The sequence below is a fragment of the Ochotona princeps genome, chromosome X (assembly GCF_030435755.1).
Source record: "Ochotona princeps isolate mOchPri1 chromosome X, mOchPri1.hap1, whole genome shotgun sequence".
In the NCBI taxonomy this organism is placed as follows: Eukaryota; Metazoa; Chordata; class Mammalia; order Lagomorpha; family Ochotonidae; genus Ochotona; species Ochotona princeps.
Genome location: NC_080865.1, coordinates 67951768 through 68023522, shown reverse-complemented (window position 1 = coordinate 68023522; position 71755 = coordinate 67951768). Strand labels below are relative to the sequence as shown.

Here is a 71755-nt window from a genome sequence, read left to right as displayed (position 1 = left end):
ACTGGAACGTGTGCACACAGGGCATGGCAGCATGGTAGGCAGCACCCTTAAGCCACCATGCCATAAGACCAGCACAGAGATTCAGTTTGAAAATCCCAAGGCTGGGCCCGGCGGCGTGGCCTAGCGGCTAAAGTCCTCGCCTTGAACGCCCCGGGATCCCATATGGGTGCCGGTTCTAAACCCGGCAGGTCCACTTCCCATCCAGCTCCCTGCTTGTGGCCTGGGAAAGCAGTCGAGGACGGCCCAATGCTTTGGGACCCTGCACCCGCATGGGAGACCCGGAAGAGGTTCCTGGTTCCTGGCTTCAGATCGGCGCGCACCCGCCATTGCGGCTCCCTTGGGGAGTGAATCATCGGACGGAAGATCTTCCTCTCTGTCTCTCCTCCTCTCTGTATATCTTACTTTGTAATAAAATAAATTAAAAAAAAAAAGAAAAGAAAAATCCAAGGCTGGAGGTTGGTATGATGGCGGAGTTGCCTAATCTTCCACATGCGGACACCAGCATGCCATATGGATGCTGGTCCGTGTCCCAAGCATTCCATTTCTGCTCCAGCTCCCTGCTTGTGGTCTGGGAAAGCAGAGGAGGATGGTCCAAGGCCTTGGGACCCTGCACCCACATGAGAGACTTGGAAGAAGCTCTTGGCTTCTGGCTTCAGATCAGCTGAGTTCTGTCATTGTGGCCATGTGGGGATTGAATCAGTACATTGAAGTTTTTTCTGTCTTTGTCTCTCATTCTCTGTAACTCTGAATTTTTAACAAATAATTTAAGAACAAAAGAGAAACATGAGGCTGTGAGATATGCTTTTAGTGCAGCAGGTCAGAAATTTCCTATGATGCTCTCCACCAGCTCTAGTCCGGGCTGTCTTGCCTTTCCCGATTCCCTCCCATATAAAATGTAGCATGCTGCTGCATGGCAAGATCAGTCCTTTCCCAGCTGCCCACTTGCGAGGGCTGCATTTCACTCCTGATCCCATCTCAGGTCTACGAGCACAAAAGGTCCCAGAAATTTGGAGCGGGAGTTGGACACGAGATTTTTGTCCATCTGTCTCCCTCTGTCTCTCTCTCTAGTTTTTGAAGAAGAAATTAGTTGAAAGACCCAACCACTGAAAGAGAAGGACAACAACATACAGAGGTTCCTTCTGTTGGCCACAACTGCAGCCTGGTTTCCCGTGTGTCGGGAAGGTGTTCAGGGACATTGGCCATCTGCTGGTATCTTTGCAGGCACATTAGAAGGTAACAGGATTAGAACAAGAGCAGCAGGGAATGGCCTGTGGCTCCAGTGTGGGTTACTAGAGCTTGACCTGGCAGTGAACTATTTGGACACAATGTTGGCACCATCTCTGCTCTTCTAAATTAATTATCTGAGAGCCTGGCATGAATTCAGGCTCATTGCTACAGCCTTGCTTTGCCAGCTCCGGGATCACGTAGAGGTGCCGGTTCGTGTCTTGGCTGCTCCCCTTCTCTTCCAGCTCCCTGCCTGTGGCCTGAGAAATCAGGAGAGCATGACCCAATACTTTGGGACTGGGCATCTGTATGGGAGACCTGAATTAGGTCCTGGCTTCAGCTTGGCAAAGCTCCAGCTGTTGTGGTCCTTGGGACATGAACCAGCAGATGGAAGATATTTTTCTCTCTCATTCTCTCCTTTAATCAGACTTTCCAATTAAAAAAGAAGGTATTTTATTCCTACATGTTTGTAAATTCTGCTTTTTTGTGATAACAGCATTTGTTTTTATAGGCACTAGGGTCTGAAATTACTACTACGAGACGCTACATTCACCACTCTTTGTTTCCCTGATTTTTTCCCTTTATCTGCCTTGAGATAAATAAAATTTTGTTTTTATTTATTTTTCTTTTATTTATTTATTTTGGATAATCTTACATAGTTGAATAGGGTACAAAGAGTCAAGGGCCACAGGAAAGTGAGTAAGACCATTGTTTCCACACTAATATCATTTGTTTTCCCAGTATCTGGTGTCAGAGGAGAAACGGAGGGAGATGTCCCACCCAACCTCGCACCCATCCCAGGTCCCCAATGTGGGGCATGCTCCAAGAGTCCTGCTCAAGCTGTTTTGATAGTTCAACATTTCTGAATTGCTGCCAATCTCGCCGTTCCAAGCTTGATTAAATCTCTTCAGAATCCACTGGCTGACATAATCTCTTCAGGGTTGGGGTTCTGAGATCAGCACTGCAGTTGGAGGAATCGCCAAAGAAGCTTCCTCTGAGATGATCCCAGACCTGATTCTTGTGTGTGCCCCCCAGTACAGGGTCTGACACCGTCTGTCACCCCAGTCAGCTTATGTACCTGCTGGTCGTTTCTATTGCTGTGTCAGTTCTGTTTCCAGGCCTGTCTTCCACATGAACCGATGGGTGTTGTAGTCCAGCCCGATCCTGCCCACTTCATTCTCGGCCCTCACGCAAACCAGCAGGAGTTGCAGCCCAGTTGGGGTGACTCCCCATAACCCCCACCAGACCTGTCCCCCACCCCAGATCCCATGTTTGCCACTGTGTACTGCAGACTTGTTCAGTCTGTCCCATATCCCATTTTGCCTCGTACATGTCCATGGGCATTGAAGCCTAGTTAAACCCAACCAACCCTACTATCCAGCCCACACACATACTGGCAAGTGCCTTTCTGTTTAGCCAGCCCTACTCCTGTCCTGGTTTTCGTGCTCTCCAGTGGGAGTGGCAACCCAAGAGAGGGGTGCCCACTATTTCCCTACTAGGCCACTCCCACTCCCTGATTATGCGCTCTTCAGGTGGTTCTGGAGTTTAAATTGACAGATTTAGCCCTCAGTGCCAGCCTCTGCCAGCTAATGCTGTGGCAAAGCCCAACCAACCCTCACCCACTCTAATTTTTGCTTGCACCAGTCGGAACAGTCAGCCCAACCTGGCTTTTCCTTGATCTAGCTCACATGAAGTCCACAGGTGTTGTAGCTCTGCCTGGTCTTGTCTGCTCCCCACCCCAACTACCGCTCTTAGTGGGAGTGGTTGTCCAGCAGGGGAGCCCACATTCCCTCTGTTGGCTTTGCCTTCTCCCTCCCTGGTTCTCACGTGTGCTGTCTGGGTGCTGAGGCCATAGCTGGTACGGCTCACCTCACTTTAGCATTCTGTAATTTGCATTGGTTTGAGCCATGACTGAACCTGGCCTGACCCACACTCTGTTCTGGTGCTCGGATTCACCAGCGGGTGACGTGAACTGGTTGAGCCTGGTCTGCCCCCGACCTATGCCAAATATTTGTCAGTGTGTATCTTTCTCTGGCCTGGTCTGGGTTGCTCCCTGTCTTGGTTCTTGCGCTCACCTACAGGGACTGTGTCCTGACAGAGGAGTTTCCCAAGCTCCTTCATCAGAATCTCTCCCTATGTCAGATCTTGCTCATACTGGTGAGTCCATGGGCCAGTCCTACTTAGTCCACCTCCTATCCTGGTAGGAACAGTAGCCTTTCCTGACTGGCCTTCAACATTCTGGTTCTTACTGTTGGATATTTCAGCCCAGCCAAGGCTTGTCCATACCCAGACACTGCTCACACATGGCTCAGTAGGGGCAAAGATCTAGCCTAGTCCATCCCACATCTACCAAGTTTCTCCAGAGCACCAGATGTTGCTGGCATTTATCCCAGCTAGTTGTACCCAGCCCCAGTTCACACTTGTGCCAAGTGAGATTGCAGCCATATCCAGACCAGGACACAGCTCCCATTCCCGTCCCCACACTTTCCCGTGGGAACCCCAACCCAGCAAGGGTGTACTACCACAGCTCCCCAACCTAGCCTATTCCCAGTCCTAGATTACGCACATGCCAGTGGGTGCTCTGACCCAGTTGGCTTAGCCCCTCACCTGTCTCAGCCTTTGCCTTTGATGCTGTGGCCTAGTATCCCTGGCTCATGCAGACCAGTAGGTATAAGAACCTAGTTTGACATGACCTGTGCTTCATCCTGATTTATGTTCTTCCCTGTGAGTTGAGGTTTGCTCAGCCCTGCCAGGTAGGCCCCACATCCTCTTTTAAGGCTTTTCTTGTTTGGGAGGGCTTCAATTACTGATTCAATCTCATTGCACGTTATAGACTTATTCAGATTGTTAATTGCTTCTTGATTCGATTTTGGTGCATTGTATGTGTCCAAAAATCTATCCATCTCTTCTAGGTCTTCTCATTTGTTCGTATATAGTTGCTTATAATAGTTCCTAATAATTCTCTGTATGTTTGGGGTATCTGTTGAAATGTTTTCTTTCTTGTCTCTGATGCTATTTTTTTTTTCTGTTTTTTTTCTGTTATTATTATTTTTTTAAATATTCATTTATTCATTAATTACATTGCATTACATGACACAATTTCATAGGTACTGGGATTCCCCCCCCTTCACCCCAACCCCCTCCCCCATCATGAATTCCTTCACCTTGATGCATAACCACAGCTCAAGTTCCGTTGAGATTCCCTAATTAAAAGTTTACACCATACAGAATCCAGCATCCCACTTGTCCAGTTCAAGTTCAACCGCCTCTTAGGGAGGCCCTCTCAGGTTTGTAGGCAGAGCCAGCAGAGCGTCACCTCGATCAATTAGAAGCACCAACATATCATCAGCAACAGTCCAGGTATGATGAGGCTGGTGCAGAGTCCACTGATTGACATAGTCCGTCTTAGGGTTTCCCCTTGTCCAGTTTTCCGCTGCAAGCATAAAGCTGAGGTGGTTGATTCATCTACTCCATTTTCCATCTTTTTTTGATTAATGCTTTGATTCCTCCATTTTGTTCAGGGGAATCCCCCTAAAAAAAACTTTGAGGCATTCCCAGTCTCTGATGCTATTGATGTGTATCTTCTCCCTCCGTTTTTTTATTAGTTGGGCTAGTGTGAATCTATTTTGTTGGTTTTCTGAAAGAACCAGCTCTTTGATTCATTGATCTTATGTATCATTCCCTTGGTCTCTATTTGGTTTATTTCCTCCTTTATTTTGATGATTTCATTTTTCCTACTAATCTTGGAATTGCTTTGCTGTTGTTTTTCTAGTTCCTTCAACTGCAAGGCTAGCTAATTTACTGGATGCCTTTCTAATTTCTTAACATAAGCGTTGATTGAGATGCACTTTCCTCTTAAAACTGCCTTGATTGTGTCCCATAAGCTTTGATAAGTTGTGTTGATGCATTCATTAGTTTCAAACAATTTTTAATTTCCCCTTTGAGTTCCTCTCTAACCCATTGTTCATTTAATAACATATTATTCAGTCTCCAAGTGTTTGCAAGTCTTCTTAAGTGTTTTGACTTCTTGGTATCTAACTTCACTCCATGATGGTCTGAGATGATACATGGTACAATTTTGATTTTTTAAAATTTGCTGAGGCTTGTTTTGTGGCCTATAGCATGGTCAATTCTGGAGAAGGTTCCATGCACTGATGAAAAAAAGTGTATTCTCTATCTGTAGGATGAAAGGTTCGGTAGATATCAACTAAGTCCATTTGCTCTACAGTTTGGATAAGTTCTGCTATTTCTTTGCTGAGTTTCTGTTTTTTTTTTTAATCTGTGCATTCATGTTAATGGGGTATTAAGATCATCCATTATGATTGTATTGGAGTCTATTTCTCCCTTTAAGTCCATTAATGTTTGTTTCACATAGCTAGATGTCTTGGCATTTGGCGCATATATATTTATTATGGTAATCTCTTCTTGCCAAATGGATCCCTTGATCATTATATGGCATCCTTCTTCATCTCTTTTAATGTTTTTCACATCGATGTCTATATCATCTGATATAAGAATGCCTACCCCTGCACATTTTTCCTTAGCATTAGCTTAGAATATCTTTTTCCATCCTTTCACTTTCAGCTTTCTCTGATCTTTGTTAGTGAGAAATGTCTCCTGTAAGCAGCAGATAGATGCGTTTTGCTTTTTTGATCCAGTCCTCTAATCTATGGTGTTTGATTGATGAATTTAAACCATTTACATTTAATATTAACATGAATAAGTAGCAATTTGGTTCTGTCATCTTAGCAATGTGTTGTTCTTTGGTTGAGTCTTTTTTTTCTTTCTTTTTTTTTGAACAAAATTCCTTTCTTTTCTGATATATTTATTTATTTTTATTGCAAAGTTAGATATACAGAGAGGAGGAGAGACAGAGAGGAAGATCTTTCATCCAATGATTCACTCCCCAAGTGACCGTAACGGCTGGTACTGAGCCAAACCAAAGTCAGGAGCCAGGAACCTCTTCCGGGTCTCCCACATGGGTGCAGGGTCCCAAATCTTTGGGCTGTCCTCGACTGCTTTCCCAGGCCCAAGCAGGGAGCTGGATGGGAAATGGAGCTGCCGGGATTAGAACTGGCACCCCTATGGGATCCCAGGGCACCCAAGGCGAGGACTTTAGCTGCTAGGCCACGCCGCCAGGCCTGGTTGAGTCTTCTGTTAGCCTTTTAATGGGATGTTCTCCACATATGCCTTTGGCTTTGGTAGCTGCTATTCATTTTCTCTTTCACTAGAATATCTTTGAGTATTAGCTGTAGGGCAGGTTTGGAGGACATAAATTCTTGGAGATTTTCTTTATTGTGGAAGAATTTTATTCCATTTTCAAAGACAAAGGAGAGCTTTGCAGGATATGTTATTCTAGGCTGAAAATTTTTCCCTTTTAGAGTCTGGGATATGTCACTCCATTCTCTCCTGGGCATGTGGTGTTTTCTCTGAGAGGTCAGCTGTGAGTTTGATTGGGGTTCCTCTATAGGTCACTTGATTTTTCTCACGTGCACATTTAAGGATATTTTCCTTATGTTCAACTGAGGAGAGCTTGATTTTCATGTGTCTTGGTGAAGGTCGCTTTTTGTCAACCCTGTTGGGAGTCTTGTGACCCTCCTGCATGTTGTTTCCCAATTCGTTCTCTAGATTAGGAAAGTTTTTGTGTATTATTTCACTGAATACACCTTTAATCCCAGTTGCTCTTTCCGCAGTTTCTGGACCTCCCATAATTCTTATGTTATGCCTTTTAATTGTATCTTTTAGTTCCTCGATACTTTTTTTTAGCTTGGCCTAGCTCTGCTTACAGCTTTTTGTTTGTTTCCCCCTGGTGATAGGAAATATCTTCCAATTCTGAAATCATTCTATTTTTTAGACTCTCAACTGCACTTTTAATTTGCTCCACTGTATTCTTAACTTCTGAAATGTCACCTTTATAAGATTCTTTTCTTGTGAAATGAATTCTTTAAATTCTTTGAACTCTCACATTATGTGCTTCTCATTGTTAGTCAGAAGCTTTATAATCAGTTTTCTGAATTTTGTGTCCCTCATTTTTTCAGTGTCTTCCTCAGTTAACTCTGAGGGTAGTAGAAGCTTTTGTTTCTTTACTGGGGAGTCTTCAGTAACATTCATTGTGCCTCTGTCACTTCTTTTAACTTTTGACATTGCAATCCTGTTTGGTGTATTTTTCTTCTTAGTGCAGATTTCTAAGATGTATTACCTACAGGTATACAAGTCAGTTTTTATGTTCAGTCAGTGAACTGGGTTTGGAGGATGAAAATTGTCTCAGTTAACTGGTTTATCAGCGGCACTGATCTTGTCTAAACACACAAGATGGCACGTAGTGGTGCACTGCCGGAGAGCCGTAGCTGTTGGCTTTCTGATCCCTAGATCACACAGATCCTGCATGATGCAAAGCTTGCCAGCTGTCCTCCCCGTGGGATCTGCCAGGTATGACTAGCTGGAAATGTGCCCATGCTATGTTTGATTTCTGTGCTGTCAGCTCCGACCCACGACTAGTCTGCCGTGTGAAGTACACACTTCCCTTTCTGTTCGTTGCGAGGCCAAAGTATACAGCAGGATTGGCCAGTCCCAGAATGTCTCTAGCTCCTGAGCTCCCAGTGAGAACTCAAGCTCCCACCAGGCTGCCGCAAATGCTGATCAGTGGCCACCGCTGGATCACTGTTTGTCGCTGGAATCTGGATCACTGCTCACGGGAGGCTGGGGGTTTTATGTCCCCTGTAACAACACTCCGCCATCTTCTCCTCTTCCCTGTGTCCAGAGGATCTCCAGGTACCTTCCTGTTGATTCTTGACCAATATCTTTTTCTGTAATCTGTTCTCTGTTCTTTACCTTGACTAATTATTCTTCGTCATCTCAAATATGTCTGCCAAAAAAAGGTTTTTAACAAGAAAGCAGCTTCTGCTTGAATGTCTCACATGTCATGGATCACAATTCTGGAAGCTTCAGAAATGAGAGTGGACTCGTTGAGGCCTGGTTGTGCAGTGCACAGGAGGAGACAGGATGGCAGGAGCAATAACAGCTCTGCCTAGCTTGCAGGGTGTCTGTGGGGACTAGAAACCTGGGTGTCCAGCTGCTACCACAAGTTCTGATGAAAACACAAATGAGTGCAGGAGAAGGGAAATCCCAAACCACAGCCTCCCAGCAGTGCTGATGCCCCATGTGTGGTTCCCATTCACCAGCACCTGGCTCCAGAGTGGCTTAGTCCACCTCTGCCTGGCCTGGTGAGCAGACCCTGCTCAGCACAGGGCCCAGAAGTCACCTCAGCCACCATGACAGGAAATGTCCAGACTGGGAGCACAGCATGGACACCTGCTTCCCCAGCATTCAGCAGCAGGACAACCTGAGCCTCACCTTTCCCAGGTACCCAGCAGCCTCACAGACTCCCTGGGAATGACTGTCTTAGAGCACATGCCCTGGAGCCTGCCCACCAGCTCTGCAGCATCATCAGCTCCACTCACCAGGGTCACCAGAGAGATTCCAATATGGCTCCCTCTCACTTCTCCATGAACTGCACAAGCCTGTGGACATGGAGGGCACCAAGGCCTCCTGAAATTCATCACCTGCCATTAGCAGCCAAGGGTGTCCTCTCCCTCCCTGACTGGGGACTTTGCTGAGAACACCATCTCAGGGGAAATGTCCTGAACACTGACTACACTGGGGATGCACCTAGGGGTGGGACAGGGGCCGTTCTGGCATGATCAACAGAGACTTTCCTGACTTGTACACCTTGTGAATTCTATGGTCTTCTACAGGCTTTGTGACACAGCTCTCCAGGAAAATGCACAATTCCTCATCAACACAGCATCCATCCATAAAATGGTCAGCTCTACCAAATGTACCCTCAAGAGCCCTTGTGTGTTTCATATCAAGTCAAATTCTTTGGATGGCAATATCATATTACTGTGTTTTATGAAATATGGCAGACAGACAGAGAGCGCATGCGCACTAGCCCTGGCCGGAACCCAGCCTGAGCAACTGCTGCCCTAAGGAATGCTGGGGTCACGCGCTGGTTGAAGCGAGCACGTGAGAGTGCCAGCCCCTATCAGAAGCTTTCTACCTTGGATCCAAGGTCACGACTTGCAAGCCTTCCTCTGAGTGGCTGGTGTGAGTCCACGCGGGAGAGCTGACCAAGCCCACGCAGCTCACGTCACAGACTTGGAGTTTGTGACGTCAGGCAAAGCTGCCCATATAAAGAGCGCCGGCTTGGGGCCCCTGGGCTTGTCTGTGCTTCCCAGCCACCAGCCACTGCCTCCGCCATGGCTGAGCCGGGCTCTCCCTCGCCGCCTGCTGAGGGACCCCTCGTCTGCCAGGACCCTGAGAAGGCGTCCTCACCCCCCGGGAAACAGAGGAAACCCAGGCTCCGCCGCCGCCGCCTCCGCCTGGGCACCAGCCGGCAGCCGACCTTCGCCACCTATTTCCCGAAGGTTCTGAAGGAAATTCACGCAGGCCTCAGCCTGTCCAAGGAGGCCAAGGCCGTCATGGACTGCTTTGTGAGAGATCTCTTTGAGCGCATCGCTGATGAGGCCGCCAGCCTGGTCCGCAACAAGAGGGGCTCCACCCTGACCTATAGAGACATCCAAAGTGGGATACGCCTTGTGCTGCCCACTCAGCTCTACAAGTATGCCGACAGCCAGGGCAACAAGGCCCTCATTAAGTTCATCTCCAGCAAGTGAGCCGCCTCGGGCCCCCTGTGCCTGCCCACCCAATGGCCACCCTCTCAGCGGGAAAGACCTGCAGCACTGCACAGGGGGACTCTCCCAGGGGTTGGGACAGACAGTGCCTGGCACACTTCATGGACAGTCTTCACGGACTTACTCACTTCATCGATTCTACTAGATTCTCTGTGATGGGTACATCTCCTCCAAGGAGAATGGGGAGAACCTGTATCCGTTGTGCACTTATTAAACGCCTTATTCAATGCTCATTTCTGTCAAGTGTGTTCTTATAAGACAGCTCCTTGTCCCAAAGCCAGTCATGGTTTTCATGTGGTTCGCACTCTCCTTAGCCACAGGGACATAGGTGGGATGATGGGCAGCTTTAGTGTGTATGAGATATTAATACATAAAATTAAGAACTTGCATAGATCACACACATGTCCTCCACTTTCCCCAACATATCCTTTCCCTGAATTCACTTAAATATGTGAATGAGTGTTCAAGAATGGTACAGCTTCCTTCAATAACAGGTTCAAGGAAACATTTAGTCCCCAGTACCTTTTAGTCTGTAATGACTACTGCAAGTCCTGCAGATTGATCAGTCTACTCCAAAGAGACAGCTGTCTTTTGCTTTAAAAAAAACAAAACCATTTTGTTGCTTGCAATAAGTGTAGGTTCATTTTTAAGATTTACTGATTTTTAATGGAAATGTAGATCTACAGAGAGGAGAGACAGAAAATTTTCCATTGACTGGTTCACTCTCCCACTGGCCACAATTGTCAGAGCTGAGCCAATACAAAACCAGGAGACAGGAATTTCTTTACGGTGTTTCGTATGGGTGCAGGACCCCAAGTACTTTGGCTATCTTCTGCTGTTTTCCCTGGCCATAAGCAGGGAGCTGAATGGGAAGTGGAGCATGCAGAATACATATCTTTACTCATATGGTATTCTAGCAGTTGAGGAGGGAGAATTAGCCAATCGAGCCCTTGCATTGGTTCCTGTTATGTGTGTCTTGGGAAAAGTGATTGTACAAGCAGAATAGACCAATCCCTAGAGTGCACTGGGACAGCCTAGGAGGAATCTACACACCATGAGGGACAGCCAGCAGCTAGAAACGTGGGATCTGCAGGGGATGGGCTGGTGAGCCACCACCAACCTTGATCTGGAGCCTGCAAAGTGTAGGCCATGGCAGTCATATCATCTGTTATTTTAATGTGACTTGAAAATATAAAGCCATACGTGGAATGGGATATTTTCTTTGCTGGCTGCAGCAAAATTAAGAAGAGAACTAGAAAACCTGTGCTATAACAGCAACAAGTAAATTTTGCAAAATGTGGACTCAAAACCATTGTGTGTTTGGAATGAATCTCTGAACATCCACAGAGCCTTCTAAGTCGTTCACTTGGACAGTGGCATCAATAACAGCTTGGGGTATTGACATCTCATGCTGAAGTGCTGGTTTCAAGTATCAACTACTCTGCTCCTGATCCACATTCCTATTGATGCTCATTCTATGAAAGCAAACAATTATGTCAGTAACAACCACTCTAGCAGGAGACCCAGATTTAATTTAGGGTTTCTCCTGGTGCAGCCCATGCTGGTTGGCGCATCTGCAGAATGAATCTGTGGATGAGAAAATCTTCTTTCTTTGTCCTTGCTTTCTAATTAATGAAAATACATAATTCCTTTAAGACATAAGGCATGCACCTATTGACATGATCCATAACACTAAATAGAGCTGCAACAGAATATCAAGTTTTATAATATGGCATGAAATAATTTTTTAAGTTTTCTCCATATGTATTGACCTTTACATACTTTATTGTGATAAGTAAACTAAGACCAATTAAAGTTTACTCTTTTTTGGCTTGTCAGTTCAAAAATCAAATTGTAGATTGATCAAAACAGAGAGCACCATAGCAGGGCTTTTGCTTGAAACAGGAATTATCGTGGGAGCACAGCAGAGACCACAGAGGCCCTCTGGACACCTGGCTTCGGTCTGGCCCAGCCCCAGACTCGGCTGCCACTTTGGGAGTGATAGAGCAGATGAAAGCTCTTCTCCTTCAGTACCTCCATTTCTCCCCCTCCCTCTCCCTCAGCTTTTCAAGGAAATGAAAAAAGTTTAAAAAAAAAAAAAAAACCGCCAACAGAGACAATCGGACAGCAATCTTCCACGTGCTGTTTTCCTGCAAAAATTCCAAAATCACCCATGTTGGACCAGCATGAAGTTAAGACTGGAAGTTTATCTCCAGTCTTCCAGGTCCAAGGCAGTGTCCCTAGAGCTTGAACCTGGACCTACTGCCGTGCACAGTCAATAGGCGGGAAGCTAAGTCTGGGAGGCAACATGGACTGTAAACCAGGTTCCATGATGCAACATGTGAGCATCTGCAGACAAACTGCAAAATTGATGCACAGCCCACAGCTTTAGCTTTCAAAAACAAAGTTTTATTTATTTTAGAGACAGAGTGAATCACATGGGCAGAGTCAGAGAAGGGAGAAGGATGAGACAGAGGCAACACAGTTATCTCCCCTGGCAAGTCCAGTTCCCAAATGCCTGCAATACTCACCTCTCACTTCACTTCCTGTCATAAGAAAGTTTAGCTTCAAAACATGTATTAGCCAACGATTTGGTGAAATTAAAGAGCAGAGTGTCGGCCAGCACAGTATCCAAGAAAGTTAATCTGCAGTTGCATCTCCAACAACGCATATCAAAGCCAGGATGTGAGTCCAGGCTGCTCCTATCCTGATCCTGATCCTGCTAATATAAACGGAAAAGCAAGGGAGCATTTTCATCATCCTCTGGCCCCTCCAACCCACACTCGAGACCTGGGTGGAGTGGCTGGATCCAGGCTTCCATGTGGTCCTACCAAGGATGTTGGTCAATTTGTGTGAGAAGCAGAAGGAATGAAAATATGTCTCTCTATCCTGGCTCTTCTTCTCTCTCGCTGACTCAGGCTTTGAAATGAATACCAATTTTCAAAACTAAGGAAAAGCATAGCTATAGACAGAGGGAGAAAGACAAGAAATGCCCATCGTTGATTCCTTACCAACATTTTTTAAACATGTTGGTTGAGCTAGGCCTAATCCAAGCACCAGGACCAGAATGCAGGTCTGTGTGGGAATGACTGGAACATGACAGCTCTTGCCCTCACTTGCAGAAGCTCACAGTGGGCATGAGCAGAAAACCAGAATGGAAACAGGTCCTGAACTGGAGCTCAGGCATTCCAATGTTAGATATTGTCACCATGGCAGATATCTCACCTGTAGCACCAAGTGCCCATGCTACCACTTTACACTTCTACAACACAGTTACAGTGCAGCCTGCCACGTTGGCTTGCCCTACGAGCACCTGTTCCCAGCTGCACTACTTCCCATGCAGCTCCCTGTTAATTAGTGCGGCTCAGGAGTCAGCAGAACATGATAACCCAAGCACTTACGTGCCTGCTGCCCAAAGCCAAGATCAGCCTGATCTTGATTCCATGCTTCAGCTTGTCCCAACCACAGTCATTGTTGCCACTTGGAGAGTGATCCAGAAGATGAAAGACCTACTCAGTCTCCCAATGTCTCTCTCTACCCCAGATTTCCCCTAAATGTGACAAGTATTTTACAGTAACTGACAGACAGAGGGACATAGAAATATCCCATCTGCTCTTTCTTTCCAAACATTCTAAAATTGCTATTGCTGGATGTCCCTGAAGCCAGGTCCAGGAGCTCAATCCAGGACAGCCAGGTCTCAGGCAGGGTCCCTAGTGCTTTCAACAAAGGCCCAGGACATCAATGCAATCTAATAATTCCAGCTGCAGTGCTCCAAGATTTTTCACCCTCAGTGGGCAGCTCTGAAAAGAGACATTGGTGGTGGTGGGGGGGCGGGCAGACAGCTGGGCATGGAATGGGTACCATAGGAAGCACCTACCCATCCGTGTGGGGTTCCCTTTCACCAGCCCGTGGCACCCCAGAGGCTGAGTCTGCCACTCACCCGACTTCTGAGCAGAGAGCCTCGTCTTCACGGAACCCAGACAGCACCAGCACAGTGTCTGAAAGCAGGAGAACATAGACCTCAGTCTTTCCTGGGTGCGGAAACAACCTCACTCACTCCTGGGGGAGGCAGTCTGACAGCCCAGCGTCCTCATGGCTGCCCACGTGCTGTGTGATATCAAGTGCTCCTCTGACTGCTACGTGACCACCAGACAAGATGCCCAAAAGGTCCCTCCAGTTACCTGGCCAGCCTGCAAACAGGGAACGTGGAGGACACCACGGCCTCCTAAGGTTTCCCAACACAATGATCAACAGCCTCAGACCCCTCCCTTTCTCCTCCCCCACATCTGGGGTCTGCCGGGTTCTTGTCTCAGAGAAACAGAATTTGCACGTCGTCAGGGACCAGGAACCGTACACTACTAACAGTCAGAACCCTGTGCCTGCAAACACCACCCAACACTCGGAGAGCAGCTGTCAAAGCAGCCTGCCAGTGCAGCCCATGTGGGCCACAGGGTACAGCCTCTGTGGGCCCCTTTCTGGAATCAGAGCTGGTCATAACCATCAAGGAAAGGGTAGAACACCAACCAGAAGGCAGGGAGAACAATGTACTGGGAGGCCAGAACAACAAAACCAAAAAGAAACACAGAGGAAGTACAGTGAGAGGAACCAGTGTGGGCAGTGTGAGGGTATGCTAGTCAGGCCTGCGATGTGAAGCAACAAGCAGAGTGACTGGGGGGTACAGCTTGGGGTGAGTGCTCAGAGACAGTGAGACAGGCTTTTCGCCTCAGTGTGTGGCTCTGAAAAGAGCCTTTGTGGAGAGACGCTGGGCAGCACCTCGGCAGCTCACTTGTGTCTGTGGTAATTCAGGAGGGCATTGGAGCCCTGGAAGACAGAGACCAGGCGAAGCTCGCCAGACAGCAGGCGCTGGATGGCGTCCTGGATCTCGACGTGGGTGAGGACGGAGCGGTTCCTATCCCGGAGCAAGCAGGAGGCCTCCTGGGCGATGCGCTCCAAGAGTTCCCTCACGTAACTGTCCAGGAGGCTCCTGGCCGCCCTAGACAGGGTGAGGTCCTCATGGCGCCTCAGGAGAAGCCTGGGGAAGCAGCCAGCGAAGCTGTGTTCATGGCCCTGGTGGCGGTGGTGGTGGCGGCGGCGGTGGTGGCGGCGTCTAGGTGTCTCCTCCCTTGGAGGGTTCGAGGCTGGCTCCTGGGTCTCCTCAGAAGTCGAGTCACCATGGGGCTCAGCCATCTCCGTGTTGCCACGGGTGGCGCTGCAGTCTGGCTTATATACTCAGGAGGGCTGCCCAATCCGGCAGTATCCGCCTCAGACAGGATGACAGGCCAGCTGCCCCCTGCATCCCCCTCCACAGTTGCTCGGCTCACACGTGATTGGACAGCTATTCTGCCCAGAGACAGAGCAGCCAATCACAGGGGGCGCTGCTGAGCAGCTCCTAGCCTTAGATGGAAAGGCTCATGATGATGGGTCAGCAGATCAGAGCACTTAAGCTGACACCAGCGTAGGAGCACTTGGAAATGGCTTCTATAACATCGCACTTTGAATGTTTAACTTCTCCCACAGCTATCAGCAACTGCCTAGGCTGCCTTGTACCTGGACAAGTGCTAAAGTGCTGAGAGAAAAGTAACCAAAGGCTATCAGGTATTCTGAACCTGGTTAATATCAAGTTTGTGTTAACTATACCAGTGTGCCAGCACACTTGCCTAGTTCATAATGTTCATCAAATAAGTGGGGAAGTTGTGTAATGGTGTGCTTGAACATGAAACCCCGCCCCCCAGGCAGAGGGTGAGTGGATATGTTAGACCACTAATGGTATATTTGACAGGGAAGGACTTGTGTGTGTGGTCTTAGGAGGAACAGGTCACTGCAATCATCGGTAGGCAGTGGGACGTAGATGAAGTAATTCAGAGACAGGAAACCAAAGGTACATTCGGGTCAGTGCAAGGAAGCTGCCCATGTTGAGAAACTGATTGGAGCCAAATTATATCATCTAACACCTATTGGTGCTCAACAAAATTTGGAGGTTCGGGGCATGGCTGACTGGGCAAGGACTCAGAATCCACCCATAAGAGTCAGAGAAAGGTTGACACAAGTCAGGTTGGGCCACAGCACCCACCAGAATGTGAGATAACAGTATCTGGGAGAAGTTCTATAGGGACTCGTGAGATCAACTGTTGATGTCAGCACCTGCCAGTTTGTGCAGGAGCTGGTAGTAGCAGGCTGAGACATGGTAGCCCACGGAACACATCTGACTCTCTCAGGAGCCAGGGCTAGGAGGAGGCCAGGCTGGACCAGGCTATAGCACATGTGACAAAACATGTGAAGGCCAGGAACGAAGGCAGACCCAGCAAGGCAGGGCTGTTGTACTCTTCAGCACACGTGGCTAGCGGGTCTTGGAGCAGGCATGGTATGAGGACATAGGTGAATCTCCTACTAGGTCAGAGCTGACAAGAGCCAAGGCTGTGGGCGACCGAGCAAGGAAGCGCTACACAGTATTTGGCATGTGTATGGACTGGGTCTTGGGACAGGCAGGGCTGGTCCAAGTTCCTCTCACTGGTGCACACAAGAGCCATGACAGGACGTGGGCCCTGACTCCATAGGGAAGGCAGCAACATTGAAAAGAGGGAACTGACACTGTAGCATGTCATGTCCGTCTAATGAGCTCCCCCCCCACCCAGCACATCCAGAGCAAGGTTGGGTCAGGCTGAGCTACGGTGCTGCACAACTAGAAAGAGCTGGGAGAAAATGTCAGCCTGGCAGAGTCAGTTTGTAATACTTGCAGATGAATACCAAGCATAGGAGCAGACCATCTCAAATGGGACTGCAGCATGTACTGCCACATTCAGTTCCCGGTCTGCGAGTGGGCCTGGCACGGGAATTCCAGACACTCCACCGTGAGGACAGTGCTTCCATTGGTGAGTGTGAGAACCGGAAATGAGAAGCATAAAGGTACTGTGAGGGCTGCAGCACCTGTCAGCCGGCTTGTACCAGGATCTGGGAGTGGGCACAGTTTGGCTAGGCCAAAGCACTCACTGGCAGAGGGCAGGATTGGGTGCAAGACATGTCAGGCTGGATCGTACTAACCTCTGGTAGGAGCAAGATCTGGTGTTGGTAGGAGAACCATGGGAACACACGTGCTCAGCTGCAGCTCCTCTTGGTGAGCATGAGAGACATGGCTGTGGATGGAACAGGCTGGTCAAGGCAGCAACACTCTTCGGCATACATGCGGGGTGTGTCTGGGTGCAGGTTGGGCTGGGCTAAGCCGCAGCAACAATGGGTATGCATGAGAGCTGGATAGGACATGAGATAGATGAGGCTAGGCTGCAGCATGTTACAGCACATGCAAAAACTATAGAGAAACAAAACCTAGGGCTGGGGTTGGGCCTAGTAGGGGATATTGTGGGTACCCCAACCGGGCTGTGACACTAGCTAGTATGCATGAAGAGCAGGCTGGGGGCCAACTGGGTTACATTGGGTCAGAGCAACTGACAGTTCATATGAGATGGGGCTGTGGCTAGAAATGAGTAGGCTGTCCCATCCACTTGTGTGTGCATTGGCTGACCTTGCACTGACTGAGGAACACAAAGGTCTAAGTTGGGGTCACCCCGGGACAGGTTTCTTGGGGACTCCCCAAGACGATTGTAGGACACAAACCCCAGTGTCAGGGAAAATCACAGTACATGAGGTCCAACCTTGCAGTGCATGTGTCAAGACTTGACCTCCCCACTTGCTGATGCCTGTGCTGCCAATAGCATGCCCACATTCACACGCGACATAACAGCCACCAAACCTAGGCCAGCAGAGGGCGCTGAATCCCGCATACAGAGGATGATAAGCAGATCAGTTTGGACAATTCTCCTGGCCAAGCTTTCAACAAGTGTCTGGGAGTGTGGATGCACTAAGGTACATTTGGTCAGCCCATAGACCTTGGAAAGATTTGTTTAACTCGAATGCAGTGAATTCCACAGAGGCCCAAAACCATCAAAACCACTCAAGTATTACCCGTGGAACAAATACACCTACATCGGGATTTCTAAAGCACCATAAAATGAGTGCACTGCATTTCTGGATGCTAACAGCAAGGAGTGCTCCTGCCCCTTCCCCACACTCAGCACACACAGAAAGAAGAATACAAACTGAGATGTTTGTCAGATTGAGCTACCTCTATACTGTGACGCCTCCCACCATAACAGGAGGCCCACATGGGTATGCATCCCTCAAACTATGTAAATAGTATGAAAAATAAAGCTTTCTTTTTGAAGTAGATCTTTTTAATGCTTGTTGCAGATTATTTAATAAATAGCTGTCTTGATGACTGTAGAGCAAGGCCTACCTTTCAGAAAAATCACAGTGATGATGGTTTTCCCATTTAATCTGTAGTTGTATATTATGATTAGAAGTTATTTAAAGGAAACTGCTATGATACATAAAGCTGCATTTATACATCCATCATTTTCAGGATTGTTGGTAACCTGGACAAATTTCCCCTATATAACCTTGCCTCTGTGTGACACAAGGCCGAAATCACTCACTTTCACCTCGATGACTGAACCTTTGGAAGTGAAAGCCAAAGTTGTATATAATGGGGATAGCTGTTACATCGTACACCAAGTATTGCCAGACTGAAGGTGGCTTGCAGTTCTGGATGTGTTATACAATCTTTCTTGAAATATAAGCAAATTAATCTGATCTATCTTTTATATTTGGGTGGTTTTCTTGTAGATGCATATCCAAAAAGGCTGACTTGGGTAGCCATCCTCTTCCATGCCTTCTACCTCTTTTTCCTTTTCGAATATTTTTTAATACTTCTACTTCTCCCTGGGCATGAACTTTAGGCAGAGGGACTTGCCATTTACCTGCTTTCTCTTTTGGTTTTTGGTTAATCATATTAGAAAGGCCTTTAGCTCAAGACTGTCCCTCTCAGTCCAGCAGATAGGCCAGTGCTGTTCCGGGAGAATATTTTCATTGCTTTTGGTTTGGTGCTTCTCCGTTCATGCACCTTGATGGTCTTCTTTATCTCTATTTTCTCAGCATGGCGCTGATTGGTGTAAATCTGACCTTTCCGACCAATTATCTTTTACCTTCCTTGAAGATTCATGAGCCTCACGACTTTCCCTTTCTCTGTGCTTATCATGGGAATTAAAATCTTACTGATTGCATTTAGGGTGTAACTCAATAAATTCATTATGTGGTGTGGTGAGTGACTGAGAACCACCTGCTTCCTGGCCTGCCTCCTGGCCAGAAGAAAGTTCCAAAACCTTTACAACATTAAAAAAAAAGTTTTTTTAAGCAAGAAAGCAGCTTCTGCTTGAATGTCTCACATGTCATGGATCACAATTCTGGAAGCTTCAGAAATGAGAGTGGACTCGTTGAGGCCTGGTTGCGCAGTGCACAGGAGGAGACAGGATGGCAGGAGCAATAACAGCTCTGCCTAGCTTGCAGGGTGTCTGTGGGGACTAGAAACCTGGGTGTCCAGCTGCTACCACAAGTTCTGATGAAAACACAAATGAGTGCAGGAGAAGGGAAATCCCAAACCACAGCCTCCCAGCAGTGCTGATGCCCCATGTGTGGTTCCCATTCACCAGCACCTGGCTCCAGAGTGGCTTAGTCCACCTCTGCCTGGCCTGGTGAGCAGACCCTGCTCAGCACAGGGCCCAGAAGTCACCTCAGCCACCATGACAGGAAATGTCCAGACTGGGAGCACAGCATGGACACCTGCTTCCCCAGCATTCAGCAGCAGGACAACCTGAGCCTCACCTTTCCCAGGTACCCAGCAGCCTCACAGACTCCCTGGGAATGACTGTCTTAGAGCACATGCCCTGGAGCCTGCCCACCAGCTCTGCAGCATCAACAGCTCCACTCACCAGGGTCACCAGAGAGATTCCAATATGGCTCCCTCTCGCTTCCCCATGAACTGCACAAGCCTGTGGACATGGAGGGCACCAAGGCCTCCTGAAGTTCATCACCTGCCATTAGCAGCCAAGGGGGCTTTGCTGAGAACACCATCTCAGGGGAAATGTCCTGAACACTGACTACACTGGGGATGCACCTAGGGGTGGGACAGGGGTCGTTCTGGCATGATCAACAGAGACTTTCCTGACTTGTACACCTTGTGAATTCTATGGTCTTCTACAGGCTTTGTGACACAGCTCTCCAGGAAAATGCACAATTCCTCATCAACACAGCATCCATCCATAAAATGGTCAGCTCTACCAAATGTACCCTCAAGAGCCCTTGTGTGTTTCATATCAAGTCAAATTCTTTGGATGGCAATATCATATTACTGTGTTTTATGAAATATGGCAGACAGACAGAGAGCGCATGCGCACTAGCCCTGGCCGGAACCCAGCCTGAGCAACTGCTGCCCTAAGGAATGCTGGGGTCACGCGCTGGTTGAAGCGAGCACGTGAGAGTGCCAGCCCCTATCAGAAGCTTTCTACCTTGGATCCAAGGTCACGACTTGCAAGCCTTCCTCTGAGTGGCTGGTGTGAGTCCACGCGGGAGAGCTGACCAAGCCCACGCAGCTCACGTCACAGACTTGGAGTTTGTGACGTCAGGCAAAGCTGCCCATATAAAGAGCGCCGGCTTGGGGCCCCTGGGCTTGTCTGTGCTTCCCAGCCACCAGCCACTGCCTCCGCCATGGCTGAGCCGGGCTCTCCCTCGCCGCCTGCTGAGGGACCCCTCGTCTGCCAGGACCCTGAGAAGGCGTCCTCACCCCCCGGGAAACAGAGGAAACCCAGGCTCCGCCGCCGCCGCCTCCGCCTGGGCACCAGCCGGCAGCCGACCTTCGCCACCTATTTCCCGAAGGTTCTGAAGGAAATTCACGCAGGCCTCAGCCTGTCTAAGGAGGCCAAGGCCGTCATGGACTGCTTTGTGAGAGATCTCTTTGAGCGCATCGCTGATGAGGCCGCCAGCCTGGTCCGCAACAAGAGGGGCTCCACCCTGACCTATAGAGACATCCAAAGTGGGATACGCCTTGTGCTGCCCACTCAGCTCTACAAGTGTGCCGACAGCCAGGGCAACAAGGCCCTCATTAAGTTCATCTCCAGCAAGTGAGCCGCCTCGGGCCCCCTGTGCCTGCCCACCCAATGGCCACCCTCTCAGCGGGAAAGACCTGCAGCACTGCACAGGGGGACTCTCCCAGGGGTTGGGACAGACAGTGCCTGGCACACTTCATGGACAGTCTTCACGGACTTACTCACTTCATCGATTCTACTAGATTCTCTGTGATGGGTACATCTCCTCCAAGGAGAATGGGGAGAACCTGTATCCGTTGTGCACTTATTAAACGCCTTGTTCAATGCTCATTTCTGTCAAGTGTGTTCTTATAAGACAGCTCCTTGTCCCAAAGCCAGTCATGGTTTCCATGTGGTTCGCACTCTCCTTAGTCACAGGGACATAGGTGGGATGATGGGCAGCTTTAGTGTGTATGAGATAAAAGAGCAACACATAAAATGAAGTTTTTGGAGTATGGTGCGGTAGCCTATTGGCTGAAGTCCTGGCCTTACATGTGCCAGGATCCAATGTGGGCACCCGTCCTAATCCCAGTGGTGCCATGTCCCATCCAGCTCACTGCCTGTGGTTGGGAGCAGTCGAGGATGGCCCAAAGCCTTGGTACCCTGCATCCACGCAGGAGACCTGGAGGTGGCTCTGGGCTCCTGGCTTCAGCTCGGCGTATCTCCGGCCATTGCGGCTGCTTAGGGAATGAATCAACGGACGGAGAGAGGAAGATATTCCTCTCTCTTCCTTTCGGTATATCTGACTTTCTAATTCAAAGAAATCATCAACAAATAAGTAAGAACTTTACATAGATCACACATATCTAATTCACTTTCCCCAACACATTTTTTCCCTGAATTCACTTAAATACGTGACTGAGTGTTCAAGAATGGTATAACCTCCAGTAATAATAGGTTGAAGAATCCATTTATTGCCCCATACCTTGTAGTCTGTAATTACTACTGCAAGTCCTGCTGATTGATCAGTCCACTCCTTAAAGAGAGCTGTGTTTCAATTTTATGAAACAGAAATTTGAAGACTTGCAATCCCTGTGTGTGTGTTTGTGTGTTATTTTTTCTGAGATTTACTAATATTTATTGGAGAGACAGGTCTACGGAGTGGAGAGACAGAAAATTTCCATTCATTTGTTCACTGGCCACACCGTCAGAGCTGAGGCAGTACGTGACCTGGAACCAGGAGTCTCTTCACAGTGTCCCATTTGAGTGCAAGGCTCCAATTACTTTGTCTATCCGATGCTGTTTTCCCTGGCCACAAGCAGGAAGCTGGATGGGAAATGCAGCATGTGGCAGACAAATCATCAGTCCTATGTTATCCTAACGTTCTGTGGGGAGCATTAGCCAATCGAGTCCTTGCATAGAACCCATGTCACTCATTGAGGAGGCCTGGATAATGTCACAAGCTCTGGATTTGCGCCTGTCCCAGCCTGAAGATAGACCCCTGGCGCTACCTCCACGGCTCCCAGGTGTGTGGCAAAGTCCCTCCTGCTTGAATCATCAGTGTTTATTGGCAGGGACACAGAACAGGCAACAGAGTTTGGACTGGAATCCAGGCTCTGCAGTGTGGAATGTGGGCATCCCAAGAAATATGTACCTGTTAGAACTAATGTGCATCTCACAGTTTCTCTTTTAACAACAAAATTTTATTTGAAAGGCCTAGGGGTAGAGACCTGTTGAGAGACAGAGTGTGTGTGAGAGAGAAAATGAGACAGTTCCCAGGCTCATTGCTGTAGCCTACTGGCTAAAGTCCTCACCTTGCATGTGCCTTGATCTCATATGGGTGCCTTCCCTACTTCCCTCCATATCTGCCTTTCAACAAACAATAAATGGATTTTTAAACACACACACACACACACGTGTGCACACACACCCACACACACCCACACACACACACATACAGCAGAGCCAAGACACAAAAGGAGCTGGATAGAGAGAAGATAGAAACATTCCCTCTGCTGGTTGCTAGCCACATGTTTTGGAACAGCTTGTTTTTAACCTGCGTAAACTAGGCATCAGCATCTAAAATCAGCTCATCCAGGTGGTGGTCCCAGACACAATGGCTCTCTCCATCACACATGGCACCCCAAGGAGTGTCTACAAAGGAAGCTGGGAATGGAATAGAGCCTTGACTATAACCTAGGCATGCCAAATTGTGAAGTGGGTGAAGAAATATCTAAGCTGCCATACCAAATTCCTATTCTTCATCTAATAATTTATATGTATATGAAAATAGGAGTTACAGGAAGAATGGGGGATGGAGAGAGAGAATGAGAGAAGAGGGAGAGAGGGAGAGAGGGAGAGAGAGAGAGATGCAGCAAAAGGCAAGGAAGAAGGTGTAGGAAGGGGGGAGAAACAGAGAAAGAGAGGGGAGAGAGGGAGAGAATGAGCTCCATTGATTCACTGCACAAGTGGCAGCAGTGATCAGAGCTGAAGCAAACTCAAGCAGGAGCTTTGTCTGGGTCTCCATATAGGTGCGGCAGCCCAAGTGCTTAGCCATCCTCTATTGCCTTCCCAGGACATGAACAGGGAGCTGGATCAGAAACAGAGCAACCGTCATTTAAGAGGGTGCCTGTAGTAATTGCCAGTATGAAACTATCGCAGGCGATAGTTTTCCCTGCTACATCACAATGCCAGGCCAACTTTACATCTTTAAAGCATAGATTGAGGGCCAGACTGTGGAAAAGCATATGAAAGTCATACCCAGCACATATGCTGGAGCCTGTATGAACATGGGTTTGAATCCCAGCTGTTCCAATTCCCATGCATTTTCCTGTACATGCATTGGAACAGGCAGCAAAAGATTAGAGCCCAAGCAGGGCAGAGCAGAGCAGAATGGACGTCTAGACTTCTGGCTTTGCCCTGGCTTATCCCGGGATCCTATGCCTTGCCACAGTGACACCTTTTTCAGTTCCAGCTGCACCGTTTCCCAAGCAGCTCTCTGCTGATTAGCATGCCATAGAATTCAGTAGAAGGTTATAGCCCAAGCCCTGGAGCCCCTGCTGCCCAAGGCCAAGACCAGCATGATGTGCTTGTTTCCATGCTTCAGCTTGTCCCAGCCACACTCATTGTTGGGGAGTGGTCCAGAAGATGAAAGCTCTACTCCCTTAGTCTCCCACTTTCTCTGCTAGCCCAGATATTCCCTAAACGCAACCAATCTTTGAACAGAGGCAGACACAGGTACCGGGAGAAAGAAACAGCACCTCTGCTCTTTCTCTCCAAAAGTCTCAAAATGTCTCTTGCTGGATGTCCCTGTGGCCAGGCCCAGGAGCTCCATCCAGGTCAGCTCTCCCAGGTCTGTGGCAGAGGCCCTAGTGTTTTCCCTGTCAGCTAGTGCTTCTCATAGTGTGTACTGCCAAGGAAGTGGAAACTGGGAAGGGAGACTGGACTGCAACCCAGGTTCTCTTATGTGGGTGTAGGCATCCCAAGTAATACACCTGCTGCAACCACTTTACATCTTTGCATAAAGATAATACAGTATTATCTTTCAAAATGCATTTCATATATGCATCAGAGAGTTGGAGGGAGAGGAAGAGGCACCTCCCATCAGCAAGTTCACTTCCACATGCTCACAATACTCACTTTCTGTCATGATACATTCAGAACATGAGTTAATTAATTACAGAATTTGAAAAGCAGTGAGGAAGCCAAGTTTTTATCCCAGAATATCAATCTGCAGCTTCCAACTCTGGCAATGCATATTGGAGCCAGACTTCCATTCCCTGCTGCACCTGTTCTGATCCAGCTCCCTACTAATGTGCCTGGGATGCCGGAAGACTGGCCACATTTTTTGGGCTGCTCCTACTCTAATGGCAGTTAGAGTTTCTGGAGACAGGCTTCCATTTGGACTGAACCAAGATTTGTTTCCATTTCAGCTGGAGCCAATAGCGCGCTCTCTCTCTCTCTCTCTCTCTCTCTCTCTTTCTCTTGCATGCATTGTTGCTCTCTCAGTATCCCAAGAACTTTCCCTTCTCCCTCTCTCTTTCTGTCCTCTTTGGGTGGATATTGTATTTATGCAAATTAATTTTTCAAAAATAGAATGTAGAAACAGAGGGAGATAGGAATCTCTTCTCTGTACTTTTTGTTCCAAATGTTCATAAAGACTAGTCTTGTACAAGCCTAAATAAACACCTGGGAAATTTACTTCAGAGCTCCCAGATCTGTGACACATTCCCTATGGTGTGAACCAGCAACCGTGGCAACCCACAGTGCATACAGTTAGGAATCTGGTGTTGGGATCAGAACCTGGTGTGGATCACAGACCCTGCAGCGTGGAATGTGGAAATGCCAAGAAATGTCCTGCGTGCTGCAACTAATGTGCAACTCCCAGCTTTACTTCTTTTGGGAAGATTTTTTTTTTTGGAAGGGGAGCAAGATTTACAGACCGAAGGAACACATAAAGAGGTCTTCCATCTGCTGGTTCATTCCTGGAATGGTTGCAGTGCCCATAGCTGAGCGGATCCAAAATCAGGAGCCAGAAGGCAGGAGTCAGGAGCCAGGAGCTTCCTCTAGGTCTCCCATATGGTTGCATGTGCCCAACCATTTCAGGGCTTTTCCACTGCTTCCCCAAGCCATATGCAGGGATATAGATTGGAAGTGGCATGGCCTGGCATAGCCGAAAAGGATCCTGCACTCATATCTCATGCTGGTACTCTCTAGCAGAGGATTAGCCTGCTGAGCAATTGCAGTGGCCAATTTAACTTTGAGAAACCAAATTTTATTTATCTCAAGGCAGATAAAGGGAAAAAATCAGGGAAACAAAGAGTGGTGGATGTAGCGTCTTGTAGTAGTAATTTCAGACCCTAGTGCCTATAAAAACAAATGCTGTTATTACAAAAAAGCAGAATTTACAAACATGTAGGAATAAAATATCTTCTTTTTTAATTGGAAAGTCTGATTAAAGGAGAGAATGAGAGAGAAAAATATCTTCCATCTGCTGGTTCATGTCCCAAGGACCACAACAGCTGGAGCTTTGCCAAGCTGAAGCCAGGACCTAATTCAGGTCTCCCATACAGATGCCCAGTCCCAAAGTATTGGGTCATGCTCTCCTGATTTCTCAGGCCACAGGCAGGGAGTTGGAAGAGAAGGGGAGCAGCCAAGACACGAACCGGCACCTCTACGTGATCCCGGAGCTGGCAAAGCAAGGCTGTAGCAATGAGCCTGAATTCATGCCAGGCTCTCAGATAATTAATTTAGAAGAGCAGAGATGGTGCCAACATTGTGTCCAAATAGTTCACTGCCAGGTCAAGCTCTAGTAACCCACACTGGAGCCACAGGCCATTCCCTGCTGCTCTTGTTCTAATCCTGTTACCTTCTAATGTGCCTGCAAAGATACCAGCAGATGGCCAATGTCCCTGAACACCTTCCCGACACACGGGAAACCAGGCTGCAGTTGTGGCCAACAGAAGGAACCTCTGTATGTTGTTGTCCTTCTCTTTCAGTGGTTGGGTCTTTCAACTAATTTCTTCTTCAAAAACTAGAGAGAGAGACAGAGGGAGACAGATGGACAAAAATCTCGTGTCCAACTCCCGCTCCAAATTTCTGGGACCTTTTGTGCTCGTAGACCTGAGATGGGATCAGGAGTGAAATGCAGCCCTCGCAAGTGGGCAGCTGGGAAAGGACTGATCTTGCCATGCAGCAGCATTCTACATTTTATATGGGAGGGAATCGGGAAAGGCAAGACAGCCCGGACTAGAGCTGGTGGAGAGAATCATAGGAAATTTCTGACCTGCTGCACTAAAAGCATATCTCACAGCCTCATGTTTCTCTTTTGTTCTTAAATTATTTGTTAAAAATTCAGAGTTACAGAGAATGAGAGACAAAGAGAGAAAAAAACTTCAATGTACTGATTCAATCCCCACATGGCCACAATGACAGAACTCAGCTGATCTGAAGCCAGAAGCCAAGAGCTTCTTCCAAGTCTCTCATGTGGGTGCAGGGTCCCAAGGCCTTGGACCATCCTCCTCTGCTTTCCCAGACCACAAGCAGGGAGCTGGAGCAGAAATGGAATGCTTGGGACACGGACCAGCATCCATATGGCATGCTGGTGTCCGCATGTGGAAGATTAGGCAACTCCGCCATCATACCAACCTCCAGCCTTGGATTTTTCTTTTCTTTTTTTTTTTAATTTATTTTATTACAAAGTAAGATATACAGAGAGGAGGAGAGACAGAGAGGAAGATCTTCCGTCCGATGATTCACTCCCCAATGGAGCCGCAATGGCGGGTGCGTGCCGATCCGAAGCCAGGAACCAGGAACCTCTTCCGGGTCTCCCACGCGGGTGCAGGGTCCCAAAGCATTGGGCCGTCCTCGACTGCTTTCCCAGGCCACAAGCAGGGAGCTGGATGGGAAGTGGAGCTGCCGGGATTAGAACCGGCACCCATATGGGATCCCGGGGCTTTCAAGGCGAGGACTTTAGCCGCTAGGCCACGCCGCCGGGCCCAGCCTTGGGATTTTCAAACTGAATCTCTGTGCTGGTCTTATGGCATGGTGGCTTAAGGGTGCTGCCTACCATGCTGCCATGCCCTGTGTGCACACGTTCCAGTTCCAGCAGGTCTGCTTCCCAGCCAGCCCCCTGATAACATTCCTGGGAATGCAGTGGACAATGATAGCCCAGTCACCTTGTCTCCTGCCAGCCGCAGCAGACACCAGGATGGACTTCTGGTTTGGGACGTCTGCCTGTCCCAGCTACAACTTCTGCAGTCATGTGAGGATTGATCCAGCATAGGCAAGGTCTCCTTCTGCTTCTGTCTCTCCATTTCTGTCATTCTGCTTTTCCTTTGAATGAAATCAACGTTTTTAAATAAAGAAAAGGCAAAGAGACAGAGAAAGACAGACAAAAGTTCCAGCTGCTCTTTCCTTCCCACAGTTTCTGAAACAGCTGTTTCTAGGTCAGCCTGAATCCAGGCTCCAGGAACTTATCCCAGGTCTCCCACAGCTCTAGCAGGATCCCTGGTGCTTGAGTCATCACCTGCTTCCTCCCAGAGCTTGTAACATCAGGATGCTGGAATTGGGAACAGGGTCTGTACTTGAGCCCACGTTCTACAAAAGCGAGTCTCCCAGGAAATAGTGTAGCTGTGGCAATCAACATTCATCCCACAGTCTTACCTTTAAAAAGACACATTTTTGGCCCAGCCCGTTACCTAGCAGCTAAAGCCCTCACCTTTCATGCTCCAGGATCTATGGGCGACGGTTCTAATCCCAGCAGCCCCTCTTCCCATCCAGCTTCCTGCTTGCAGCCTGGAAAATCTTCAAGGACGGCCCAAAGCCTGGCACCCTGCACCCATGTGTGAGACCGAGAAGAACCTCCTGGCTCCTGGCCATTTTGTCCTCTTGGGGAGTAAATCAGAGGATGGAAGATCTTCCTGCCTGTCTCTTCTCTTTTCTGTATGTCTGTCTTGCCAACAAAAACAAAATAAAACTTTTTTAAGGGCACATTTTGTTTTAAAGGAAAATAGGGGAGCTGCAAAGGTACAGAAAGGGTGAGGGAAAGTAACACTTTGCACTAGTAAGTTCAGCACCCAGATGCCCACAATGCACACCACTATTCTTATGCTGTTAACACTACACTTCAAAACCTACATTAGACAATCTAAAAAAGTAGAGGTGGTGCCAATGTTACATTCCAACAACTTAATCTACAGCTTGCCACTACAGCAATGCACACTGGTAACAGGATTTCAACCTACCTACTCCTGTTCTGATCCAGCACCCTGCTAATGTGCCTGTTATAGCAGAAAACTGCCAAAGCTCTCAGGCCCTCCAACATGCACAGATGATCTAGGTGGAGTCCCAGACCCTGGTTCCCAACTGGCATTGACTCAACTTTGTGGCTATTTTGGGTGTGAAACAGCAAATTGAATATACTTCTCTCCTGTTCTCTGGGGAACTTGGCTTTCAAGTATATAATTGCTGCTGCTGCTGCTGCTTCTTAATGAAAGGCAGAGTGAGGGAGCCTGACAGACCATCACACATACTGATTACTTCCCCCAAATGTCTCAACACCTTTTCAGAGCCATGTGTAACCTGGGTGTCCAGATCCAAATGCACTTCTACCACGTAGTTGCTTGGAGCACAACTGTTTTTTTGCCATCATTACTCATCCCGTAATAATTAGAAGCAAGTGGCAGAAACTGGAGAATTACCAAGCTCACATTTGGATGCAGAAGTAGGACTTCAAAGCAACTATCTGAACCGCCATGTCAATCGCACACCCAAAGTCTTCCATTTTTTAAACCTAATCTGAAGGTCAGCCTTGTGGCACAACGAGTAGAGGTGCTGCCTACCTTCTTAGCATTCCGAAGGTTCGGAGCTCCGAATAACAGCCATTCATCTAGGTGTGATCATGGAACCCACCAACACTCACAGACATTGGGGCCAAAAATAGGCTGGGCAGGTCCAAGCTGTAGCACCTGTATGTGCATTCTAAAACAGCGTGTGGGGCAGGCTGGCCTGCAACATCCTCCAACTCATACAAAGGCCAAGATGTAGGGGCAGGTATGCCAGGCAAGGGCCTAGCACATGCTGGCACATGTCAGATCTGGGTCTGGGAGTTGGCTAAGTGGGGGATCCTGGGAAACTCCCCTACAGGGTCACAGTTCCCACTGGTGAGCACGTGGTCCAGACCCAGGGTTTCAGCAAGCTGGGCAAGGTAACCCTATCCGTTGGCAAGTGTGTGGGTTGGTTTTGGAAGCGGGTGGGCCAAACAAACCTTAACCCACTGGCGAGTGCAGAAACCAGGCTGGAGTGCAGGTCATGCTGGGCTAGGATATCACACCTACCAGTTTACATGATCCAGGGTTGGGAGCAGGCTGAGCAGGGCCAGATTGCAGCACCCGCCAGTAAAAGTTGGGGCTGGGGGCTGGCTAGGTCAGGCCAGGCTGCAGCATCTAAGACAAAGGGTAAAGCAGATGAGGAGCTATGCCAGGCCGGATCAGAGCCACCACTGGATTGTGCAAGATCTGTGGATAAGAACAGCCCTGGTTGGGGAGCAAAAGGAACATCCTGGATGGGGTGTGATTCCCATTGGTGAGCACCAAAGGCCAGGGAGGGGCTACAATCTGGGCTGGACATGGCTGCAGTCTCCCTCTGCATGGGTAGTGACTGGGTCTGGGGAATGCCAGACTGGGCTAGACTCCAGCACCCACTGGTGCTCATGAGAACTAGGGTGGGTGTAGGACGGGCTAGGCTAGGTCTCTGCTCCTGCTGAGCCATGAGTGAACTGTGTCTGGGTGCAGATCAGGCTTGGCTGGGCTGTAGTACCCAACAACAAGAACTGGAATGGGTGAGGGCCAGTCAGGAAAAGCCACAGTTAGTGGTTCCTGTGGGACAGGACGTGGACTAAGTAGGGATGGCCCATGGATCCACTGGTGTGTGTGAGATCTGGTATTGAAGAGATCCTGATGGAGGAGTTTAGATAACTCCTCTATCAGGACACACTCCCTGCAGGTGAGTGCAAGAACCAAGATGGGGAGCAGCCTAGCCCAGACCAAAACATGGTACCCACCAGCATACATTGGGAGCAGGTCATGGGCAGACCAGGCTGAACAGTTGACATCACCCACTGGTGAATTCGAGCACCAGAACAGAGTGTGGCTTGGGTTGGGTCAGGATGCAATACCAGTCAGTCCGCCTTAGGGCCAGGACTGGGAGCTGGCGGGCTGGGCTAGGCTGTAGCCGCCATCAGTATGAGCTGGAATTGGGGGTGGGCCAGGCCCGGCCAGGCTACAGCACCCACTGCCAAATGCCGAGATGGGGCAGGCAGTTACAGACTGGGCTGCAGCACCCAACTAGAACATGCGAAACCTTGGGTGTAGTGGGGATGGACCCAGTGGGGAGCTGTGGGGGAATCCCCCTATTGGGCCACTACTCCCCCTGGTGAGCATGAGAGCTAGGACGGGGACAGACCAGGCCAGGCAGGGCCACAGCATCTGATGGCCTACGTGTGAGCTGGATCAGGGAAAAGCCAGGCTAGGCTTACTGTACATACCTTCTGGTATATGCATATGCCAGAGTGGGTGTGGGTGGGTTGGATTTTGCCACAAGATCAGCTGGCAGATGCTGGCATGGAGGGCAAATTCTGTCAGGCACAGGCATGTTTAGACAGATGATGGCACCCGCTAGCACCAGTGCGGAATGGATAGTAGGGCTTGTTGGGATGAACTGGGCTTCAATACCGATTGACATGTACAAGAGCCAATGGGATATGGCGCAGATGGGACCAGTCTGCTGTACATACTGGCAAGCACAGGAATCAGGGGAGGGGATGGGCCAGGTGGGAGTTAGTGCAAGTCGGTCTGACTAGGCTGCAGCTCCCACAGGTTTATGTGAAGATCAAGTATGAAGTGGGCAGGATCCGGCTGGATTCTAACACCCATTGCTTTGTGTAATACACAGGACAGAACTGACCCAGGAATTGCAACTACCAGTATGTGCGTAGGCTGGTTTGGGTGACAGACTGTGCCAGACCATGTATTGGCAAACACACACAAGAATCAGGTCTGGGATGGCCTCAGATGAAGTTTCTTTGACGATTCCCTACCAACCGAACCACTGGACCCAGAATCCTAACCATGGAGAGAATTGCAGGTTCCAGTCTGACCATGGAGTGTATATTTCAGAGCTGGGCCTCCTCAGTGGCTCATACGGAGCAGTGGACAGCATATCCAAATGCACATGGAAGATAAGGCAGTCCACTGGAGTCTCCAGTGAACTCCTGGTACCATGGCAGAGGACAGAACAAATTGATCATGTACTCCCACCAAGTGTTCGCAGTGAAGATCTGGGCAGATGGAGACTGCAAGGTGGACTACAGCAGTCAGTAGATTCTGGAGATACTTCATCACGATTGTAGTGGCAAGACTGACAGCAATTCAGGACTGTTGAACTATCTTGAGAACTTCATGGCATTGTAAATTTCCCTTTTCTTCCTGTTGTTGATTTTGTATTGTGGCTTTTCATTTAAAGGGATGTATAGTAACTGGGTAATGGAGATTATCATATCCAGATGTGAGGATGCAATGCAGTGTGCATCTCTACTTCCAGACCAAAGATGGACTCCCAATGAAACTATTAAGTATACTTAGATGCTGTGGGCCAGCTTACCATCTTCTTATATGCTCATATATTCATCATGTTCTTTAAGAAAACTGTCTATTCAAATCACTTAACAGTTTTGATTCAGTTGTAAAAGATCATTTATGCATTCTGTATTGAAGTCCCCTATGAGACACATGATTTGCAAACTTCTCCAATTCTGTCTTTTCCTTTTTCTAATGATGTGCTTTGAAATACAAACTTTTTATATTTTGATGTAGTTCCACTTGTCTTGTTTTTCTTAGGTCACTCGTGCTTTTGGTGTCATATCTAAGAAACCATTGCCAAACTCACAAAGCTCTAATCTTACATTTGATTTCTGAGAGTTTTCAAGTTATCTTGTACACTTAGATCTATGATACATTTTGAATAATTTTTGTCAGTCTGAGGAAGAGGTCCTCCAACCTGTGGCTGTAACCAGGCTTGCTCTATTTCTCAATCCAATATATATATTTTTTTCTGATAGTCAGCTATTCCAATCATGCCTGACAGACTCCCATTGCACCCAATAGGCTGTTTCTCACTCTTAGTTCTCTCATAACTTGGTCAAAATGTGGCTCATCCAAAATCTTGTGGCCTTGTCGTGGTTTTCCTCCCAGAGGAATAAAATAATGTCCCCAGTGTTAATCAGTGATGCAGCAACATCTTTCTAACTTGTGGAATAGCAATTACTAGGTTACTGCTGCCACCTGCTGTCAGATACAGTTCAAATGGCAATTGGTGAGCTCAGCTGCTAGATGTGCAAATTATTATTTTAGAGACATGCTCAATTTAGTGAGCATGGAGCTTATGTGCTTTTATATTGCTTATTAAAAAGTGTGTGCATTCAGAGCTGGCATTGTGGAGACTATGGAGTAAAAGCCTCCATCTATGGCACCAGCAATTCACATTGGAGTTTTCCACTTCCAGTCCAGTTTTTTGGTAATGTGCACTGGAAGACAGAAAGATAAGGGCCAAGTAATTGGGCCCATGCAACATACATGACAAGATAGGGCTCCTGGCTCCTGGATTTTAATCTGATCCAACCCTGGCCATTGTGGCCATTTAGGTATTGAACTAACAGATGGAGCCTATCTGTATGTGTCTGTCTCTTTGTTTTTCAAATAAATAAGTAAATATTTTTTAAAAAAACACATAAAAGCTCATAGTTTTAAAAAGTTTATATTTTTGGATTGCTTTGAAAATAAAACAAGAAAGTAAAGCTCTACTCTTACTTGGCTGGGATTATCTTTTGATAATCCTACTTACTTTACATGAGCTGGTGCTGGTCAAGTTCACATTGTTCCTAAGCAACAAATTTCACTCATAGGAATAGGAATTGACTGTCCTCAAATAGTGCATTAAGCTTCTGCCTGTGATGTTGACATCACAAATGGGAACAGGCTGGAGCCCCACCTGCTGCACTTCCAATCCAGCTCTCTGCTAATACGCCTGTAAGAATATACCTGTGCGAAGCTCCTGACTTCAGATTGGCTCAGCTCCATCCATTGTGGCCATTTATGGAGTCAATCAGCAGAAGGAACATCTCTGTGTCTCTCTATATATAACTATGCTTTCTAAATAGAAAATAAAATAAATGAGTACATCTTTTAAAAATAAATTAAGAAGTACAGATTCCCAGACCCCACCTGTCAAGATGGCGATTCAGTGTGTCAGGCTGATAAAATTGATTTCATCTGTTACAAGGCCCTATAGTGATATATATAATCAGGGAAGTTGGAAAAACTCCAAAGAGGACTTAGTTTCCAATTTTGAGTCTAGGTGATCATTAGTAACATAAATTTGGAGATGTCACACACTGTAGTAAAATGTGAAACAGAATTACCAGATTTGATTTTGATTGTTAGATTGTAAGACTGCTTTAGATCTAAAAAAAAAAAAGTTCTTCATAGCATGTTCGCTCCACATCTGAAAAAGACTGCTTTATTCACTCCCTAATCTCTCTTGTTCCTACTGTTTAGAAGACCCACATCTCTAACAAAGAAGGACCATTTGGATGACATTCATGTTCTTGAAAGACTGTTTAGACTTCCAATGCTTTCTTCTGATAAGACTGTACATCCAAAAGCCATATACTAACAAGGTCAAAAAATGAAATTTATTACACTTGTATCTTATTTAACCTTAGCAGAAATTTTTCTCCTTTTCTCTGTGTAACTCTGCTCTTCAAATAAAAATAAATATTTTTTTAGAAAGAAAATGTGAAGTATATTAGGATTATTTTAAAACTATGATAAGCATTTTTAAGTAGGGTTCTACTGGCTGCATGGCTGTGGCCAGGGGAACTCAGACCCAGCCAGGCCAGAGGCTCGGGATGTTAGCTTTGCCCACCACTGCCTTGCAGCAGACAGAACTCAAGCCAGTCTGGGCTAGAAGCTCAAGATTTTAGTGCCACCAGCTGCGGGACTGTGGCTGTTGGGACTCGAGCTGGGAGGCTCAGGTGACATTGATGCCGGGCTAAGCCCTCGGGCCACCTGGCAACGTACTCTGAAGACTTGGGGGTGTGGGGTTGCAGGGAATCTGGGGGATGGCACAGGTGGCTGGGAGCAAGGACCCTCTGAGGGTTCATGTCCAGTGAGGAATGGCTTCTGAGGGACTCCTATGGACAAGACCACTATACTTACAGGGCTAAATCATGAAATCCGCCAGCAAGAGTCAAAACAGGGAATGGGTAATATGAGACTGGGCCATGACACTGAGCAGCATGTGAGTGAATCGGGTATGTTCATGGAATCTGTGGAGAACTATGTGGGCTATCCCATTTGGAATACTAATATCCGTTGGCATTCCCAAAATCTGTGGTTGGGAACAGGCCTGGTTAAGGGGACGCACTGGCTGGGTTGGTGTTCCCACTGGTGAGCACAAGAGCCAAAATGAGGGGTAGCAATCTGGGCTGGACATGGCTGCAGTCTCCCTCAGCATGGGTTAGTGAATGGGTCTGGGGAATGCCAGACTGGGCTAGACTCCAGCACCCACTGGTACTCGTGAGAGCCAGGGTGGGTGTAGAACAGTCTTGGCTCCCACTGAACTACATGAGAGCTGTGTCTGGGCTGCAATACCCATCAGTAAGAATCATATAGGGTATGGGCCAGTTGGGCAAGGACCCTGTTCCTGCCCAGACAAGAAGTAGACAAAGTCAACCTGGGCCAAGGACCCACCGTTGTGTGTGCGATCTGCCACTGGGAGGTGATCTGATGGAAGAGCTTGGGGAACCCCTTTGTCAGGACACAGTCCCTGCAGGTAAGCACAAGAACCAAGACAAGGAGCAGCCCAACCCAGGCCTGGTTACAGTACCCACCAGCATACATGTGGGTCAGTTCTGGTGGGGGTATCAGACTGGGCCTGGCCAGACCAGGCCAGCTCATAACAGCCACTGGTATATCCAAGAACCAGGATGAAGTGCAGGAGGAGCCAGGTCCAGCTGCAGCACCAGCCAGTTTACTGGGGCCAGGACAGGGGCCTTGTTGTGCCAGGCTAGGCTGCAGCACCCACCAGCAGGAGCTGGAATTGGTGGCAGGCTGGACCAAGCCAGCCTGAAGCACCAGTTGGTAGGTGTCAAGGTGAGATGAGCCATGCCTGTCTGGGGGTGGTGTGTGCCAGGTCCATGAACCCTGGGGATGTAGGATTTGGTGGGGTTTGGGTCACTTGGCCTAAATCCTTGGGCCCACCTGTGCCATGGGTGTCTGGTCCCACCCCGGGGCTCATGGATCCAGCACCCACCTTACAGGTGGGCCCAAGGACCCTGGCCAGGGACCCAGGCTCCACCAGACTCCCTGCCCTCGGGGCTTACGGATCCAACACCCACAACAGGACATCTGTAGGCTAGAGATCCGGTGAATCCTGTAATAGCTCAGAGTAAGCATGAAGACATCAGAGCCAGGAGAGCTAAAGGTGTAACTGTCAGTTCAGGGCCAAAAGTCTGAGTACCCAGCAGTCCTGCAGTCCAAAAGTGAGAAAGCCCAGATGTACAGTGCAGGAGGCCAGCCTGTTCCTGTGCTCAAGGCAGAGATCACTTTGCCTTCTGTGTTTACTCTCCAGGCTTCCAGCTGATCGAACAATGTCCACACACTGCAGGTGGGGCTTCCCACCTACTGCATTCTGACTCACATGCAACTGTTCTCAGGAAACACACTCACAGACCCAAAATAATGCTCTTCTGTGTTTCAGAGTATCCCTTATTCCAGTCAAATTAACCATAACACACATATAGAGGAAAAACACAAAGTGAACATGTCCTTGCAATGAGTACGCAGGCCTAAAAACAGAACATAACCCAACGTCCTGGAAATTCACTTATGTACACCTCCTAGAATCTAAGTCTCCACTAGCCTGACTTCTAACACTGTGCATAGTTTTGCTGGTTCTGGTATTCATATAAATAGATGGGAGAGCATGAACACTTTGGAATACTGGAATACTGCTCTTATCTTTCAGCATTGTGCTTGTGTGATGGACCCATCCTCCTTAGATTGACATCTGGGTAGCTTCCAGTTCCAACTTGACACTCATGTTGTAACTATTATAGTTTATGTCTTCTAGCAAGCATATGAGTTTCTGTTAGGTATATATATAGGCGCGACATTCATCATCTAATAGACATTTGAGGTTGGTTCCACATTTTATATTGATAAATAATGGTGCTATATTTGTGCACAAGTTTTTGTGAACATGTTTTCCCAAATGTCTTTGGTATGTAACTAAGAGAAGATTTGCTGGCTCGTAGGGTAACACAATACCTAAGTTTTTAAGAAACTAACAGCAATTTTCCCAAAGTGACTATAATTTTACATTCCTGTCAGAAATGTTTGAATATCCCAATTTCTCCACATCATTCTCAACATTTGTTATTGTTCATATTTTGACAATAGACATCTTGGTGAATAGGAAGTGATATTTCATTATAGTTTTTCTTTGCATTGCACTGCTGGTTTACAATATGCAATATCTTTTCTGTCTCTACATGTTTCTGGTCTCTTTCAAGAACAGTGAAACTCTGTCTTTGGAAGGCAGTTACAGAGAGAGGAGAGATATTCCATCTGCTGGACCACTTCCCAAATGCCCGAAGTGACTGGAGTTGGACCAATCCAAAGCCAGGAGCCAGGAACTTCCGATGTGTCTCCCACATGGGTGCAGGGTCCCAAGAACTTGGGCCATCTTCTGCTGCTTTCTCTAGCCATTAGCAGGGAGCTGGATCATAAGTGGAGTTGCCAGGAATCAAATTGGTGACCATATCGAATGCTGGCGCCATAAGCAGAAGCATAACTTGTTATGCCACAGCATCTGCCCCAATAAAAACATATCTGAAAACATAACTATTCAGATCTTTTGATAACTTTTAATTATCTATGTTTTACTATAAGTATGTTTTATGTATTTTTATAATATCTGTGATGCATATTATTTGAAATTTTATTATCTTAGGAATACTTTTTGTATTTTCTATGAGTTGGTCTGCACTTTGTTAAACACACCCTTTGAAGTAGAATGTTTTTAAGTTTTTACTGTAGCGAGTAAATTTTTTTTATTTGTGCTTTTGGTGCTATATGTAAGAAAGCTTGCCCAACCCAAGGTCAGATATTTGCCATTATGTTTTATTGTAAGAGTTTTAGTTTTAGTTCTTACAATCAGACATTTGATTAATTCCCACACATTTTTATATATGATGTAAAAAAGGTTCTCATTTCATTTCTTACCATAAATATCCAGTTTTTGCAGAATGATTTATTAAATGATTGTTCCTTTGGCAATGAATTGTATTAACATCTTTGACAAAAATCAATTGATGGTAAATCTTTATGTTTATTTCTGAACACTCACTTCTGCTTCACTGATCTATGTGTACATTGTTATGTCAGTACCTCATTATCTTAATCACTGCAAGTTTGTAAAAATTTAGAAATTAAAAATTATGAATGTTCTTTATTTTCCTTTTCAGGAATATTTTAATCATTTTGGATCCCTTGTATGCCTATGCAAATTTTAGAATCATTTTGTAAATTTCTATCTTTAAAAAAATCATATCTGGGGGTTGGCATTGTGCCATGTATAGGTTAAGCTACTATCTGATATGCCAGCATTACATATGGGTACCAGTGTGATGACTTGGCTTCTACACTTCCAATCCAATTCCCTGCTGGTGTGCCTGGAAAAGCAGTGGAAAATTCCCAAGTCCTTGGGCTTCTGCAGCTATGAGCGAAATACAGATGGAATTCCAGGTTCCTGATTTCAACCTGGCCCAGGCCTGATTATCTCAGCCATTTGGGGAATTCACCAGTGGATGGAACATTTTCTCTCTCTCTCTCTCTCTCTCTCTCTCTCTCTCTCTCTCTGCCTTTCAAATAAACAAATATTTTAAAACATCATTTCTGATTTTAATAGGGACAGTACTGAATCTAGGGGGGTATTTATATCTTAATAATATTAAATCTACCAAAACATGAACACATGTGTCTCCATTTTTTAGCTCTTCTTCAATGATACATCATTGCTGTATGTGTATATGTGTTGAGTTTTAGCTATATTTATTTTTTTTAATTGTTTATCTTTGTTAGAAATACACATTCACAGAGAAGGATTGAAACAGAGGGAAAGATCTTCCATCTGCTGGTTCACTCCCCAAATGGCCACGAAGACCAGAACTGAGCTGATCCGAAGCCAGGAGTTTCTTCTGAGCCTCCCACATGGATGCAGGGGTCCAAGGCTTTGATCATCCTCCATTGCTTTCCCAGACCACAAACAGAAAGCTGGATGGGAAGTGGAGCAGCTGGGACACAAACCGATGCTCATATGGGATCCCGGCACTTGCAAGGGGAGGATTAGCTAACTGAGCCATCACACCAGGCCCAAACTTTAGCTAAATTTATTTCTAAGCATTTTATCCCTTTTGATGTGTCTAAAGTAAATGTATGGGCACTCGAGGCTAGGGCACCTCTGTATTTAAAATAAATGTTAATGGAACTAAAGGGATATATAGTCTCAAATATGATAATGAGGGAATTCAGCACCCCATTTTCATCAAAGTACAGGTCAACAAAAAAAAGTTAATCCACACTGTTGAACAAATGAACCAATATCTACAGAATATTTCATCCTTCAGCTGCAGGATATAATTTCTTTCCATGGAAATTTCTCTAGGATAGAAAATATGTTAGGCCATAAAACTCATCTCAAAATTTCAGGAAAATTCAAATTACATCATATATGTTTTCTGACAACAATTGAATAAAGCTGAAATTGACAGCTTAAGAATCCGTAACAAAGCTAATGACTGAGAAAACATACAACTACATGGAGACTGTGAAACACTCCCTAACGGACACTAGGTAATAGAAGAAATCAAAACAAAAATTGAAAAAAAAAAAAAACTTCTAGAAATGAATGATGGTGACAGCACAACACATCAAAATGTGTGAGACACAAAAATGGATGTTAAAAAGAAAGTTTATAGCAGTTAGTGTCTATATGAAGTAATAGGAAAGGCATCCAATTAATGATATAATACGCATCTCAAAAACCTGGGAAAACAAAAATAAACCAAATCCAAAATTAGCAGGAGGAGGAAAAAAATTAATCATTAGCCATCAAGGAAATACAAATAAAAATCATAGTGAAATTTCACCTCATCCCAGTTAGAATGGATACATTGCAAAAAAAAATAAATAAATAACAAGTGTTGGCAAAGATGTGGAGAAAAAGATACTCTAATGCACTGTTGGTTGGAATGTATACTAGTACAATTATGGAAGACAATATGGAGAGTTCTCAAAGATCTGAAAATAAATCTACAGTATAATCCAGCCATTCCATTCCTAGAAATTTACTCAAAGGTTATGAAATCAGCATGCAAAAGTTACCTGTACCCCCTCATGTTTATAGAAGCTGAACTCACAATAGTTCAGAAATTGAATCAATCCAGATGCCCATCACCTGATGACTAGATAGAAAAAAATTGTGGGATATGTACATGATAAAACACAACTCACACAGAAAAATGAAATCTTGTCATTTGCAACAACCCAGATGCAATGGTTTAGTGAAATAAGAGTCAATCCCCAAAAGGCAAACATCATGTTTTCCCTGACATGTGGCAACTAATGTACAGAACACACACAAAAATGTATATGAGTGGAACTGATATTTTAATTTTTTTAAAATTTTCTCATTTATTTGATACAAGCAGCATTCTAATGATGGTAGAGAAGTCATTATTACCCTACTTTTATAGGTGAAAAAGCTGTAGTCAAGAGGTTAGCAGACTTAGTAAAGTTCTCATATATCCTACATTTCTGTCAGCCAGTACAAAGACCAAGGCATGTGGACAACTTGTTCCATGCATTTGGCATGATGTTAACCACCTCCTCCAAATAATAATAGAAACATATCTCATCCCTATACTATTTTATTCTCCTTTTTATATTTAACTAACAATAACTAAGAATGCCTCCAGCTTTACAGTCTACAGCTTAAATTGCTGTAGACTTGCCATTTATCTTTGATGTCCAATCTAGCATTTCTTTGGGACGCATTAAATACTTGAGTGTTTTGATTATGCAGACAAAAGATTGAATATATTTTCCTTGATGGAATTCTAAAATCTTGGTGCTTTTATTTTTCAGAAAACATTAAATTTTACAGTGAAGTACAAGCAAGTTCAAGTATTTTTCAACTAAACAGTTTCTTCTCCTTTGAGCACTTATAATTGTCCAAAACACAACTGCCTCATCTTCTTTTCTATCATAATTAATGGCAGTGTTTTCATTTATTTACTATGCAATCATAATATCTAGAGTTGTATCTACTACATTGTAACTTGTAAGATCAGGTGCCATATCTGGTTTTGCTTGCTATCTTACTTCTCAATTTTAGAGCAAGTTCACATACAAAGTTAGCCACTCAGGTTTGTTGATTAGATTGATTAATTAACTGCCTGAATTATTGAATCAAAAGAATACTCATTAAATTTGTAAATTAAATAAAAGGAAAACAGAAGACAAGCATCTTAGAATACCTAGTAAGAACCTTATATGACAATATGAGAGAAAATAGAAATGAAACAAAATAAGCATCAATAGAACTAAATTTGCAACCATTTTCAAAAATTATTGTGGATTCTATAAATGCAGTCAAAACATATTTGTACTGACATCATGTCTAAGCATCATATTTCCAGGGGAATAGTAATGAAGTAGGAGGTACTTGATGGGGAAGATAAGGATGAAGCATCATAAAACATATCCACATGAGGGTTGGTTAAGGCACTTGTGGATGCTTAATCTGGGGAAAAGAAGACTTAGAATGTGGGTTGGTTAAGGCACTTGTGGATGCTTAATCTGGGGAAAAGAAGACTTAGAATGTATATGAGAGCAGCCTACATTCTTGTATGTCTGTTACACAGAAAAGGACTTCACTGGCCAGTGCATAGTATGCAACTTTTAACTGTCCCACTTCTATCCACACCATAGACACCACAACATTTTTCCCATTGTGATCTAAGCAGTAATGACAAATGAGGCTAAATTGTTAGATATTATTTAAGTAGGCAAAGTCCTACTCAAAACATGAGCAGTGGGCAAACCAGTATTATTTTTAAGATAATAGGAAGGTAAAATAAGATGATAGGAAGATGAAACGTGAAACTATCTTAACTTTATTATCGAGATAATTACCAAGGCCATGACTTTGAGCACAATACTTTCTTTAAGGAAAAGTGAGGCACTGGCATCTGGTCTCATAGTTAAGACACCTCTTAGAACACCCACATACCTATATAGAAAGGCCTGGGTTCATGTTCTGGTTCTGTTTCCAGTTCTAATTTCCTCCTGATGCAACAGATGATGGTTTAAGAATCTGAATTCCCACCTCTCACAGGGGGGACCAAAGCTGAGTTCCTAGCTCCTAGATTTAGTTTAGGCCAATCCTGCCCATTGCCAGCATTTAGAAAGTGAATCATTAAATGAAATTCTCTCTCCTCTCTCTCTCTCCCTCAGCAGAATATACAAAAAGTCTTACAACTCAATAATCAAAACACAATCAATTTTTTAAAATGTGAAGCTGAAAGACATAGTTAAGAAAGGGTAAATGAATAACCAATGAGCAAAATAAAAGTACACTGGTAATTAAGGAAATGCAAATTAAAATGAGAATGAGATCATACTTAAGCACTAAGGCTATCTAAAATTAAAAATAATGATAATACCAAAAACTGCATGACATCCCATCACTGGTGGGAAAGTAAAATGGCAAAAATCAGAAAAAAAAAAAGAACTGAATATGGTAATGCATGAAAGCTTAGCTCGTACAAGAATGGCAGGATTGATTGTACCACTCTTTAATTTCCATTTGCTTTATATTTTCTTTTGTTTTCTTTTTCTTTCTTCTTTTAAAATAATAGACTCATTTTATTTTTGACGTTTACATAGTTTAGAGGGATACGTGACCATCTATACCCATGCCATGTGGTGCCGAAGCCAATTCCAGCCCAATTTGCCAACTCCATTCAGGCTCTCATTTTCACTAGTGCGAACCACAGTCAAGCAGGCATGTCCCCTTAGCTCCCCAACCAGACCAGCTTCCACCACAGATCTTTCACATCCCAGTGATTGCTCTGACCCAGCCCAAAATAACCCATCACCCAGCTTGGCCTTTGCCATCAGGTGCTACAGCCTGGTCTGGCCTGGCCTGGCCCACCCCCACTCCTAACTCTTGCTGGTAGGTGCTGCAGCCAAGTACTGCCCAGCCTGTCCCCACCCCTTTCTTTCATACAAACCAGTAGTTGAATAGGTTCACCTAGCTCAGCATGGCTCACCTCCCATCCTGGCTTCTGCAATGTCAGTGTGCTATGGTTTGGCCTGGCTCTGCCCAGTCAGCCCCTACAGAGCCAACTCACATGCTTGCCAACAAATGAAGCAGCCCTGCCCCACCTGACCAATACCCAGCCCTGACTCACCTGCTCACCATCGGGAGCAATGGCCCACAAGGAAAGTTCCCCAAGATCTGCCACCAGGCCCACCTACCAGACCCAGATCTCATGTGTGCCAGCGCATTTTAGGTCTTACTCAGCAGTCTGCCCCTCAGTGTCAGGCTTTGTGTGTGCTGGTGAATGTTGCAGCCCAGGTACCTGACAAACAATTTTTACATGTGCCTGCAGGTACTACTGCCTGGACCAGCCTGGCCTGTTCCTAACTTCAGTACTCATGAGTGTTCGTGAGCTCCATATTCATGCCTAGCTTAGGCCATCACCACCCCAGCCTTTGAACAAACCAGCTGGTATGGCAGTCCCATAGAGATAAGCCCATGATGCCCCACAGAATCTGCTCCCAGACCCAGTTCTCTCATGAGCTCAATTCATTAATATCATGTCCCAATCTAACATGGTCCACACCTTCGGGTACTTTGGTCAAGCCCTCATCCAGGTCCCACAGTCATGGCTTTTGCGCATGCTGGTAGGTGGTGGTTGATCCCAACAATCCCAGTTCAGGTCTCCAACATGGGTGTATGTAGTGATTTGGCCTCAAAAGGTTATCTGGTTTCCCTCTTCTAAACCATGATCTCAGCCCCCTCATTTGCCTACAAGTGCAGTAGCCAGGTTGGTGAAAGGCCCCCTAGAAGTCACTCCTCACCTTTCACATACTCCTTCAGCAGTCCTCCCTTCCACACATCTTCAGACCCACTTTCCTGAGTAATCCACAGCCCCCATGCCCACAGATCCCCAAGCCCAGCCCTCTGACTGTATTCCATGCCAGTTTGGGGTCCTGCCTGCCTACCCAATGCCCACACACACTCACATGCAGGTCCCGAGACCCTGTCTGCTGACACAGCAGTGTCTACACCTGACACATCTTTAAAATATATATGTATAGAATAGGCAACTATGCCGGCACACTGGTATAGTTAACACAAATTTGGCATCAACCAGGCCCAGGATGCCTGCCAGCCATTAGCTGCTTTTCTCCCAGCAGTGTAACACTTGCCTAGGTGCAATGCAGCCTAGGTCATTGACTACAGCTAGGGCCGTTATAAATTTACCATTCTGCTATTTAAGCATATTATGGCATTTTATATATAAGAAAAGATAGGAAGTCTAGCATACTATTATCAAGGTATATTTAAAAGCTTCATCAGGAGTCCTCCTTTCATTTGAAAGTAGAGATACACAGTCTTTAACAGATGTGGCTTTGGGGGATAGTCAAGATTCAAATTTATATTCAAACCATAGCAACTTCAATGCTTCATAGGTAGTACCCTTACTGATATCCAAATTATCCCACATCTGTCCAGTGACAGACTCTCTATATTGGTTCTCAAATCCTTTTAACACAACTCTGTAGTGTTTGTCAGCTTCCTTGTGGTGTGACAAGACAATCAAACTTCACCTTGGACATTCCCTGGGATCAGTCATTTCTCTAATAAATTGTGTTCCTTTTATCAGGAAACTTACAATGAAACTGTTTACTATATCTTGACAATAGGATTCTGGACTCTCTGTCATTGTCCATGCCCACAATGATGGACATATGACTGAGTATGAAGAACTATATGTTAGTAATGATATAGAGGAACGGGGGGAGGGAACTGGGGAGGGGATAAGGGAATATGAAACTGTACTATAAAATAATAACAATAATAAAATATAAAAAAATAAAAATAAAAATAAAGAAACTAGGAAAAAAAAGACAAAACTGAATTCATACTGGTGCTTTCAGTAACTGAATGACCTTAAGAGAGCTTCCCTTCAGACCTCAAACAAACAAACAAAGAAAACGGGTAAAGCACCCTATTCTACAAGATCGTCTGCAAGTTATGTGATTTTTTAAAAAATAATATTGTAGGGGCTGGCATGGTGACATAACTGACTAATCCTCTACCTACAGTGACAACATGCAATATAAGCCCACTTTGTGTCCCAACTGCTCCACTTCTAATCCAGCTCTCTGCGTATGACTTGGGAAAGCAGTAGAGAATAATGCAAGTCCTTGGGCCCCTGCACCCACATGGGAGACCCAGAAGAACCTCCTGGTTCCTGGTTTCAGATCTGCTCAGCTCCAGCTATTGTTGGCATTTTGGGAGTAAACCTGAGAATGGAAGACCTCTTTCTCTTTCAGTCTCTTCTCCTCCTACACTAAAATCTTCTTTTCAAATTAATATCTTAAAAAAAGAAGAATTATAAGTCAGCATTATCGCATAGCAAGTAAAACAACACCAGCATCCTATATAGGTACCATTTTGAGTCTTGTCTACCCCACTTCCAATCCAGCTACCCACTAATAGTTTGGGAAAAATAGCAAAATGTGGATGAAGCGCTTGTACCCCTGACCTCATGTGGGAGATATGGATGAAGTTCCTGGCTTCTGGCTCCAGCCTCATCTAGCCATGGCTACTGTGATTGTCTGAGAAGTCAAACCAGTGGATAGAAGATCTCTGTCACTCCTTCTCAATCTGCAACTCCACATTTGAACTAAAGAAATAAATCTTTTTTTTTTCAAAAAAAGGATTATAACACCAGAAACAGTGACTTCTTTTTAAACAGTAATATATAAATAAGCTCTTCTTTAAATGTTCATTTTATTTTAATTAATTGAAAAGCAGAGGGAAAAAGAGAACTCCCATCTTTCAGTTCTCTCCCTCAAATGCCTGCCTGCAACAGCCATGGTTGGGCCAGCCCAAAAGCTAGAATCCAATCCGAGTCTCCCATACAGTAGCAATCTTCCAAGTATTAGACCTGCTGCCTCCTAGGGTGCATATGAGCAGTAGCTGGAATCATTAACATAGACAGAACTCCAATCCAGATGCTAAGATATGGGATTCAGGTGTCCCAAGCAACACCTCAACTGCTGCACAAAATGCCCTAATGCCTGTTTCATAAATATTAACAAATCTATTATCCAATTACTTTTTTGCGTACCTCTGGCTGCCATATTTTCTGATTAAAACAGTACATGGTCTCATAAGTATTATCATAAAGATGGGAAAAGCATAACAAAACATTTGAAACCAAGACCACGTGGAAAATTTAAAATGTGTAGTTGCCACATGAATATTCTAGGCAAAGGGTGGCAAACATTTCAGTGGTCCTTTAGAAGTTTTGAATAAATAATTATTCTTTCCTACAAATCTATATGTACCTTGGTATCTACTAAAAGACTGAAGTGTGGTTGGCAAAATCAAAGTTGAATTGTATTCAATTGGTTAAATTGAAGATTTAATCCCAGAAACAACCAAAAAGTTGCATGAGATGACCATTCCAAAAACCCAATTTTGATTATACCATCTGCACATGTATAAAATTAGGTTTAAAGCAATGCAGATTTATCTGTGGTTGTCAGTGAGAATGAAAACCTCATTCAAAACTGAAGAATACCTGGTAATGGGTAACAGACTTGATTATCACTTAAGAAGGTATGTTACATTCCCACACTCCATGTGAGCTCTATGCAGAGAGAGGCAAACAAGGGAGTTGTTCGTTATTCTTCTTACAGTGCCTCAGAGACATAATCCTCATGCCTTCTTAAGGGAGAAGAGATGCTTCCTGAACCAAAGCTGAAATTTGCTTGGTCACGATCATTTTGTTGAAAGGTTATTTTACCTGAGAATCAACTGTGGTATGTCTTGGGCCTATTCATTTACCATTTAAGTTCACAGTACAACTCAAGGAATTCACTACAGATGACATCTATTGCCATCGATACTCAAGGCAAACAAATATTCTTCCATTACCTTGTGTGCACTTTGTACAACTAATCAGGGCAATAGCTGCCAGATTGCATCCTGCGGTGTACCAGTCCTGTTTATAGGTGATCCATATACAAACAAACAAAAAAAACGTGTTTAGAAAAAATTGGGAACTGGTGGATTAAAAAAAAAAACATGTTTCCTTTCTGAGGAACTCTAATAGCCTTTACTGTTCTAATACACAATGCACTCAAATGGAATGAAAACAGCACATGGGTCTTCTGAATTTATTTGAACCTTTCTGGAACTTTGTTTTAATACATAGTATCTTGCTAATTATGGAGCATTCTTTCTTTTGAAACAAATCACATTCCAACTATATCTTCTTGAAGCCAAGGTCAGTGCATTTTGAACTGACTAGGATTAAAGACTTTTGAAGATAAGGAATCTTGTGCACTGACTGTTGAGTAGGTTTGTGTGTATTGGATGCATGTTTGTGTCACCCTTGAAAGGTCAGCTTATCTCTGGTATCTAAAAACAATCTGAGTTTAGACCACCAGCTACTAAATACACCACAATTCTATATTTGATGTGTGTGTGTGTGTAACTCTGCCCCAAAGACACGTTTATATTATTTCATTATGCATTAGAAGGCATAGTATTACAGATCTCAATGATAGATCACTGGAATAGTTCCCTGTTATGGACTCAAAATTATCCACAGCTGTTATTTTGAATCAGTATGCTGTCCACTCTGTGCTGTTCCTTCATAGCTTAGTGGCAGTCACATCGCTTCTATTCTAGTTGGATGATAGTTGCTGTGCAAATGGCCTCTACATACTTTTATTAGTATTTATTTGTGTGTTTGAAAGGCAGAGAAAAGAGAGAATCTTCCATCCACTGGCTACTAGAGACTCTTTAACTATGAGATTTACAGTTAAGGGCTGGTGCTGTGGTGTAGCAGAGTTAAGCTGCTACCTGTGGTAGCACCATCCCACAGGGAGTCAGTTCCTGCCCTGGCTGACCCACTTCTGATCCAGTTCCCTGTTAATGCACTTGGGAATGCAGAGGAAGATGGCCCACATGGCCAACTGGATGACTGGATGGAGCTCCTGGCTCCTAACTTCAGTCTGACCCAGCTCTGGCCATTGACCATTGCAGTTATTTGGGGAGCAAAACAGCAAATGGAAGATCTCTCTCTCTCTCAAATAAAGAAGGAAATCTTTCAAAAGAGGATTTACAGTTAGGACGTTAAACACCCTTAAAAGATCCTTGCAAGTAGATCTGTAAGATTCTCATAGATAATGAAGTTGTCAGAACAACTGCAACAGTCTAGATTATTACTTCTAAAAATGCAAGACTTTAATGCAAAGGACTGTTATTTAGGAAAGTTCACAAAACCAAATATGACAACATCAATATGTTATTTTTCTCATTCTTTTTAAAAATCTGTTATCAGATTTTAATGTATTATTATATGCATATATATAGCATTTGTGTCTATAAAATATATATACATAAAGTATAATATATATTCCCAATAATACATGTATATCATCTACATCTATTGTGGCCTACACTCAAAAGGGCTATTGTTTTACAGAACAGAATGTACAAATGTCTTTGAAGATTGTGTGTACCTCTTCTCCCTCAGGGAAGTATTTTATGGTGTTTGGGAAGCAGAGATGGCTGACGTAGAAGTTAAAGGGATTTAGTTAAATCCATTTCTTTTACTTGAAAATGGCTATTGTTGCTGATACAGCATTTATTCGCCTGCCACGAATATCTCACACTATCTGAGGATGTTCTATAGATCATTAATTGTGCTAGGCTCTGGGTACATTATCATGAATCTAAACAGCCATAGTCCTTGACCTCAGAGTGCAGTATTGCTTTGTTAGGGAAGACAGCTGCCAATCAAGTGATCATACATTTGAAATATCATCACAGATGAGTTAAGGAGAAGTCTAGCAAGCTACCAGGAGAATACAAGGCGCTGATTCTGAGGTTCCACAGACTGGGCTAAGGTTATCCTAAGAAGTGAGGTTGAAGCAGGGGACTGCAGGAGATGGTTAAGCAGTTACCTTTTGGAAAATTACAAGGGGAGTGGCCTAGATGGAAGAACAGGTGTTAAGGCCTCTAGGGTGCACATGGAGAGAAGTGGTATCACACCAGTACAGAGTTTCAGAGAATGGGGACGCTTCCCAGATGAATCTGCCTGAAAGAGGCAGAGTGCAGGCTAATAGAGCTCAGGAGTTTTGTCTTCCTTTCATTCCAGGAAGAGATCTCTCTCTCTCTCTCTCTCTCTCTCTCTTACACACACACACACACACACACACACACACACACACACACACACACACGATATGCTTGTAGGTACCACAGGGCCTCAGGAAACAAGGCAGTAGTTGGGCAGCTAGGCAGAACTGGAGCATTTGTTACAAGCAACACAATCATTCCCTGCCTCAATTTCAGGAACAGCGGGGAACGCTGTCTGTGTGGTCCTTTACAACTGTGATTGGTAAGGGATAAAAGGCCTTGGGTCTTCTATGCCTGAGCTACAGATGCGGACTTTTCTATCTGGATTGCAGACTTTCATGAACAGTAGCAAGCTAGAGGGCCTAGTTCAACATCATGATCATGAGTTTTTCTGGGCTATTTTCAAAATAATCAGGTGCACCAAGCAGTAAGAGCGATTTGTTTGATCAAACAAACGCATCTGCAGCTGGGGTAAACGAAACAGATGAAAAAGTAATTGCTGGACGCAGGGCTAAGGCTGACCCTGATTTAGGCTCCAGCCTGCAGAGAAACTACGTGGGAGAGCAATATTGGATGGTCCATTGTCACTGTGCCTACTAATCAGCTAGGGGAGGGGAAGGACACAGAGAGGCAGGGCTGGACGGTGAACATGAAAGCAAGTCAAGCAAACCGGGGACTGCTCTGCCCAAGCAATGGCGGGAGGCGGCCACAACGGGTCCCCTGCGCCAAGAAAGGGGCACAAGGAGGCGGTGCGGGCCCCGCCCCCTCCCCTGGCGGGCGCGGGCGCGAGACGCTGCGCGGCGGCAGCGACGGGCGCGAGCGGCAGCTGTCAGGCCACCGAGGTCCAAGCAGCACTTGCTGCCCCATTGAGGACTAGGCGGCAGCCAGAAGCGGTGACGGTGTCGCTGAGGAGCCTGACTCCAGGCACGCAGCCCCGACCTGCCCGGCACCCCGCGGCCCTCTTCTGTCTCCTTTCCATTGTGTTGAGTAAGGTACCATCAGCGTGTGGGCAGGAAGAGGGGCTAAGAGCTGGCGCACCCGGGAGGCCAGGAGATGGGAGGCCTGGGGGAAGACGGAAAGAGAGGGCTAGATGATTCCTGGGACCACTCGCTCCTCGGGAAAGGCCTAGGCGCTGCCGGGGTCGGAGGTGGGGGTACGTGACGGCGGAGGGGGGCGTTGCTGAGTAATCCCAAGCGGCTGCTAAAGCCGGGCAGAGAGGCGCAGGGCTCCGTTGGGAGCGGGTGTGGCTCAATGCGCATGCGCCACAGATGACTTGTTCTAAGGGCCGGGGGTGAGGTGAGAGAGGACCTGGTTATAAGGTAGTTGGGACTCTGCGTGACACCTCACTTCCTGGGTTCCTCGCCCCGCCCCCCGCCAAGCTACCAGTACCCCCTTTTAACAGGTTCATAGAGATTCCTGACCTTCAGTGAAAACTGCTTTTCCCTGGGCTTCGTTCACTTAATGGCATCGAAACCTCACCGACCTATTTGTCTCCAGGCTGTCTACTCAGGAAGAAGCGGCCCAGAGACAGAGCCAAATTGGTGTGTTCTGGGTTGCAGAGCTCCAGAGCTTGCGTTGTGAGGAATGAAAGATTAGAAGTGAAATTCCACATTGGACACTTCCAGTTGAAAATAGAGTTCTAAACGTGGGAATAGCATTTCAGTGGCAGTTGGACAAATAGGGTGGATGTCACTTATCATTTATGAGTTCTGCAAAGCGAATTCAGTGCATCAGAGGATTTCCCCACTACGGAATACCCATCACCACCCCTGCTACCACCACCACTAAGCGTCAGGTTGTATTGAAAGCCACCCACACCATTTAAGTTAGAGGGTCTCAAAGATCCAATCATTTCTTAATTATGTTTGTTTTTTTTACATAGATTAAAGAAAGATGTGCCCAACTCTGCAATCCAGCATTTCCAACTACTATGCTAAGAGTCAACAGTGCATGCAATACTGCAACTGCTGTGTCACCCCAAGAGGGGCTTTCCTCACAGCTCCAACCGTGGTTCTCCCCACCTCAGATTTCCATCAGGGCCAGTCTTACCAGCTGCCCAGCCCCCCTGATCTCTCCCCTCATTCAGCTCTGCACTGTAATTCCTTTCAAGACTTGCTCCCAAACAATCTGCCCTACTGATTTGGAGCATCTTTCCATCCCATGGCAACCGAACTAACGTTGCCAATTTGCTTCTCTGCCTCTCTTCTGTGATAGCACTAAATGTACTATTTTCAAAGGCTCAACCTCTTTCTTGTCTTTGTCTTTGTACTGACTCCTCCACCCACCTCCACACCCACACCCAAATATCCACAACTAAATACAATAGTTTTCATAAGCTTGTGTGGGTGCAGACACAGCAGATTCAAAAGGTTTCAAGTATGCTGAAGAATAAAGATCTGGTAAATATTGGTTACATAGCTCTCCAATTCACGTTATTGCCCAAGACTGAGGGCGTGGATTGTTGGGGGGTAGTGAAAAAACAATCCCTGAAAGTACGTGTTAATCTGTTTGGAACTGGTAAGAAAGAAGAGTTGTATCTTTTGGATATTTAAATCAGTTAAAGCTAGAACATTTTCTGAATGAAGTCAAAATCAAAATAAATATTTTCATTCAAACCCTAGCCACATATGGGACTCAAAAGGGATATTTAAGGAATTTGGCCCTTTCTATTAAACACATTCATTGTTATCAGATAACTTTTTCCTGCCTACTGCAACCTTCTTTTAAAATTTGGAACATAATTGTGGATATTTTGGGGGAGGAAAAACTGGTGTATTTGCTTTTCTATTGTGCTAGCTCTTGTTCATTTAAGTGTGTCCACAAGGACATCACCCTATTTTCAAACAATGGTGAATGATAGTACAGATGCCTGCACTCTCTAAGAACGTAAAGCAGACATAATTGTTCTACTCTTATTTTTGGTAGGAATTAAAGATGTACATATTTGGTCTTAAAATGTGAGGGGAGGAAGAGGGAAACGGGAGACTTTCTACTGACTTTCAACAGGTAGAATTCCTGTTAAGCCCCATCCGGCAAATAATCCAGATAAGTTCATATTATCTATGCTTTAGTTACCTAATGCACATTTCATTGAGTGTGGATCTATTGTGTTTTGGCATCAATTCCAAGGCATTAATTCTGGGCACCTACCTAATCAGTTAATTCCTAAAGCAAAGGTTTATTGATGATCTCTATGGAGGATTCTGGTCTGTATGCTTGAAGAGGTTTCAGTGACATCTGCAAACCATCCAGGAATTTAAAATCAGTTGTGAAGGAAAGATGGCACTTCAAAAAAATGTTCTTTTTCTTTCTCTCTTTTTCTTTCCTTCTCTCTTCCTTTCTCTCTCTCTCTCTTTCTTTCTTTCTTTCTTTTAACAAGGTACTGCAGTTTTATGATAAGATTTCAACTGTAAATCAGGAGAGCTGAGGCTTATATGTGATTTCTAAACTTCTTGAGGGAGAGGTCTTGCCTTAAACATTTATGCAATTCTGAAGAGCATCTACACCTGATGTGTGTTCAAGTGATGAAGCTTTGCAAAGTAGGTTGAGGGGAAACCAGAGGCAAGGGGTAAAGAACCAGGAAGTTTTCAAAATAGATTGGCTGTGAGGAGATGTGGGCCAAAATGAGAATTGTGGGAGAAAACAAGGACAAAACCAAAACGGTTCCAAAAAACATCACCACAATTTAGTGATTATGGCAAGGAGACAAATATAAAGTATATTAATTTCTACTTCTAGCAAATAAGTGGAGGCTTAGAGGAGAGTGCAAAGTCACTTTAGTGAGGATATATCACACAACAGGTAATCAAATATTTTCTCAAACTCAGTAACAGAATTGGTCCAGAAGACCTTTAAGGTCCCTCCAATGTTGAGACTGTGTGCCATATTGCAGATGTTCAAGAATGTGGAGAAAAAAGACATTGTCAGATATGGAAGAACAAGAAAAGGAAAAATATATTATTTTCCCATTGGCAGACCCTTTCAGAGGAGGCTCAACACCATGTCCACAGGTTCCCACAACAAAATGAAAGGAGCTGTAGGAGCAGGAAAAACAAAACCTTTCCCAGCAAAATTTTCAAGAAATACTTACAAATCTTTGCCAACCTCATAAGCCATTCAACCCCCTGCACATCCTGTGAGTTAAGTAGGGCAGGTACTATCAGCTCTATTTCTATAGAGGAAGATATTGAAACAGAAAAAGAGTAAATGACCTACCTACACTCAAAAAATAGATGAATTGTTGTAGCAGTGATGGCAACCATGGTGTCCTCATTGCTGCCAGCCTAGTGCTCTTGATATGGAACTATGTTGCTTTTTTTCCTTCCCCCTTGCATAGAGCCTATGTACCCAGAAGTTATATGCACACATGACCAAACAGGTAATGCACAAGCAACTGCAGCATTATCTTAGATGGTTATTAATACTTCATCATTATTCCTGGAGCTGAGCATTTGGTTTCTATATTCACTCACAGTGCTTGACCCATCTATTGAGCCCGGAAAGTAGTGTTAGTGAGTCATTTAATGATATGAACACCTGTTTGCTAGGAACTTAAGAAAGCTCATTTGGCATGGACATTTAATACGAGGCTTCAATGTTGTGTTCAAGTTTGTACTTCCTTCTGTTACTTTTTGAAATGAGAATTAAAGAGTTCTAACCTGTAAAATTATCCTACAGACCAGTTTAAATAATAAAGAAATAGGCTAATGCTGTTTCATGTCCTCTTAAAGAATATTTATTTCTTGAGCTGATTCCAAAGACAGCAATTTGAGAGCAGGAAAAGAAAAAGGAGAAAAATTAGGAATTGTAAGAAACTGGATAATTCTTTGCAGTAGACATAGATCAAGAAGAATAAAACATATCAATTTATAAGGTGGTATTTAAATTCATAATCAGTGATTTGGATATTTCCTGAATCCTTAGGATTTACTTTACTCATATTGGAAAAAAAGATGACATGAAATTCTTAAGCAGCAGAAAATGTTCAAAGACTTCATTATTCCTCATAAAAAATAACATTCAACAGACCTAGAAACTTTTTAGATCAGTACTGTTTTAATATTTATTTTTTTATTAGAAAGTCAGAGTTACAGAGAAGAGACAGGGAAAGAGATCTTCCATTCATTGGTTTATTTCCCAAATGACTTCAACTGCCAGAGCTTAGCCAATCTGAAGCCAGGAGCCTCCTCCAGGTCTCCCACGTGGGTGCAGGGACCCATGAGCTTGGGTTCTCCTCTGCTGCCTTTCCAGGCCACTAGTAAGGAACTGAAAGCGAAGTTGCATCAGCTAGAATTCAGTTTGAATCAGCATCCATAGGAGATGCTAGCACACAGGCTTAGGTACCGGTCCCTAGACCAGTAATATTTACCAAAAAAAAAAAAAGTTTAATTTTATTAGAAAAGCAGATTTACAGAAAGGACAAGAGACTGAGAGAAAGATCTTTTATCTTCCAGCCGCCTGTTCACTTCCCAGATGACCTCAATAGCCAGAGCTGAGCCAATCTACCAGGAATATTTACCAGGTCTCCGATTTAGGTGCAGGATCTCGAGGCCAACCTCCGCTGCTTTCCCAGGCTGCAAGTAGGGAGCTGGATGGGAAGTGGAGCAGCTGAGATATGAACCTGTACTCATATAGGATCCTTGCACTTGCAGGGTGAGAATTAGCCAATTGAGCCATCGTGCCAGGGCCACAGACCAGTACTCTTTGTGCTGCTTAGATAAGACTCTTAACCATAGTTAACCATAGTATTAAATGAAGATATGTTTGAATTTAAGGGCAACCATATACTAAAAGCTGTGTTCAAGTCAAATGGTGCAAATTAATTAATAAAATAATTAGCCAGGAGAATGTATTGTAAAAAAGAAGCAAAATGATTTTTTTCTTCTCTGATCACATGGAATCAATTTCAAAGACAATTTTAGGAGCAGATTGCTATGTGTACTAATAACTTTTCTGGAGATGGATGCATTGATAGGTAAAGGGAAGCACTTTCATTTCTTAGGATTTCAATATATCTATTATTCCTCTACATGTGAATGCAGAGGAATATCTTTCCTGAATATCTTCTATTATAAACATCATATACTTTATTTTATTTATTTTTACTTGGAGCGAAGCTTCAATAGAAAGGCAATATAAAACCAAGAAAAATCCTATAGAACACTGTCAAATTAAGAAAAGTTAACGTCCCTGCAATAAAATTATTTTGTTTATGTTAAACATTCATAGCTTTTTAAATTCAAGTATATTTGTGAAAAGCATCATTGGCAAGTAACTTGAGACTACTTTATTTTTTTCCCTGACATGAATGCATTTTCATATATAGCCTTAAACTTTGTTTCATTATAGATTCTAAAAAATAATGTTTGCTATTCTGTTTTTTAGAGCCTTGAAAAGAAAGAATAAAACAACAGGAAAAAAAAAGAAAAGGATTAAAACTGTGACAAAAATACAACTAGGTAAATATTTCACGGGTGCACATAATGAATTCTAGATATAAATTTGATCTCTTAGGAAATAAATATTTAGAAAAACATGGGTAGCACACATGCATTCCAGAATAATTTTAGGGACTACTGAGGTTTTATTTAAGTACATTTCCAATGTGTGCACTTCCTGAAGCTCTTCAGCATGTGTTCCTTCGATTAGAGATGGGCTTTTAATCCCTTTGTAGCTCTTGCATAAAAATTACATGGTTAATATATTCATGAATCAGTTCCTAAAATGTACCTTGTGTGAAAATACCTAACAGAATACAGTAAAGGTAGCTGGTGGGTAAGCATCTGATCTTTTTATTTTCAGATGCGTGTGTAAGCATGCTACAGAGGTACTATGTAATTCCTAGCACTTCAGATCGTACAGCATATTGCTTTTGTTAGAACTTAAGGAAAAACACTAGTAAGCTAGTCAAGAGTTTCTTTCTTAATGACAGCTGTTATTGTTAACAGTCAACTGACATCAAGTGACAGTAAATCCCACACTAAAGAGATTATCCCTTTTAGTGAACACTCGAAAAAAGAAAGAAAACTTGCTCTTTTATTGTCTTGCAAATTCCGGGGCCGGCCCACTCTAACTCAGGCACAGATCTCTACCAGCACAATCAAGTATCCAGCTTTACAGACTTTATTGTCCTCAAGAATTCTGGGATTTACTGGGAACACAGTTCAAACTCCAAATCAGCTTCACAGTACTTGCATCTTACTTAGAACTGGCCAAACAGGAAGCTAACATAGTCACATACCTCAGCGGCATTCGGCTTCTGTGCTCTGTCCCATAGAATAGGGTCAGAAAAGCATGAAATCTCAGGACCATCTGCTAGTCCATTTACCCATGGCATTCAGCCACACGCATGAAACGTCAGTAAAATAAGACCCATTTTCTCCCCTGTGCAAAAAGAATTTTATTCCTTCAACTGTAGTATATCAATGAATGAACCTGAATCCATTGAAGTTAAGTGAAAAGGCCTCAGTACTCAGAGAAATTTGCTACAGAATTGGTTTCAGCTTCAGGTTTAACTGGTTTCCCTGCTATCTTTTCTTTTCAGGTTCTCTGGGTTAGGAACTCCTCTCTGACTGGTGCTGTAACAATGAGTGGGAAATCCCTGCTCTTAAAGGTCATCCTCTTGGGTGATGGTGGAGTTGGGAAAAGCTCACTTATGAACCGTTATGTAACCAATAAATTTGACTCCCAGGCTTTTCACACCATAGGGGTAGAGTTCTTAAATCGAGATCTAGAGGTAGATGGACGCTTTGTAACCCTCCAGATTTGGGACACTGCAGGGCAGGAACGTTTCAAGAGCCTCAGGACACCATTCTACAGGGGAGCAGACTGCTGCCTCTTGACCTTCAGCGTGGATGACCGGCAGAGCTTCGAGAACCTCGGAAACTGGCAGAAAGAATTCATCTACTATGCAGACGTGAAGGACCCTGAGCATTTCCCCTTTGTAGTTCTGGGTAACAAGGTAGACAAAGAGGATAGGCAAGTGACTACTGAGGAGGCACAAGCCTGGTGCATGGAGAATGGGGATTACCCTTATCTAGAAACAAGTGCCAAAGATGATACGAATGTGACAGTGGCCTTTGAAGAAGCTGTCAGGCAGGTGTTGGCTGTCGAGGAACAGCTGGAGCATTGCATGTTGGGTCACACCATTGACTTGAACAGTGGCTCCAAAGCAGGATCTTCATGCTGTTAAAAGTAGGGAGCCTTTTCGAAGCATGCCCCAAATTGGTCAATCAGCAGTGCAAGAATAACTGGGGCCCTTTTAGGGTGCACACACACAAGGGTAAGACAGAAGGTTCTGATTGCAAAACAGAGCCTTTCAAGTTGAAGTTGTGGAGTGATTTCTTTTAAATGCTTTATCGAGCCAATTGTATTTTGCTTAATGTCTGCTGTTTCCCCTTCTTGTGTGTCTCAGGACATTTTGGAACGTTTCTGTGCTGACAGATCTGAACATTTTTTTGATATCACAGTTTAAACCTAGACACAGCCGCATAGAGGAGTTAAAGAGCTACAGCTACCCCTTAAAGCAATCCATTAATCAATTAATAAATATCACCATCAGACTCTTGCCAAACAGTTTCTGACATTTCTGCCAAAGGGAAAAATATAAGATCCTGAGCTATTACTATAAATAGTGATGCAAAGATTTCTCAGATCTGATTTATAAAGGAGTTATATAATGAGTAAGAATGTGAACGCAAGTGATGTGCCCTTGTTTAAATACTTATCTATGGTTTGCTCCCATCTGAGCTTTGTTTTAAAAAGTTACTATCTCAACTAAGAGATATTCTGATGACACTGGAAATTGATTTATTCCTTTTGTTTGAAGTCATAGGATACTGGTGAGTGGATTGTGCTTAAATATGCCAACCCCCTTTTCCAAATACACATTTGGTCTGCTTTTACTTCAGAAATCTACTTCTGCTGCATAGAAATGTTGCTTCTCTGACCTCTTCTCAATTTAGCAGTGCTGCTTCAGTATATGGCTTTGGGCACAGTGTTTTCTGCTCACAATTTAGATGATCCTTGGGCTGGACTCATGGAGAATGTTTCTCACAAGACTGGAGGACTGTGGACTTTTCTTACAAGGTTCCTTAACTCAATTATTTATCATAGAAGAAGGAATTGATGTCTGGATTTTGTGTTATATATTCAGCTGGCCAAACAAGGACATTGAAAGTGTCAAAATGGCAACTTTGAACCCTGTGTTACAACAAATCTTTCATATTTAGAGTTGTCCAGCAGTGGATTGCCTTAATAGTGAGCTCCCTTCCCATGAAAATATTTAATGAATCACCATCTGTTATAAATACCATAGAAAGAATGTGTATACTGGCTACATGTTTATTATAAGAACCCTTTCATCCCTGGGTTCTATGAATCTATCAACTATGTGAATGCCACATTGTGAGTAGATTTTCTGAAGATAGCAGCTAAGACTATGGAGCGGGACTGTAAAAAGTCTCAAAACATTCTGTGATCTGCCTTTAACAGCAGCCACGTAGCTCTTCCTTTTGCTTTTGCCCCGTGGCAGAAAAAAATTCTAAATCTCTGAGTAACCTTTGTAACATGATGTAAGCATCCTAAAGACACCACCTTAAAATACAAAAATGGTTGGACAATTTTTGATGATGATGATTTCCATGTGTATACTGTGCCATGAACATACAGTCTCGTTCTTGTTGGTTGATCTGTTTGTCCTGCATAGCTTTTAATCTGTATTTTAAAACATTGGTGATAAAACAAATAATGATCCAAGATAGTGAATGATGGAACTACCCCCAGAAAAAGATCTAGGCCAGGGAGGGTGGGAGCTTTTACAGGAATACAGCCTAGAACTCTCCATTGTAGCCACATGTGGAATCAGCCTTACGTGTGGGACCTTCTGTGCTTTAAGAGCTCTGGGACTTTTTGGCCACATAGAGAAGAGGAGGACAATATTTCAACCTAGTCATTTTCAATATTTTCAATTAAAAGTTTTTCCCCATTGTCCAACTAATTGATGCTAGAATTGATACCCCACAGCTCTTAAGTATCGGTTCCTATCCTGCCTATGCCTTTAGCCAGCCACAATGGTTTCCAAGTTCTATGATCATTTTGCTACTATCACATTAGGATGAAAATCTGTACGCCAGAACTGTTAAATGCTAATTACTTTTAAGCGCATGAGACCTGGGGCCTTCTCTTTCTACTTGCACTCTGCTTATAATGATTTCTATCTGTAGATCTCAGGCCTTCATAAAGATTTCCATAAGCTCACAAAAGTACTCATCCCTTAGAGTGGCATGCTGTCATTTGAGTAAACCGTAAGTGTGGGTCTCTGATTCATTAGGCAACCTGTCCATCTGACACAATTATTCATTTTATTGGCAAATGAACTGAAGCCCCTTTCCTCTTAGCCATACCAATTGTTTCTTGCCAGATTGCTACACAATAGCTTAAGGAAAGCACTTAACAGTAAGTGACAACGCAGTGATGTGCTGACATGTAGTTTGAATAACCTTAAAAAAAAACACCAAAGGCTGAAATTTGTGAGTACCAGGAACTGTGCATATAGGTTTAGAAATTGATTACGTGTCCTAGAATGTGCAGTGCAATATTCTCAATAGTTGGGTTTTTTAATGAATCCTAGATTTTTTGGAATACTATATTTCTAATTGGAACCACACTGCTTTTCGATGGTCATTAAAACGTCCTACAGAATATTTATTTAGCTTATTGTCATGTACAGGCTAACTTCCATGAGGCCTCAGATTCCATATGTCTTTCAGCAGATTGATGAATTTCAGGTTAATTTGTGCCTGCCTCAGCCATCACTATGTTATCCTGAGGTACTCCACAATCTTCCTGTTGCAGGTGCTGCTAAAAATCTCAAAATAGTGTATCAGATATTTTCTTTCAACTGTAAAAATTTATCTGTGTCAAATTGAATAAAAAGTGCATTTTGAATAACCAGCATACAATGTTTGTGTTTTCTTCCTCCTTTTCTTTTTGAGCAATTGGTAGGTGTGACAGACAGTACTTAAATGACTCAGTGTCTCAGGCCACTGGGTGTGGCCGCTGGACCATTTTATTTTCAGGTGGTGCTCCAAGCAAACACTCACAGTGATTGGACAGACACTGCTGTACTGATTGGAAAGCAAACCCAAAAGATTTAAAGTGATAAGGTTGCTTTTATTGTACACTTCTTTCTAATGGATGTGGGGCTTGGAAACTGAAAATTGAATCATAACTCTTCAAAATTTAAAACACATGTTAAAACACCATAAATAATAAAAAGTATATACACATTTCCTTTATTTTCCTGGCTAATGGATTGTCCAGACCTTAAGAAAACATAGGCAAAATAAATCAGAAAACAAGAAATAATTTTATCACTCTCTTTACAGATTCATTAGTATTGAATAGTTTGTGCATATATCCTCCAAAAGTTATGGAAAATGTACATTGAATTTCAATTTTTTCCACTAATAGAAACCTATATTTAGCCCAATTTCTACACTTTTGAAGGACCCTTGCTCATAATGGCCAGTTTAAAATGATGGACTCAAATCTGTTCCCAGCACTTAATATCATTAGATTGGTTCCACCTGCCAGAGATACAGCCTGCTCCCATCTGTCAACTTGTTCTTCTTGAAACTTTGGACAGTTTAAACCATGGGGAAGAACAGGTATTCTTTGCAACATTTATCATTTTCACCTCTAAGAATTATTATTTAGGAAAATTTTATCAAGCATACTCCAAATATAACATCTCAAATCTTTTTTGGTTAGACTACAATGCTTAATTTCTAACAAATACATAGAAAATCATAGATTCACAAGAATTTGCTGATTCAGAACCAATGTTTTAAAAGATGAAAAATACCTTTCTGTCTTTGCTGCATTTCTACCTGGTTTTCACCCAGTGGGAAATCTCCTAATGTCTTAAAACATAATATAGTCAATTTTTTTCAGAAATAGTTTGGCTGTCTCCTTCCAGAAAGCAAAAAGGATGAAGTACATGATTCTTTTTGATATTATAATTTAATTTTTAGAAAACACTAGGAAACTGAAGGATTGATTTGCATAATCTCAACATAGGATTTGTGGTGAGCTTCTCTACTTTCATTTGAATTACCCAGAGTAGTTTCTGTGGCAGTTTTACTTATTTTTTTTTAGCCTCAGTGATTCAGATCATCGTCCCACGCTCCTCTCTCCTTGCTGTTGACATGTAGGATTCATCAAGGTGGAGTGCTTTCTTTGGTGCTTGATTTTAAGGCAGATAAACTGTTACACACTGTCTTAGTCTATTCAATCTACTACAACAAATTACCAAAAGCTGAGTAGTTTATAAACAATGGAAACTTACTTGTCACATATCTAGAGGCTGGGAGTTCAAATTCAAGATGCCAGCACACTTAATGGTGTCTGTTGAGAGTATGCTTTCTTGCTTTTTTTAAAAAAACATTTATTTATTATTATTAGTTCATTAATTACATTGCATTATGTGACACAGTTTCATAGGTACTTGGGTTCTCCCCACCCCTCCCCAAACCCTCCCACCATGGTGGATTCCTCCACCTTGTTGCATTACCACAGCTCAAGTTCAGTTGAGATTCCCCCATTGCAAGCATATACCAAACATAGAGTCCAGCATCTTATTGTCCAGTCAAGTTCAACGGCTTCTTAGGTATACCCTCTCTGGTCTGAAGACAGAGCCAGCAGAGTATCATCCCAATCAATTAAAAGCTCCCACATACCATCAGCAAAAATTTACATCATTATGGAATTAATTGACATAGTAATGAGTAACCAATATGGTAAAAGTAAATGCGAGTTCTTAACCACCTTCTGTAACCACCTCACTGACATTTTAATTTTAGTTTATACACAACATATAACATACCTAAAAGATGTGTTTATTTATTTATTTATTTATTTAAAAGTTAAAGTCGTACACACAGAGAAAGATCTTTCATCTGCTGATTTACTCCCCACATGGTCACAACAGCAGGGACTGGGCCAGTCCAATGCCAAAAGACAAGAACGTTCTCTGGACTTCCCAGAAGCTGCAGGGCCATCTATTGCTTTTCCCAGGCACTTTGGCAGGGTGCTGAATTGGAAGTGGAGCAGCTGAGACTCAAACAGGCAACCATATGGAATGCCGACATCCCACTCAGAAGCTTTACCCGCAATACCACAGCTCTGGCCCAGAAGACCTATTTTCTGGTTCATAGATGGTTACTTGTAGCCGTATCCTCACATTAAGGAAGGTGCGAGATGACGCTCTGGTACCTCTTTCACAGACGTGTGGATACTATGCTTGAGAGCCCTGCCCTCAAGCCCAATGATTTCCCAAGGGCTCTACCTACCAATACTATCACCTTGTGGGGAAGGAAAGAGGGGTGTTAGAATTTCTTTCGTTTTTTGAAGATTTATTTATTTTTATTAGAAAGTCAAATATACAGAGAGGAGACAGGCAGAGAAAGATCTTCCGTCCGATGGTTCACTCCCCAGGAAGCCGCAATGGCTACAGCTGAGCCAATCCGAAACCAGGAGCTCTTCCGGGTCTCCCATGCGGTGCAGGGTCCCAAGGCTTTGAGCCGTCCTTGACTGCTTTCCCAGGTCATAAGCAGGCAGCTGAATGGAAAGTGGGGCTGCCGGGATTAGAACCGGCGCCCACATGGGATCCCGGCACATTCAAGACTTTAGCTGCTATTTTGAGGAAACATTTAGACCATAGCCTACAACTTTTGATAAAATGTTGATATATGTGCATATTGGGAAATTTACTCACTACCTAAACTGATCTCTTTAATTTCCCGAGTTTTCCATCATCATTTCAGCCCTAATTCTCTAGTGCTTTATCTTCAGTGGAAGAAGGGAGAATGGCAAAAGCTAATCGTGTCTATCAAGCTTTTTTTCAAAGACCATTAACAGTTCATGGAAAATTATAACAATGAAAAGGATCATGAATAGTCGTCCCCTTATAAATAGGCTTGAAAAACTGACACGCCAGGATCTGCATGTTTGCTGGTGATGGTAGTGATGTTGTCTGTCTCAGGACTTTGTTTAGAGGAGGGGAGTCAATGCTGCTTGCTGGTGAAAATAAGCGTCTTCACAGCTCAGGATGTGAAAGAGTTGTCACCCTTAGTCATACAGGAACTGTTGCAGTGATAGGTGAGTCTTCATAAATCTTCTTGCCTTCTTCAAGAGAATACACCCATGACTTAGGATTTAGCTATATACAAATGCTTTTTCAAAGGGTGGCCTTTGGTGTGTGTGTGTGCACATGTGTATTTTTCAGGAGTCTGCCAGTTTCATTCCTGCTCCATCAACTGTGGGCCCATGTGTAACATGCTTCACTGTAGCACTCCTGCATTTTAACCAAAACTGCCAAGCTGAACTGCCTCTACTTAACTGATCAAGAGGGATTAGGGACCATTGCCTTCTTGAAAGAAACATCTCTTTACTCAATACCAGCTCAATTTATTCCAGCAAAAATACAATTCATGCCTTCCTGTGGTGCATTCATGAGAAAGCAAGAGATGGGTTCATAACATCTATTTTCTTTTACATTGCTCCTTGCTGCATTAGAAACAGCATATCCAAGAGTATGTCCTGTAAAACCTTGCTCGGCATAGAACCTGCTGGTAGATGAGTAAGTGTTGTCGGCCTTTGAATCTCCTGTATTTCTATTTAATAAGGACTTTAACTTTCTGTTCCTTTTTTATGGTTCTACAACTTATGCAAATTCATGCAGAAAAACTAGGAAATCAAATCAGTAGGAAGGCAAGATAAAGTAAAAATCATCTATAATCCTATTATTCCAAGTAGCCAGATTTTCACTTTTTAATCTGACTTTTAGTATGATTACATATTTAAAAGTTGATGCCAACTTTCCTTGTTGATTATCATCTTTTTCACTTCACACATCCTTAATTTTCTGTTAAGTCATCATACATTTAGTACCCGCATAATAGTCTATTGAAATATTTAACATAAAATACCTAATCAAATACTTACTGCTAGATATTTAGGTTTTATTATCCACCTACTGCCCTTACATAAAATAAAATAACAGTACAATATTAATCTTAATTTACATTTATTTGTGAATCTGTTTATTTCCTACAAGAGATATTTCTGGGTCAGAGTATGAATTTTTTTAAAATTGAGCTTTTTTTGTTTGTTTGTTTTGTTTGTTTGTTGGAAAGTCAGATATACAGAGAGGAGGAGAGACAGAGAGGAAGATCTTCCATCCATTGATTCACTCCCCCAAGTGGCCACAATGGCCAAAACTGAGCCAATCTGAAGCCAGGAGCCAGGAGCCTCTTCTCGGCCTCCCATTCAGGCGCAGGGTCCCAAGGCTTTGGGCCCTCCTTGACTGTTTTCCCAGGTCACAAGCAAGGAGCTGTATGGGAAGCGGAGCAGCTAGGACACAACCGAGCACCCATATGGATCCCAGCGAATGCAGGGCAAGGATTTAGCCAATATGCTATTGCACCAGGCCACCCCATGCTATATTTTTATGACTTTTAATATAGATACACTCTATAATGTTTTCCAAGTGATATCAACACCAATAGAATAAGAGAAGATCTATTTTTCTAACATTAACAATGAAATTTTATGTTATTTTGTTATTACATTTACCCAATTTTGACAGATGAAAAAACTCTCATGTTCTCATTTGCACTTATTTAGTTCTTGGTTTACAAAGTTATTGACCACTTCTAGTCTTTCTTGAGTAAATGTGCTATTCCAGTTTTTAGTGCGTTTATTTTCATGTCTTGTTGATATTCTGAGTATTAGTTGTCTAAAATCATCTTGTTGTCTGAAATCATCTTCTATATTTCTTGCCTTTTAATTTTCTTCTTTGCATCACAAAATGTCCTGACTTATGGAAATGGTCATGTTTTGATAAAATGGAATGCTAGAGGCAATGCTTTTGATCTGCCCTTTGTTCCTAATCACATTTAAGACTCCTTGTATTACTTTTATTTAGAAAGACTGTAAGCCTGAGGTTGTGTCAGTACTATAAAAGAATCAGCAGAAAGCAAAATCTTGACTCATCCTGTTATTTTATCTGCATGATGTCAAATGTCTGCCCAGGATTTTGTTTGAAAATTAAGAGATAATTCCAAAGTCATGTTCAAACTGCAGTGATATTAACAGTTCAGCTTTCACCCACCAGGGGACAATAAAGACCTGTGTTTGGCTAAAGACTAACCACAGCAGAGTGCAGACGATTAAAGCCGAAGGAAGGAATGTCTAGAATACACCCGCCTAACCCGCCTCTCCCTTATTTATATACATATATACAGGGAAATTGAACCTGGAACAGTTCCATGACACATTAAAGATCACAAAACTGACGAGTCAGAGAGCTGTGCCTTGTCACTTTCCGGTTTATCATGCTGTGATTTCAGTCAGACTAATACTGACAGTAAACACGTCCATTTGTTCTTGATTTTTAAATTGCTTTCCTTCATCTTTATGGACTGAAAGTTCACGTGTAACATTGTGTTGAAGGGTGCAATGTAGTTATGTTTAGTATGTTCAGAATGCTGCAAACACATGCTTTTAAACTCCCAGGTTGAAATCCTAGCCCTGCCACTAAAATGGCTGTGTTACCTTAGACTGGTGACGTAATCATGCCAGGCCTTGGTTTCTTCAATCATCCTGTGTAAAACAGAAAATGCTGTCCTGCATCCTGGTTTGCTGTGAAGGTACCCAAGGATAAACAGCATGCACATGTGCCTGGTAACATGCTTGACAAACAGTAGACAAGCAAGCAATTGCCTCTGTCACATGGGATGTTGATCAGCCACTCCCCATACAGTATGTTTACCTCCTGTTGAAATTAAAGCAGATACCAGAATTGAGCTTTCCCTTCTCATGACTCTTATTACATTATTTATATTGGATATGAAGTTCACTCAGAGGTCAAAAAATATTTTGAAAGCACTTCAGTAAAAGGTTTCTGTGACATAGCTGTCAGAAGACAGTGTTTAATAGATACAAAAAGCCTTTTTGAAAGCAAGCTGGTTGCTTAGCAAAATTCTGAAAAAAAAAAAAAAAAAAAAAAAAACAAAACCGAGAGTGATACCTGTTAGGAGTGAAGTGTAGGAAGGGTGGTGACATGCATGGTGCTCCCAACCAAATGCTGTAACAAACCCAAAGGTGGCACAATTCAACCTCCTCTTTTTATAGATAATAAAACAGGAAAGCTGAGAAACTGAGCAAAATTGTTAATCATCTATTTTATTTGTATTTGAAAGACAAAGTTACAGAGAAGGAGAGACAGGAAGAGAGATTTTCTGTGCACTTGTTAACTCCCCAAATGGCAGCAAGACCCCAGCTTGAGCTGATCCAAAGCCGAGAGCCAAGAGCCTTTTCCGGGTCTCTCACATGGGTATGCAGGGTCCCAGGACTATGGGCTTTCCTCTGTCACTTATCCAAGCTACAGACAGGGAGCTGGATAAGATGTTGAGCAGCCCAGAGAGGAATCAGCAACTATATGGGGTATCAGCACTGCAAACAAAAGCTTAGCCTACTATGCCATACCACAGGCCCAACTAAGCAAATTTATATAGGTCCCTTGATAACAAGCCAGTGACTGACCAGACCTTGGAACACTCATGTCCTACTTCTTACTCTAGTACCATTTTCAACGCACTTCACTGTCTGGGTGCAGAATCTTGATAATGTAGCTGGAAGGATCCAGAGAGGTATGGATGTGGAGAAAATGAAACCGGAGAGGTGAAAACAATCAAAAAAAGGTTTGCTTCTGAATAAAGCAGGGTTTGGGCTTCAGGCAATGGGAGCGACAGAAGAACAGCAGCAAGGAGCTCTTGACTGAGACAAGCTTTCTTGGAGACAGTCACATCCTTATTATTTTGCCCAAGGAATTAACTCCAGGAACTGCTGAGAAGGTGCCTCTGTCTGCCAACCTCTGAAAGTGGAATAAAGGCTGCTGAAAAGTGTTGGAATCTGAACTACTGTTTCTGTGTGAACACGTGTGTGTGTGTGTGTGTGTGTCCCAAGTCCTTGAAATCCTGTTTAAAAATCACCCATATTGGGCCCGGTGGCGTGGCCTAGCGGCTAAAGTCCTCGCCTTGAAAGCCCCGGGATCCCATATGGGCGCCGGTTCTAATCCCGGCAGCTCCACTTCCCATCCAGCTCCCTGCTTGTGGCCTGGGAAAGCAGTCGAGGACGGCCCAATGCATTGGGACACTGCACCCACGTGGGAGACCCGGAAGAGGTTCCTGGTTCCCGGCTTTGGATCTGTGCAGTACCGGCAGTTGCGCTCACTTGGGGAGTGAATCATCGGAAGGAAGATCTTCCTCTCTGTCTCTCCTCCTCTCTGTATATCTGGCTGTAATAAAATGAATAAATCTTAAAAAAAAAATCACCCATATGACTAAAAATCAAATGTCCTTACTAAAGAGAACAAGGAAAGAAATACACAGAGAGGGTTTCTTCAAGATCCTGTCTTGCAGCCCCACATTCTTCTTGTTTCTTTTATGTAAATGATGAACTAAGACAAAGAGCTATTGATAATCAACTGTGGAAAGTACTAATTGATGAGCGTGTAGCAGTTGTTAGCTGTGATGGATTGAATGTCAGTGTCCCCCTCAGAGTTCATAGGCTGAAGCTCTAATACTCTGTGTAATGGTATTAGATAGAAGGTAGAGGCTTTGAGAACTGGGATAACATGCAATAATGAGGTTTGAGCCCCTGTGATGGGATTAGTGCCTTGCCAGAAAGGAGACTGCATTTCTCTCTCTCTCTCTCTCTCCCAGTACAGTGACAAGGCTGCAAAAAAGGAAATGGCAAATTGGACCTATCTGCCACTGTTTCTTGGACTTCGCAGCCTCCAGACCTAAGAGGAGTGTCTGTTCTTGAACAACCCCCAGTGTACGTGATTTTAACATAGTAACCTGACAGAGTAAGACATTCGCTTTTGTTATTAGCTATAGTTCAGTCACTTTCCTAATCTGTAATGCTATGCATTACATGATCATGGCTGTTCTAATGCAAATTTTTGTTCATACTAAATGGAAATGGAGAGTTATTGCTTCTTTGTGTGATGCACATCTTTATTATTTTCTCTAGATATTTCTTTTTTTGAAAAGATTTAGTTATTTTTATTTGAAAAGCAGTTCTACTGAGAGGAAAGGCAAATCTTTCATTCACTGCTTCAGTCTACAAATGGCTGCAGTGATGCTGGATGGGAAGTGGAAAGAAATTTGTACCCACATGGGATGCCAGTGCTGCAGGCAGAGAATTAGCCTGTTGAGCCATCATGCTAGCCCCATTTTTTCTCCAGATATTTCTTTAATGGCAATAGAAGTAAATGCTGCTTTATCTGAAAGTCTGGCAGAGATCTTTCTTAACTGGTAATTCTGTACTTTACAATGATGATGGTTTTTTTTTAAATGGCAAGCCTTACACATTATTTCATTCCAAATCACTTTTTGAATTATCAAAGAAAAAATAGCTGATATTATTTTCTGATTTATTCCATAGTATGAAAAACACAATTCGTGTACAGTATGCATAGGAATGGATGGTAAGTATGGTAATAATTAGCCACATCAGTTTATTTCCGGGGAACAGAGAGTTCACTTTCTTACTGCACCTATCTATAGGATACAATGTGATACTGTCTTCCTTTTGATTTGCCCAAGAATAAAAACTTAAGTTGCCTACATTTTATTTAAGGCTTGAGTTCTTCCACTACTTACACTAAGTGGTCACAGGATAGAACAGGTGGCAGAGAAATCACTATTTCCCAGAGCAGAGCGCTCCATCTTGCAGAAGCAGCACTTGATCTCATATGGAGTCAAATAGTAACTTCCTATGACTAACACCGCCTGGCCTCAGGAGCTCTCAAAATAAGTATTCTGCATGACACAGACCTTTTGGATATTTTAAAAATATACTCTTTTCCATATACACTTTATTGCCATGACTTGAAATACCCCAAGTTCCTCCAGGGAAATATGACACAGTTAAGCTTCTCATTTTCTGAGTAATTAAATAAATATTTATTCAATGTCTTTGCAGCTTCTGGCACTATTCCAGGAATGATGGCAGGAGGGGAAAAGAGAAGTTTAGGCACGAGGTAAATGTACGAAACACACCAAAGTCTGTTAAAAGGAATGGAGACATACTTCAAAAATAGGAGTCAAAAAGGGTATTTTCAGCAAAGTGGAGGGAAGCTTAGATGAATGCCATGAAACAATTATTGTGGTAATGGGGGTAGGATTGTGGTGGCAGCAGGAGATAGAAACCTAAAGACAGGGGACCAACAATACAGGAAAAGACCACTAAATTTAGACTTGATTCTGCCAGTGCAGTTGAAGAACACTCCACAGTGCAGCAGATGGCTGGCAGCAGAACTAACTTAGGACATTTAAAAAACACACATTCTGGACCCTGCACGATGGCTGGATCTTAGGCTTGAATGTGCTGGGTCTCATGCGGATGCTGGTTCATAACCTGGCTGCTCCACTTCCTGTCTGGTTCCCTTCATGTGGCCTGGGAGGGTGATGGAGGATAGCCCAAAGCCTTAGAACGCTGCACCAGTGTGGCAGACATAGAGGAAGCTCCTGGCTCCTGACTCCTGACTTTGGATCAGATGTACAACGGCTGTTGTGGCTGCATTGACGGGGAAATGGTTGCAGGAAGAAGTTTGACAAGCGGATGGAAGAATTTTCTCTCTATTCTACTTTTCTCTGTGGGTCTGCCTTTCCAATAAAAATAAATACATCTTTTAAAAGAAAAGAAAAATTTGTGGGTCACGACCTGCAAGATAAAAGTTATTGTGGACAGTGAAACCCAAGCACCTACACCTTATGAGGTTTTACCACCAATGATGTACACGGTCTGAGAGCCACACATGGAAAAAGCCAAAGTAAAAGCCATCAGAGACATGATCAGAAAAGCCCAAACCAACAGCATGAAGGCATCAAGAGCAGTAATCCATAAGGTTATAAGAACGACTTTGGAAATCACCTAGCCCCTCCACCTGCAGCACTGTCGCCCTCACTCTGACTTGGCTGGAAACCGCCCCTATCCTGGGACCCAGGCTTGCCATAACACTGCAGTTATTCTCTGGTGCCTACCAATTCTCAACAGGTGTTCAGAACACACCAAATAATCCTGTTTTATTGTGTCTCACCTAGCCTGCAAATGGAGGTCCTCCCTTCCTACCTCAGAGACTTGAAGTCCCACAGGGCTGAGGACTGAGGCCTGAGGCCTGAGGCCTGAGGCCTGGATCTGGTGTGTTCAGGACTATGCGCCCTGAAGCATCCAGCCAGGGGCCAGAGCTGGGGCAGGTGCCAACTAAATGGGTGTCAAGCAGCCCACGAGTGAACAGACAGCAGGATGGCGGGCGCAGCTGATTCTCTGGGGAGAGCATGCTGTCCGCAGAGCCTGTATGGAAGGTATCTGAAGGCTGGCAGCTCTGCAGTTGTTGCAGCTGTCTTCTGGGCGACATGCAATTTCTGCCCATTTTCTGGATGAGGAGACTGAGGCTGGATCAGACCTGGATGCACACCTGCAGTCTGGCTCTGCATGTTGTGCTTCTGGGGGCTGCACCCCAGGCACTGCCTCCTATGCATAGGCCTAGGGGTGGGAGTACACATAGAGTGGCGTTGTGGCCCTGGGGCTGCTTGCCCCACTGCATTGAGACAGGAGCTGGGGCTCAGAGTCAGCTCTTCAGCCCTCTCAGGCTGTCCCACCTGCAGCCTGTCAGGTGCAGTACAGTGGGCTTCTCTCACCCTATTTGTCCAGCGAAGCAGACAGCGAGGCCCAGTAGTGCTGGGCCGTCCTCCATCCCATGCATGGACTTGCCGGGACTTCCCGGCCTTCAGGGACTCTAGGCCTGGGGAGCAGCCGAACCAGCAGGCCTTCTGGGTGGCCCCAGAGCCTTGCGGGAAGAGAGCACAGACTGGCCTTGGGTTCACCCTGTGACCTTGGCCTCCAGACATCCCTTTCTCCTGGCCGGGGGACCTCAGGGATGCCCTGTCCCTCACTAATACCACCATTACAGTGAACAGTGCCCCCTCTGTGGGCAGTCCAACCCCGGCCTCGGCACCTCTGACTCCCCAGAACTTTCTCGCTACCTTGGGTGGGGACTTGGTTTGGTAGGCCCCCCCCACAGAGTTGAAAATCAGGAGTTGTGTCACACTCAGGCAGCAAGGATTCAGTGAAGGGATTCCAGGTGATGTCCTTACGTTAGAGCAGAGTCCCTTGGCAGAGAGGCAGAGTACAAAGGTAAAGACACAGACCACAGAAAACAGACAGTGTTTGCTCCTAATGAAGAATTTGAAACAGAAAAGTGGTTGGAGATCAGAGTTATCTGCTGAATGAATGCTGTGGCAGCTATAGGAGGATATGGATCAGATTTTTGGCCAGTGTGGAGGCAACAAGAGTAAGCAGGTGTCTCTTTCAATCATACAGTTCTGGGTTGGAATGAAAGGTGACAGGTACACTTGGCAGGAGTAGGTATGTGCAATGAATAAAGCACCTAGACAGTTTTCTTTGTCCTACCTTGCATGCAAACTGTAACTTCTACATTTCTCTCTTAAAATGTATCATTGTAAGTTTGTTTGTAGCAATTCAACATAACAGGTGGCTATTGGCAGCCTGTGGCCCTGTACATGAAAGCTGAGACAGGTTTATAGTATAGGAAGCCCACGATCCTCTCTAACTTATCTTCACCTGCCGGGGTCCATGTGATGGATGTGGAAAACAGGAAGGTGTGCGGAGCATTGCTTCCATTGCAGGCAAGTCCGCAAAGGAACTCCCCGCCGAGCAAGGCTTCGGAGGGATGTTGCTTTGATCACCTGAATGCAG

General features: G+C 44.3%; 4 protein-coding genes and 1 pseudogene across 5 annotated transcripts; 3 read left to right on the top strand and 2 right to left on the bottom strand.

Annotated features, from left to right (window-relative positions):
- The first annotated feature begins 9482 nt into the window (after positions 1 to 9482).
- Positions 9483 to 9899, top strand: LOC131478638 (late histone H2B.L4-like). Its single transcript, XM_058659145.1, has one exon. It carries the CDS (start codon positions 9483 to 9485, stop codon positions 9897 to 9899), a length of 417 nt encoding a protein of 138 aa, XP_058515128.1.
- A 4800-nt stretch (positions 9900 to 14699) lies between these two features.
- LOC101523210 (histone H2B type F-M) lies at positions 14700 to 15104 on the bottom strand. The gene has a single exon (XM_004590232.2). The coding sequence runs from the start codon at positions 15102 to 15104 to the stop codon at positions 14700 to 14702; it is 405 nt and encodes a 134-aa protein (XP_004590289.2).
- Positions 15105 to 18309: 3205 nt separating this feature from the next.
- LOC101522966 (ribosome biogenesis protein NSA2 homolog) lies at positions 18310 to 20512 on the bottom strand (annotated as a pseudogene).
- Positions 20511 to 20927, top strand: LOC131478637 (late histone H2B.L4-like). Its single transcript, XM_058659144.1, has one exon. The coding sequence runs from the start codon at positions 20511 to 20513 to the stop codon at positions 20925 to 20927; it is 417 nt and encodes a 138-aa protein (XP_058515127.1).
- Positions 20928 to 49670: 28743 nt separating this feature from the next.
- Positions 49671 to 59879, top strand: RAB9B (RAB9B, member RAS oncogene family). Of its 2 annotated transcripts, none has more exons than XM_058658878.1 (3): positions 49671 to 49891; positions 55289 to 55362; positions 56448 to 59879. In XM_058658878.1, the coding sequence occupies exon 3, from the start codon at positions 56490 to 56492 to the stop codon at positions 57093 to 57095; it is 606 nt and encodes a 201-aa protein (XP_058514861.1). In that variant the 5' UTR covers positions 49671 to 49891; positions 55289 to 55362; positions 56448 to 56489; the 3' UTR covers positions 57096 to 59879. The 2 variants fall into 2 exon arrangements, with proteins under 2 accessions (XP_058514861.1, XP_058514860.1); XM_058658877.1 differs by having other exon boundaries at positions 49672 to 49896.
- Positions 59880 to 71755: the final 11876 nt, after the last annotated feature.

Bases quoted from the DNA above. Each gene is read 5' to 3' on its own strand.
- LOC131478638 (XM_058659145.1), top strand. From the start codon at position 9,483: ATGGCTGAGCCGGGCTCTCCCTCGCCGCCTGCTGAGGGACCCCTCGTC.
- LOC101523210 (XM_004590232.2), bottom strand. From the start codon at position 15,104: ATGGCTGAGCCCCATGGTGACTCGACTTCTGAGGAGACCCAGGAGCCA.
- LOC131478637 (XM_058659144.1), top strand. From the start codon at position 20,511: ATGGCTGAGCCGGGCTCTCCCTCGCCGCCTGCTGAGGGACCCCTCGTC.
- RAB9B (XM_058658878.1), top strand. From the start codon at position 56,490: ATGAGTGGGAAATCCCTGCTCTTAAAGGTCATCCTCTTGGGTGATGGT.